At 38.8% G+C, this 72,089-nt stretch overlaps 3 protein-coding genes and 1 long non-coding RNA gene across 4 annotated transcripts; 2 read left to right on the top strand and 2 right to left on the bottom strand.

Moving 5' to 3' along the window:
* Positions 1 to 1,284: 1,284 nt before the first annotated feature.
* On the bottom strand, positions 1,285 to 2,361 carry LOC109180721 (ATP-dependent DNA helicase pif1-like). Its single transcript, XM_019330430.1, has one exon. The coding sequence runs from the start codon at positions 2,359 to 2,361 to the stop codon at positions 1,285 to 1,287; it is 1,077 nt and encodes a 358-aa protein (XP_019185975.1).
* Positions 2,362 to 3,660: 1,299 nt separating this feature from the next.
* LOC109180774 lies at positions 3,661 to 6,357 on the top strand. The gene is made up of 2 exons (XR_002054114.1): positions 3,661 to 4,001; positions 6,166 to 6,357. It is a non-coding gene; the product is annotated as an uncharacterized LOC109180774 (long non-coding RNA).
* A 7,909-nt stretch (positions 6,358 to 14,266) lies between these two features.
* On the top strand, positions 14,267 to 18,193 carry LOC109180722. The gene is made up of 4 exons (XM_019330431.1): positions 14,267 to 15,101; positions 15,172 to 16,316; positions 16,399 to 17,820; positions 17,919 to 18,193. Exons 1-3 carry the CDS (start codon positions 14,267 to 14,269, stop codon positions 17,239 to 17,241), a joined length of 2,823 nt encoding a protein of 940 aa, XP_019185976.1. The 3' UTR covers positions 17,242 to 17,820; positions 17,919 to 18,193.
* A 189-nt stretch (positions 18,194 to 18,382) lies between these two features.
* LOC109180723 lies at positions 18,383 to 19,050 on the bottom strand. Its single transcript, XM_019330432.1, has 3 exons — positions 18,910 to 19,050; positions 18,566 to 18,694; positions 18,383 to 18,454 (listed from the first exon to the last, which is right to left on the bottom strand). The coding sequence occupies exons 1-3, from the start codon at positions 19,048 to 19,050 to the stop codon at positions 18,383 to 18,385; spliced, it is 342 nt and encodes a 113-aa protein (XP_019185977.1).
* Between the last annotated feature and the right edge of the window lie 53,039 nt (positions 19,051 to 72,089).

The raw sequence follows: 72,089 nt of genomic DNA on the forward strand, positions 1-72,089 counted from the left end.
TGTTGAAAAAAGCCTTATTAAAATTGTCAAACTGCTAGTCTGCCACTATTTTTTTGGCACCCCCCTAGCGCCGCCTAGATTCCGCCTAGGCGCCGCCTAGACGCTAGGCGCTGTTCGGGCGCCCGACTTGCGTCTAGCGCCTAGTGCAACCATAAGATACTACATTGTAATATATATTTGCAAACGTCGAATTAATTTATAATTACACTTCATATAGGGTCCAAAGTTTGAATGGGTACTGCTCCTTGGAAAATTATTGTATGGACCATGAATATCAGGTACATTTTTAATATATTAAAAGTACATTATTTTTGTACTGAGATTACATTATATAAAATAATGTACCCTTAGTATTTTAAAAATGTACTTTCAAAAAATGTACCTTACGTACATAAATAATGTACCCATAGTATATTAAAAATGTACTTTTTATTTATGGTCCACACAATTGTGTGGATCATGGTCTATGTAATAATGATTTGACTCCAAAGCTAATCTAAATTTTTTTTTAATAAAAAAATTATATATTTATAAAAATTCAAAATTATCATTTATTTATTTTCAATTAACTCGTAGAATCTTTTAACTTCATATAGGGCCCTTGTTTTTATTTTGCTCCGGGCCTATAAAATGATAGGACTGGCCCTGGAAATGCATTTCTTTAATTTATAGCTACTAAATTATTATTTAATTTATACAAGTAAAATAGATTACTAATTATGCCAACTTTGATTGGGATGGGGTTCAAACTTAAGGCATTTCTTATTGAAATCAATGAGTAAGTTAACGGTGAACTAACAAAAATTAACGGAAAAGATAATATTTAATGGAAAAGTTAATGGATAATCATATTCATTAATGATAAATTAGGAAATCTTTAAGGAAAAATTAAAATCTGATCAATCCGAGCCATTCATTTGATTAAAAAATTTGACCGTCATTTTTTCTACCCATTATAGGCCTAACTCTCTTGGACTCTTATTAGTATATATATATATAGTATATTTAGATATATTCTAAAAATATAGATACATCCAATCATGTGTATCTATATTTGACCATCACCAGACCTGACATATGTTTTGCTGTGCAACAATTGTCTCAATAAAAAATGCCCCAGGTCCAAGGTGGCAAATACTTGGATTCGTGTTAGTATTAGTCGATGTATGGTTTCTACTGTTAGTCATAACTAGTATTTACACCCGTGCGAAGCACGGTCATAAATCTAAGAAATAATATGTAAGGCCTTACAATTAAAAGTAATAGGATGAACTGTGACTTTTATTACACATTATTGAAAACTTCTTTATTTACGACATTTGTAGTTGTATTTTTGGATTGTATATTTTCGTCACAAATCAACATTTTTAATCCGCTAGTATTACTAACCCTTAACACCGCTACATATAGTTGTCCGTGATTAAAAACCGGCCTCTTCAAAAATAAATCGACGTTTGACAATGTTTGACCCTGGCTTTTGTTTATTGTCATGGCATATGACAACATTAGCGGAAATTGTTTTCTTTGAAACTTAAAAGGCAATCTTGGATCTGACGGTGTTAAGGACATCCTTGGTATTAACACCTTTGTACCAGCACTTGTTCCGGTCAATATTTGAGCTTCTAAAACATGAGTAGCCAACTTTGAAATGATCATCCTTGTACCATTGCACAACCCCAATGAGTGATCAATATTTCTCATGAGCATAACGGGTGATCCAACTTTTAAAGTCAATGAGTGATTTGGCACTCCAGAACATCGTAATCCATTTAAAAACTCCGGTGTGTGTAGATCAGCAAGCATGTCCACATTGGAATCCGATTTGCATACCGAATCACAACTGAGATATGCCATTCCTTCGGCAGTATTATATCCATTCATATATTCATTGATGTTATCTACCACGTCCAAAGTTGGTGCCAAAATTGCACAGTCTTTTAGGTATTTGACATCTCTATTTCCAATACGAAACCCCGGGAATATGCTATCAACAATTGTACAAATAGGATCCTCTACCGACTTGAGTAAGAATTTATCTGGAATGTTGATCTCACACTCTCCATCCAATGAATCACCAATAGTTCCGTCACCTATATCAGCAATCCACTTTGCATGTTCTTCAATCTCTTGAACTCCAGACTTTGATTGCAATGCCCTAAGCCGTAGATTCTTTGTAAGCCTAAATACTTTACAGCTTCTCCACAGATATGATGAATTTATACTTGCACCCACTATATCTTGTCTGGTGCCCTTTGGAATTACTGGTGAAATTTGTCTGAAGTCTGCACCTAAAACGACGGTTTTCCCACCAAAAGTCATTTCAAAACTTCTTGGATTTTGAACACGCAGTAGATCTCGCATAGTTCGGTCCAAAGGTTCAAAGCAAAATTTATGCATCATTGGGGCCTCATCCCAAATGATCAACCTACATTGCATGATCAAGTGTGCCAACGGACTGCTTTGACTGATCTTGCAAGTAGAATCTTCATTAACAGCGATTGGTATTGAAAACCTCGAATGCGATGTTCTTCCCCCTGGTAATAATAGAGAAGTTATGCCACTTGATGCAACATTTATAACAATCTCACCCTTTGACCTCAAAGCGGAAGTCAATGCTCTCCACAAGAAGGTTTTACCCGTACCACCATATCCATACACAAAAAATAATCCCCCAACCTCATTCTCAACATCGTCCAATACGTTATCATATATTGCCTTTTGCTCTTCAGTCAGTTGTTCCACCAAACTATCATTCTAGTATTTGTACCCGTGCGGTGCACGGCCATAAATAATAATAAATTTTTTTTTGAAGGTAAATAATAATAATATAATTAAACAATATAACATAAAAATAAAAAAAAATGAAGAAAATTTATATAGAGTAAATTATTTAATAACAATTAACAATGAAAGTGTATTACACATTATTAAAAAAAAATTGTATACAACATTTTTTGTCGTAGTTATAGATTGTCCATTATCCATACCAATCAAAATTTTTAATCTCCTTAGATTACTTACTCTTCAAAGTGCTACGTACATAACTCACGTGCGAGATAAAAAAATATTTCTCATATCCTTCTACGAACTGTCTTCGAGATTTAATCGGCCCGCAATCGAGATTTAATCGGCCAGCAATCGCATTAACCATAAATGAAAAATAGATATGAAATTTAATACCATTAAATAAATTTGTTGGTGTACATAGAGTCAAAAAAGTAATATGTACATTATTGTGAGCATACTATTAAATAATTTACTTTCAGTAAATAAACAATACAAAACATCATATATTAAAAATGTATTATAAGATTCATGGTCCATACAAAAATTTGCCAAATTAAACATATTTAGTAGTATAACTAATGAAATTATATCTCTTTTGGTTTAAGTAAAGAGAAATCAAAAGTTGTATTTATTTAGACTATCAGTTACAAATTTCTTTAGAAGTTTTCATGCATTGATAAACTCTGATGTATAAACTTGTTCAATTGGAGACAGTGAGATGTCAACATTGTCCATTCTTTGAAAAATAATGAAACATTATATAATATCCTAAAATAGAATATTAATATACACAGTTAAATTACATATTATTATTAATATTTTAATAGTATTTTGTCCTAAAATCCATTTCATTTTGTGGTAATATTTCATCCACCGTCTTCTCTTGTCAGGAGCAAGGCCGAGAACCTTCTTTCATTTCACCATCTCTGTATCTCTCTAGCTCTTTACATGACCAAGAACAGCCTACTTCTCTCTAAAATTCTGGCTCGATTTACCTTTTAATCTTAACATTCTGAGTGTATAATCAGTATATCCGTTCCAAAATACCTGATTTTGGAATACATCTTTGAATCTGATGTCTCAAGGAGACTATTTGTATATGGAATTTTGTTTTCCAGCTTCCGAGTTCAGCAAATCCGACACTCGAACGGAGTTCGCATCAACCATTTCCGACTTAAGGTTCCGACCCAGAATTCATCTCAAACTCGATTCAGGTAAATGTTCGAACACGAATTGCTTATTTTATGTATTTTTGGTCGAAAATTTGCATAAATATGTAAGGCATATAGACATTGAATAACTGGCATCAATGTCTTTCAAACCCAAGTAAGTCTAAACTTATTCTTTAAGAGTTGGAAATTTCATGTGGGGAAGAATTATTCTTTAATTTAAAGTTTTCAAATAGGTTAGTAATGTTTCATATGTCATACAGAGTGTCAATCTATCTGAAAACAGGTCCAACAAATATTCATCAGAAAAATATACATATGATTATCTAACATCAGAAAAAAAAATGCTACTGGGGCATTTATGTCCAGTAACAATAGCACATTAAAACCAACTTTATTCTTTAGTCTTTTATTTTATAAATATCACTAATTGTACTGATAATCATTCAACCATTTGTTTAGTCGAAATGTACAGGTTGCTGCTTGCTTTCCATATGTTCAGAGTTCCTGCATTGCATTGAACTATCTGGACAATTTTTCCATTATTTTGTCTATAAACATGATAAAATCCAAGAGAAATACTAAAACAATCCAATAACATAAATATACTAAATGACTGAAAATAATCTGCAATTACCAAATCAGAGTCTTCATCTCCATCCACTTCAATCATCCTAGAAATTAGATCCTTTCTTGTTGCATAATACACTATTTCCATGTAATCTAACCTAATTAATAATATTGCCTCTTTGTTATATACATAGTAATAGCATAAAAATAACTACTATTAGGAAACCATCATTTTTGTTGTTGGTGGATTTACTCTCAATAATTCAGTTGTTTACAACAGATTTTCATATGATAGTATAAACAAATTTTTGGATTTCTAAAAAGATTTAATACACACAATTCGTAATTGTCCGTGTGATCATACATTTTGCACTATGTATATACAACTTTGCATACTGTGTGTTCATACTACTTAATCTTCCAATAGGCAGCATTTCACAACCTCACTCCAATTTTCTTTAGAAATCCTGATAGTGTCCAGGACTTGGACTTTCAACCTAGCTCCTCTCCAGAAAAGAAACCTTATAGATCACTTATTTAAGTTATTAGAATACTATAAGAGCTAAAAATTTGAATTAGACTATAAATCAGACTTGAATATGAGTTGATACCCCTCAATGGAGTCTGCTCAGTACAAAGACTTCATAGAGAAAAGAAAAATAAAAACTTTAGTTCTAAGAATATGTCTGACTGTGGAATTGAATAATAAGATAGTATGATAGTATCATACCTTTCCCTGAAAATCTAAATTTCTGGTATAGTTTGATTGAACAACAACTGGGTGGCGTCATAAGATGAACATATCCTGTTTTATTGCTCACGCTGTCCTGTTCAAGTGCAAGATCTAAGTTACAATCTGTCCTAACCTTTTTGAGGGCAACGCAAATTTTAAAACCTATCATAGGTGATATGAGCATTTTACACTCATATTTTAGGTACATTTTTATAATATTTTCGTATTAATTATTTCATATTATTTAACAATTAGTTATTTTTAGAGTTTAACAATTTATGAGCTAAATATAATACTAAATAAATATATAATATATTATAATATATATGTATATACTACGTACCATCCTACTACTACTACTACTAATAATAATAATAATAACAATAATAATAATAATAATAATATAATATATCTAATAAACAAATATATAGAATACATATATATTACGTACTACTAATAATATAAATATATATAATATATAATATATAATAGTTTTTACTACGTACTACATACTACATATATATAAAATATAATACTTACTAATATATATATATATATATATATATATATATATATATATATATATATATATATATATATATATAGGGTGCAGATCCCATGAGACCCCTTTATTAAATGAGATGGTGAGATGAGATTCCATCCATTTATAAATTTGTAATGGATGGATGAGATTGAATGGGGAATATAATGTAAATAAGGGCATATTTTAAATAGGGGGTTTAAAAGTAATTGTATTAATGTGTTAATTTTGGTTAGAATTAGATTGGAATCTTTGCCATAATCAAAGATTACAAATATTATGGAAATAAGTTGTAGTCAATTCTAGACAATGTCAGTAAGAGTTTAACCGTGAGCTTTTGATTTGTGATTGGGACGAATTTTCAGAGGTTGAAGATGGCGAGTAGCGTATGTATGAGAGTTGCTGACTTAAGTATGTAATTAACTTTGTACGTTGGTCTGTGCATCTAGGTCCTACGGCGTGTGCGTGAACGGAATTTGTATGTTTATTTTGAATGAATTAGACGGTATGACTGTTTTTGTGGTTACTGCATAAAATGCGGTGTGTGCGTTTGTTTATGACGGAGTGTGCGTTTGTTCACGTCGGCCTGTGCGTGTGTGTATTATTTGTGGTCTGTGTGTGATGACAATTAATATGTAATGTGGAATATACAGATGTAATTCAATATAAGCTAAGGTGGATTCGATGAATGGGATACGAATTAGAAGGTTAGTACTAAGTTTATAAAAATACAATAAAATAAAATATATATATTCAAGGAGTCAAAAAGAATTACAATTATGTAATCATCAATTTTGTTACGCTCGTGACTAATTTAGGGACTTAAATATTGGCCTAGAACGCACCTACTGCCCCTCATAAAAACACAACATTACACATAAGCTATAAACCTTCGTGGATTTGAAGATTCAACAACTCTCCTAACCCCAACTCGACCACAACTCTCTTCTGACAAGCATTAAACTGCCTCATCGGTGCGAACCAATGCTTGGGAGAAGCACGAATCTTCAAAAGTGGAAATAGTTTCAAGTCATCCGCGTCTAGCCCATCATCCTCCTCATCCGAATTCGTGTATGGTTGCGGAACAGGGGGTGCTTCAACATCCTCGGACAACATCAAATGTGCAGCTTCTACCGCATCTACCGTCTCTACAGCCGTGACACCTAGACATACCAAAATTGATGCACTATTAGCAACAAAAGATACCACAAAACAGTAAAAAAAATTATCATACTCCTGAGCACTCACTTTTCCCTCCCAACGCACATACCAGAATCGGGAAACCAGCAGCCCAATATTACACACTAGCTTATTACTTAGAACGCACCAACCAAGTAGCAATTACAGTATTACGCACAAACATCACCCCAAGAACGCACACACTAATTGCCAGTACAATATGCTCTACAATATTATAACAAATGAGAACATGACAAGCCAATCACGATTAAATCTACCTTATATACACAAACACAAAAAAATATATATATATATATATTCCGGATACTTCTAACAAAACCAACATTAATGAACCCCAACTCCAAATATGTCCAACAAGCGCACACACTTCCCCACACCACCGTACACACGTAAATGTAGATCCTAAAAATACAATATTACGCACAAACCTCATACCAACAACGCACAAACTAATTAATACTCCCGTATGCTACACAATATTTAATGTGGAATACACAGATGTAAAGCAATATAAGCTAAGGTGGATTTTATGAATGTGATACGAATTAGATGGGAATATTAAGTTTATAAATACAAAATAAAATATAATATATGAATTCAAGTATTCAAAAAAATATCACCAAATTTTCAAATATCTCATAAAAAGAAATATCTTCAACATCCTCGGACGGCATCAAATGTACAGTCGTGACACCTAAACATACCAAAATTAATGCATTATTATCAACAAAAAATTACCACAAAATAGTAAAAAAAATTATCATACTCGTGAGCACTGACTTTTCCCCCAGCGCACAGACCAGAACCCCCCTCCCAGCAGCCCAATAGTACGCACTAGCTTATTACTTAGAACGCACCAACCAATCAGCAATTACAGTATTACGCACAAACGTCACCCCAAGAACGCACACGCCTAAAATGTAGAACGCATCAACGAATTACTAATTACAATATCACACACAAACCTCATACCAATAACGCACACATATGTAAATCACTATAAGCTAAGGTGGATTTGATAAAAGGAATACGAATTAGATGAGAATATTAAGTTTATAAAAACAAAATAAAATATAATATATGAATTCAAGTATTCAAAAAAAAAAAAATAACACCAATTTTACAAAAATCTCATTAAAAGAAATACAATTATCTAACCATCCATTTTGTTAACACACGTGATTAGTTTAGTGACTCAACGCACAAGCCTAAAACGTAGAACGCTTGAACGAATTACTAATTACAATGTTACGCACAAGCTGAAAACGTAGAATGCACCAACCAATAATCCAATAACCTTAACCTATGCAAATTAACTAATAAATGAATCAAAATCTAAAACATATCCAAAAATGGGTTAACTTGGCCATAATAATTAAATTGCAGGTCTTAAACACAGATAGGTTTATAGGAATATGCCAAACATCATAGATGGACTATGTAGAGTAGAAATAAGAAACAACGAATTCAAAACAAACAAATTTCTAGCATTCAAACTTTGTAAACCTAGATTTTTTATTCTAAAATTTTAAAATCAAAACTTAATCCACATTGCTTTAAAATCCAGAAGACTGCATAAAAACATATACATTCATACTTACGTATGTACATACACACACAGCAGCAAAGCAAATTGGGTTTGAGAGAAAAACATGGAATCAAAACGCCGAAAGATTAGAGGAGAGAGGCGGCAAGCAGCGGCGGAGGAGAACCGTTCGAGTTGGGAATACTTCCGCAAGTCCCGAGAAAATAACGTAACAGAGCACAAGTAACAAATATTTATCTTTATATATATATAACGACTGGGACAGACCGGAAAAGGAGAGGAGCTCGCTCGCGAAACACAGAAGACTCCGCCCTAAAACTTGCGTGGCAGCGATGGAGAGAAGAGATAGAAGAGGAAGTCTATCGACGCTGAGGAAGTGAAGAGTCCCGGCAGAGCATTCAAAAGATTGGTATTGATTTTATGCCAAAAATAACGCTGCACAATCATACACACGCGCTATAATTAAGGGATCTGAAATAAATACACAGACAAAAGACAAAAATGACCCTAGCTCCTTTAAAAATGATCAGCACATGGGATCCAAAAACAACCAATCTGAACCGTTAAGAATTAAAAATAAATGAACAAGATGACGTCTCACCATCTCATCAAATTATGGGTCTCATTGGATCCAATATCTATATATATATTATAATTTAGTATTATGTTGGTTATGTTGGTCAAAGCAGCGGAAATGCATAGAAGAATTGAAAGTTTCAATTCACTCATTTTGGCGCAAATAGTGGAAGTCTTCGGACGAATGACGCCATAATAGGGAATGGATGGTAGAGGTTCATTTGGCCTATTTTTAGAATGCTATAAATAGTAGGAGTTTCCTATTGTAAAACGTTCATTCTTTCCCTCTCGATTATTCTTTAAAGTTGTTGTCAATGTCCATTCGTGGCTAATTTCTTTAGCTTGGTTTAGTGAATTGAAGCCCCGGAATTGATTATGCTGTAAGATTATTTATTTATTTTATTATATAATTTTTATGCATTTGGGTATTAAATATTCTTCTAAGTTATTTGATATAATTATTTGCTATATTAGATAATGTTGTGCTACAAATTATTCTAATATTCAGTAGCAACTGAGGTTAATTATTGACAGCTTAGTGATAATTGATTTCAGGAAGAATATTTTCCTAAATTAAATGCAACCGCTTGTGCTTGTGTTATTTAGTTTGTTGGTTTTCCTAGTTCCTATTGCTGCTATTAAATTAAATCTATAGCGCTTGTCTTAGGTTATTTAGTAGTTAGGGGTAATTAAACCGTTTGTGCTTTATTTACCTACAACTAAGGGAAAACAGAAATGAAATAATTTCACGACAAATATTCAATTGCATACTAATTACCTTTTGAATCAACGATCAGTGTTAAATTCCGGTGGTGGATCTTTACTAACCAAGGTTTTCTTTTATAGGTGCTTTCAATATATTGTTTTCATCGCTTTATTCGTTTATTTTCTTTGATTACCATCTTCATACCAAAACCCCCTTTACTTTAATTTGAGCACATACATTAAACTTGTTACTCCTCGTGGGATCGATCCTTACTCCCGCTACTACGTTGGTAAGGTTTTAATTTGGGAGCCTACGACAGCTCATCAAATTTTGGCGCCGTTGCCGGGGAGACTTTCTTGTTTATTTTGTGTTCACTTATTTATTTGTTTATTTTATTTATTTATTTATTTATTTGTTTGTTTTTTTTTTAATCAAAAAGAATAATTTTCTTTTGTTTCAGTGCTTTTACATAAATGCTGCAATATATTTTCTCCTTTTTTATGCCTATAACCCGATCTGCTAATCAAAAAATCTTGCCGTACTATCCGAAAATTGAAAGAACTATACGCAGGTGGAAGAAACAAGCTTTCAGAAAATTTGAGTTTAGTGATCTGGCTACCGATTTCGCCAATTCTGATTTAGAAGAGGAACCCATGGCTCAAAATCGAACTTTAAAAGAGCTTGGAGCTCCAAATTTAGATCACCAATCTTTATGCATCACTTTCCCTGCTCTGGATGCTAATGTACAATTCGAACTGAAATCTGGGTTAATTCATCTTTTGCCTTCTTTTCATGGACTTGCGGGTGACGATCCTCAAAAGCACTTAAAGGAATTCCATGTGGTGTGTTCAAGTATGAAACCCACAGGGGTTACTGAAGAACAACTCAAGTTGAGAGCTTTTCCCTTTTCGTTGAAGGATTCAGCGAAGGATTGACTATTTTATCTACCTTCCAGGAGCATCACCACATGGAATAACTTGAAAACAGCGTTCCTTGAAAAATATTTCCCAGCTTCAAGGGCGGCCGACATTAGAAAGGAAATATGTGGTATAAGGCAAAACAATGGAGAGTCCCTGTATGAATATTGAGAGAGTTTCAAGAAACTATGTGCAAGTTGCCCACATCATCAAATTAGTGATCAATTACTCATTCAATACTTTTATGAAGGACTTTTTCCAATGGATAGAAGCATGATTGATGCCGCAAGCGGTGGTGCTTTAGTTGACAAGACACCAAACGATGCAAGAACTCTAATTGCAAACATGGCTGCAAATTCTCAACAGTTTGGCAATAGATTTGTCCAACCGTCTAAGCAAGTGAATGAGGTAAATATTTCTGCTCTTGAACAACAAATTTCTGGTTTAACTACTCTTGTTCGTCAATTAGCTGTATGCAATATGCAAACTGTAAAAGCATGTGAAATTTTCTCGGTAGTTGGGCACCAAACTAATGCCTGCCCAACTCTTCAAGAAAAACCTATTGAACAAGTCAACACGGCTGGAGGTTTTCCTGGACAACCTCAAGGTAAGTATGATCCTTTTTCCAATACATATAATCCTGGATGGAGGGATCACCCAAACCTTAGCTATGGAAACTCACAAGGGAACCGGTTTGTTCAGAATCGTTCTAATTTTCAACAGTATAAACAACCATTTCCTTCAAGACAACAACCGACCCAAGGCTCTAGCTCAGGTATGAATCTAGAAGATATTGTTAAATCTCTTGCTACTAACACTCTGCAGTTTCAACAAGAAACACAAATATTCCGTCAAGAAACAAAGGCTAGTATTCAAGAAACAAATGCTAGTATTCAAAACTTGGAAAGACAAATGGGCCAACTAGCAACTACGGTTAGTCGGTTGGAAGCACAGAGTTCTGGCAAGCTACCCTCTCAAACGGTGGTTAATCCAAAAGAGAGTGTAAGTGCAATTAGTGTTGACAGTATGTCATTGGAAAAGAATGTTGATTTAAACAAGGAAATAAGTGCAGGAATCATTGCCAACAATAAAGAGAAGTCCGAAGGTAAGCTTTCATCTTTTTCTGATTATGAACCAGTACCCCCATTTCCTCAAGCTCTTTTAGAAACAATAAGAGGAAACTCAAATAATGATCTGTATGAGACGTTTCGTGAATGTGAGGCGAATAAACCATTTTTAGATTCTATGGAAAAAGTACCTCGCTATGCAAATTTTCTAAAAGAGGTACGCACTATGAAAAAGAAACGAAATAATGAAAGAATTGAGGAAGTGAAAGTGCAAGAGAATGTCTCTATGGCTAGTCAAAGCAATCTTCCTGAAAAGTACAAAGACCCAGGTATGTTTACTATTCCATGCATGATAAGTGGGGTGAAATTTGAAAATGCTATGTTAGATTTAGGAGCTTCTATTAATGTCATGCCATATTCTGTTTATGCTTCTTTAAATCTTGGACCCCTGAATAAATCTAGTATAATAATTCAATTGGCTGATGGATCTACTACATATCCTAGGGGTGTGATTGAGGATTTGATTGTTGAAGTTGATAACTTGGTTTTTCCTGCTGATTTTTATGTGCTTGATATGGAAAATAATAATCATATTTTGTTAGGAAGGCCATTCTTAAAAACCGCAAAAACAAAAATTGATATTCATAGTGGTATGCTTACTATGGAGTCTAATGGTAAACTTGTGACTTTTAATAATTATGATACCATGAAATCTCCTAGTGATGATGATTTTTCAATTTTTGTTGATTCTTTGAACTTTGTTACATTTGATGAAATTGCTTCGAATGAAAAAGAAAGAAATAATAAATCATCTTTGAGTACTAATCTTCATGAAGGAACTGTTTCTTTGAATACTCATAATCATCGAAGGTACTCAAAAAGACGATGGAAATTTAAAGAAATATCATAAGTCGAGCCAACGACGATAAACAAAGGCGCTGCTTGGGAGGCAACCTAAGGTGTGTTTGTTCCATTCTTTTTCTTTTATTCCCTTTTCTCATTCAATAACCCTTTTTCTGTGCTCTTTTGTTCAACATTGGGGACAATGTTGATAATAAGTGTGGGGGAGGGAATTTAGTTTTATTATTTGTTTGCATATGTCAAAATTTTCAAAAATTTTCACAAATATTTTACTAGTATTTTATGCAAAATAAGTATTATTTTGAAAAAAATTATTTTATTTTTCCTTTCTTGGAATTCATAACATGATTGAATAAATAGTTTGGCAAATTGTGACTAGTTTGTTAGCATTTCTTGTTTGATATGTAGTGGCTATATTAAGTAAGCAATAAACCTGTGAGTGTTTTGAGCCATTGACTGATACTTCGGTCTTATTTTTTTCTATTGTGTGATTTCTTCCATAATTTTGTTTCTCTAGAACTTGCCTTGATTCTCTTTTAAAGCTAATTAGACCATGCATGACTCAAGTGTGATTAAGGCCATTATTTGATTTTGAGCCTCACTAGTCAAATAACCGGTTTGTCCTATGAATTATTTCTCCTTTGTTAACGCACTTTGAGTTTTGCAGCCATTCTTTTCTTTATCTTGAACCACATTACAAGCCTTTTATATCTAAAAATAATGTCTTCACCCAGCTGAATAACTAGTGGAGCAAATTTTGGATTATTCTTGATGTGAGATTGTGAAGAATAAGTGTGGGGGAGACCATTTGTTTTGTTAATATGATTGAAAGTGAGGTGGGTTGTATCTTCGTTGCCAATGTGGTTTTGGCCTTTTATGGAAAAGAAAAAAATGAAGGCAGTTTATCATTTCAAAAAAAAAAAAAAGTATGGAACATTGAAAAAAAAAAGACAAAAGTGTCAAATCGCACCACGAACCAATTGCGATTCTTCATCCCGCACCCTGCTCTTTCATTACTGCCTATTCGATGCACAAACCGTCTATTTTTTTCCAATTAGTCATTTTTACAGGTTGAATGCAAGTTGTAGGTAATGCGTTGCTGATGTGGAAGTGTTATGCTATTGACGTGTTTTATTTTGTATAGGTGGCAGCCGATTCAGCAGTTCTCTACATTTAACCCAACTTGAAACCTAAATCCCTAACCCTAATCTGAAATCTACGATGCAAGCAGAGTTGTGAAACCATTCAATCTTCCGTTCTACTACACAAACCAAAAATCTCTAAGCCTGACGACACGTAGACGACTTCCCATACATCGCAACTACCATTGGAGGACGAAGGAAAAGTTTCTGGAATTCGAAGGCAATATTTGCGAAGGAAGAAAGGCAATATTTGCGAAGGAAAATTAAGGTAATTCGATGTAGCTGTATATGTAGAACAATGTACACTCTTATAATGTTATCTTTTGCGAATATGTTCTCAATATGCTTTCAATTTGCTTTGATTGGGGTTTAATATGCTTTGAATGCGGTGTGGTCCATGTTGTTGTTGGCTTTGCTTTAATTCATTATTATTTTTGATGTAGTGGGGTCCATGAGTACTGCATTTTTGTATGTATATGCTTTGATAAAGTGTGGTGTTGCATTTGTTTACTCCTTTTCGATAAAGTGGCAGGACAGTGTTGGCAGCTGCATTACTTTACTCTTATTTATCACAGTTGAAAGGCATTTGTTAAAAGCTTTTGTCTGTTTAAAGTGTGGCAATGCTTTTATGTTAAATGTGCATTGCATTTGTGTTGTCAGGATGAATGAAACTGTGGAATTAATTATACATCATGGTGGGAATTTCGTGCAAAAGCCTAAGTTGAAATATTTGAATGGGGAGACAGAGGTAGTGAGGGTGGACCCTGATGTTATATGCTATCCACACTTACTCAAGTATATAACAAACCAAAGATATGGGAAAATAACATCTCTGACCTATAAGTCTACCAAGGAACCCTTTAAAGCTTTAAAACTATTAAATAATGATGCTAGTAGTCTACACTTAGCTAAGATTGCTGTTGAAAATAAAAGGGTTGAGATATATGTGGAGCATGGGGTTGATGAGCCTGAAGTAGTTGGTTTATGTTTACCTGGGACTGGAGTTCAACCTGAGGCAGAGTTAGGAGCTGAGGAAGGGGGGGCTGCATATGAAGTTGAGGGTGAATTAGGAGCTGAGGAAGGGGGGGCTGCATATGAAGTTGAGGGTGAATTAGGAGCTGAGGAAGGGGGGGCTGCATATGAAGTTGAGGGTGAATTAGGAGCTGAGGAAGGGGGGGCTGCATATGAAGTTGAGGGTGAATTAGGAGCTGAGGAAGGGGGGGCTGCATATGAAGTTGAGGGTGAATTAGGAGCTGAGGAAGGGGGGGCTGCATATGAAGTTGAGGGTGAATTAGGAGCTGAGGAAGGGGGGGGCTATAGTTGAGGCAGAGTTAGGGGGTGGGGCTGCATCTGAAGGTGAGGATGTAAGTGGGGGTGAAGACTATGGATTTGGAAGTGACTATGATACTAATAGTAGCAGTGAGCATTTAACTAGTGGCAGTGAACATGACTCAGAGGTCAGTGAGCAGACTACAAGGGTGAAGAGAAAGAGAAAAGTTAGACTAGATCCTGACCCTATACCACAGTATATTCCAACACCTATAAATCCCTTAGAAGCAGAGGGAGATTCTGTGTACTATGATTCCCAAGATCCACCAACAGTTGAGGCAGATTTGGAGAATAAGGAAGGTGTTGAAGTTCAATCAAAGTACAATGACAACTACCCTAAGTACAACCCAAAATCTGATCCTCCATTTCTGGAATTAGGTATGTACTTAGATGATAATGTCGAATTCAAGCTTGCTATGATAAGTTATGCAGTTCACACCAAGAGAGATTTATTTTGGAAAAAAAATCAGCTAAGGTATGTGAGGGTTGAGTGTCTTGGAAAGGGTTGTGCATTTCATGTAAGTGCAGGGTGGGAAGAAAGAACCAAGTGTTTTCAAGTTAAATCAATTATGGTGGACCATAAATGCAACAACCAATTCACATTAGGGATAGTTAATCAAAAGTGGTTAGAGTGGAAGTTTGAAGAAAAAGTGAGGCAAAATCCAACAATTGGATACTCTGAGTTAAGCAGAGACATTAAGTCTGAGATGAACATTAATGTGAGTGTCAGTATGTGTAGAAGGGCAGTGAATGGGATTCTGAAAATGTTGGATATTGGTTATGAGAGTCAATTCAAAAATCTTAGGGACTACGCTCAAGAGTGTTTGAATTCCAATCCAGGCAGTACAGTGAAGATTCAAACAACCATGACTGTTCCTACTTCACCTGTGGTATTTCAGAGGATCTATGTCTGTTTTAATGCCATGATGAAGGGGTTTCTAGAGGGGTGTAGGAGGTTTATTGGATTAGATGGTTGTTTTTTAAAGGGAAAATTGAAGGGTGAAATCCTAACAGCTGTGGGTAGAGATGGGAACAATCAAATGTACCCAATAGCTTGGGCTGTAGTGGAGATTGAAAACAGCTCTTCTTGGACATGGTTTCTGAATCTTCTAAAGACAGACCTCAAAATAGTGGACAGTACTCAATGGACATTGATGAGTGATCAACAAAAGGTGTGATTTTCTACTTCTTTAAATATGTTAATAAGATTTAATGTGTCTTAATGTGTTGCTAACATAAAATATGATTTTGCAGGGTTTAGCAAATGTCATACAAGAACTATTCCCTGGGGTTGAGCATAGAAACTGTGCTAGGCATGTGCATGCCAATTGGAGTAAGAAGCACAAAGGGAAGGTCCTAAAAGCTCATTTTTGGCAGATTGCAAAGACTCCAACAGAAGCACTACTAGCTGAGAAGTTAAAAGATCTAGAGAAAGTAGATGCTGGGGCACTTCATGACCTGAAGAGGTACCCAATGCAGAACTGGTGCAAAGCTTACTTCAAGGAAGAAGTGAAATGTGACATGGTTGACAACAATCTAAGTGAGGCATACAATAGGACATTATTGGCAGCATGGTCAAAGAACATTATTCCAATGCTTGAAGATATTAGAGTTGCAGTGATGAAGAGGATTGCTAAGAAGAAAGCCATTGCAGAGAGATGGAGTGGGAATTTTGGCACAAATGTCCTCAAGAAGTTGAATGAAAATATACTTGGTAGTGCAGATTGGGAAATCATCTTCAATGGAGTTGATGGATATGAGGTCAAAAGGGGAAGATTTCAATTCAAGATAAACTTGGAGTTGAGGACATGTTCTTGTAGGCTTTGGCAGTTGACTGGGGTGCCATGTCCTCATTCAATTTGTGCCATATTTCACAGGGGCCATCAACCGGATCAGTACATCCATGAATGGTACACCAAGGAAGTCTACTTGAAGACCTATGAGCATGTAATACAGCCTATAAACGGAGAGCAATTCTGGCCAAGAACAGAAGGAGATGAGATACAAGCTCCAGTTCCTAGGAAGATGACTGGCAGGCCCAAAAAAAAAAAAGAAAGGTTGAAGATGATGAAAAGAACAAGGACAAAAACAAATTAAGTTCAGAGGTTAGAAAGATGTCAAGGAAAGGAAGGATCATGACCTGTCAACTATGCAAGGGTAAAGGCCACAACAAAAGATTCTGTCCTAGTTTGTCAAGCCAACAACAAGAAGCAACTGCTGCTGGTACCTCTATGGCTTCTAGTGGTGAAAGAGGAAGAGGAAGGCCTGCTAGTGCTCAAAGAGGAAGAGGGAGGGCTGCTCAAAGTGATGGTGCTCAAGAAGCAACTGCTGCTGGTACTTCTATGGCTTCTAGTGGTGAAAGAGGAAGAGGAAGGCCTGCTAGTGCTCAAAGAGGAAGAGGGAGGGCTGCTCAAAGTGATGGTGCTCAAGAAGCAACTGCTGCTGGTACCTCTATGGCTTCTAGTGGTGAAAGAGGAAGAGGAAGGCCTGCTAGTGCTCAAAGAGGAAGAGGGAGGGCTGCTCAAAGTGATGGTGCTCAACAAGCAACTGCTGCTCGTACCTCTATGGCTTCTAGTGGTGAAAGAGGAAGAGGAAGAGGAAGGCCTGCTAGTGCTCAAAGAGGAAGAGGGAGGGCTGCTCAAACTGATAGTGAACAAAGTTGTCTTGGAATCTCAGGTAATTACATTAAATTAACTGTGTTTGTAGGGTTTATCTAATATTGAGCATAGAAACTGTATTTGATTATGATATTAATATTTTGTTTATATTTGTAGATTGCACACATCAGTGAAGAGTTGCAGCTTGCTTTGGTCAAACTGTATTTTTGCAACAATTGAAAGGGTTTATCTTTTGTTTTGGTGGAAGTGTATTTTGGCCGTTTAATTAACAATGAATGGCAGTTTAGGCTGATTTGGTGAATGTATGTTGGCTACTCATTAAGCAGATTTGGTGAATGTATTTTGGCTACTATTTAAGCTGATTTGGTGAATGTATTTTGGATACTATTTAGGCATTTCGACTACTGACAATGTCCATTTGGTATATTATAGTGAATGTATTTTGGCTACTCATTTTAGCCATTTTAAAGACTTGCTTTTGTTGTTTGGCAGTTTACTTACTCAGTTTTGGCACTACACAAATTAGTCCATACTTAGCCAAATTCAAGCAATTAACTTAGCCATACTTAGCCATTCTTGGCAGTAAACAAATGTACCCATACATAGCCAAATTTAAACAATTAAGGCTTCACTGGAAACTGCTGGCAAATTTTCATTAAAACAAGCACAATTACAACCACAATTCTCCCTTGCTACACCAATACTTTTTAACTTAACATTCTTGCTACAAGAACAACAATTACAACTAAGAGAAGTATCCTTAACAATTCGTTTTCTTTTTTCAGAGCACTATATTCTTTTACCATTAGTTCTCTCAACCCTTCTAGTTCACCCCTCATAGACACCACCAGATTCTTTAGTTGTTCATGGTCACCTTCTCCCCTCCTTGCACTGTCGTCCTTCCAACGAAAGAAGCCACAACCATTTCCATCCTATACAAACAATAGAATTTTAATAAATCCAAAGCTATAAATTTTAGACCAAACAAATTAAATTACAATTAACTTCAATCCAAAGTAAATTGAATCCGAAACCCTAACAATTAACAAAACACCAAAAAACCAGAGCAGGAATTGCTTATCCTACGAAGAAACCAAAAAAACCCTAAACCCAAAATTCATTCAAAATTGGCTCAACATATACGTACCTTCCACCTTTGACACCCGAAGAATTGCTTTCCCGACTCTCTACTCGTGCAAATAGGGGCTTTCAATCCACACGTACAATAAACACTGGGCTCGTACTCCATGTTAACTCTCACTCGCGATGAATTGGAGGAAGATGACATCTTCGTCGGACAAGTCTAGTTCGTCGAAGGAGATCGCTGTGGTTGATTAAGCCTTCAAAATACACTGGCTAGTGGTTGTGCGAAAGGGAGAAGACGAGAATGAGGCATAAATTCAACAACTTCGCCTAAAATGCTAAACATAGCCTCCACGTCAGATTAAGACCTGCTCCATGTCATCAAGTTTACAGGGAAACCTGTAAAAATGACTAATTGGAAAAAAATAGACGGTTTGTGCATCGAATAGGCAGTAATGAAAGAGCAGGGTGCGGGATGAAGAATCGCAATTGGTTCGTGGTGCGATTTGACACTTTTGCTAAAAAAAAATGAAAAAAATTGAGAATATATGTTTGAAGAAGAAAAATATTGCTGAAAATTTATGAGAAAATGAGAAAGAATCAGCAATTGATTTTGAGTTGAAGTTACGTCCAAATAAGTTAAGCAAGGGAATACTGAGGAAGAATTCTATATTTTTAAGAATGATAGTCATGTTGAAACCTCAATAGATTGTGTTTTTGAATGGAAATTGAGGGTGTTGAGCAAGTATCTTGGATTATTTGCACACATTTTGCTCCTCTAGTTTGAAGCTTTTGCTTAAGCTACTTTCCTAAATATTCCCTACCTTAACCCTAGCCCCATTACAACCTGTGAAAAGTCATTATGATTTGTGTCATGCATGACTCTTGTAGTGGTGATTGAGAATATATGCAAGCCTATGGTAGAGCAATTTTATAGGAATGAACTTGAGCGAAATCTATACCCATCAAACACTTGACTTGAGTGATGAGTGATATTTCTGTGAGGGCTTACTTATTTAGTTTTCTTCATTTTCAAATATGAATGCTAACATATTAATTGCAGGGTGCTTCAGATTGTTGTTCATGAAGTATTATGAATTTTTGGAGATTTTATTTATTTACTTCGCAAATAATATTTTTGCTTGGGGACAAGCAAATGTTTTAGTGTGGGGGAATTTGATATGAGCATTTTACACTCATATTTTAGGTACATTTTTATAATATTTTCGTATTAATTATTTTATATTATTTAACAATTAGTTATTTTTAGAGTTTAACAATTTATGAGCTAAATATAATACTAAATAAATATATAATATATTAAAATATATATGTATATACTACGTACCATCCTACTAATAATAATAATAATAATAATAATAATAATAATAATAATAATATATCTAATAAACAAATATATAGAATACATATATATTACGTACTACTAATAATATAAATATATATAATATATAATATATAATAGTATTTACTACGTACTACATACTACATATATATAAAATATAATACTTACTAATATATATATATATATATATATATATATATATATATATATATATTATAATTTAGTATTATGTTGGTTATGTTGGTCAAAGCAGCGGAAATGCATAGAAGAATTGAAAGTTTCAATTCATTCATTTTGGCGCAAATAGTGGAAGTCTTCGGACGAATGACGCCATAATAGGGAATGGATGGTAGAGGTTCATTTGGCCTATTTTTAGAATGCTATAAATATTAGGAGTTTCCTATTGTAAAACGTTCATTCTTTCCCTCTCGATTATTCTTTAAAGTTGTTGTCAATGTCCATTCGTGGCTAAATTCTTTAGCTTGGTTTAGTGAATTGAAGCCCCGGAATTGATTATGATGTAAGATTATTTATTTATTTTTATTATATAATTTTTATGCATTTGGGTATTAAATATTCTTCTAAATTATTTGATATAATTATTTGCTATATTAGATAATGTTGTGCTACAAATTATTCTAATATTCAGTAGCAACTGAGGTTAATTATTGACGGCTTAGTGATAATTGATTTCAGGAAGAATATTTTCCTAAATTAAATGCAACCGCTTGTGCTTGTGTTATTTAGTTTGTTGGTTTTCCTAGTTCCTATTGCTGCTATTAAATTAAATCTATAGCGGTTGTCTTAGGTTATTTAGTAGTTAGGGGTAATTAAACCGCTTGTGCTTTATTTACCTACAACTAAGGGAAAATAGAAATTAAATAATTTCACGACAAATATTCAATTGCATACTAATTACCTTTTGAATCAACGATCAGTGTTAAATTCCGGTGGTGGATCTTTACTAACCAAGGTTTTCTTTTATAGGTGCTTTCAATATATTGTTTTCATCGCTTTATTCGTTTATTTTCTTTGATTATCATCTTCATACCAAACCCCCCTTTACTTTAATTTGAGCACATACATTAAACTAGTTACTCCTCGTGGGATCGATCCTTACTCCCTCTACTACGTTGGTAAGGTTTTAATTTGGGAGCCTACGACAGCTCATCAATAGGCTACAAATCAGCAACGCTTAGTCTACTAATCAAGGAAAATATGAAAAGATAACATATTTATTTGTTAACATATAATCTGGAAACATACCTTTATCTTCAGCTTTTTGATGCAGAAATGATAAAGTACTGTTATAAGAATGCATGATATATATAGAGATTTTATACAGGATTTACACCTAAAAAATCTATGTCCTTTCCATCAAAATACACCTACAATAACAAATAAAATCATACTGCCATATGCATTTAGCTGACCAGTTAATATTAATAAAATTCTAAGTAATATAGATTGATAGATAGATAGATTTTAATACCTCATTTGATTTTCATTTTCACAGAATTCTTTTTTTTTTTTTTTTACAGCCCCACAGTCTTAAAAAGAAGCTTTTGACAATTAGTATACCTTTGTAAGTGTATACCTTTCCCATCTCCTTGATCTCATCAGCATCCTCCACAGAAACCAATAGAGTCTAATACAACAAATTAGATAAAGAAATAGAAAAGAAACCAAGTAAACACAGTATTTAGGAATGTTTACATGCACATATGTGCCTATAAAGAAAGAAAATATTATTTTCTAAATATGAATGCATTGTTTGCAGGTTTGTAAAGAAAACATTACCTCAGTGTTTCGGCCTTCAAGTTCTGCAGATGTCCTTCCCTAAGATGAATAATGGAGCCATTTTCATGTTATATCAGATGGATGGCAAAGTCTAAGCAGTGAATAGCAAACACCGAGAGGGTTAGTGCAAAAGGCTGTTTAGAGAGGTTTATATAGAGGGCTAACAGTGTATTCGAAATTTGAAAAATACCTTGGAAGCCTGAAGGCTGCTGGAGACCTTTCAGTTTCCAGAGCACAATGAGTAGATGATTGTTTCGAAGCATTTAATAGTATATATACAGATGTAAAATATGTGTGTCTATCTGTAGTTATGCGCGTGTCTATCTGTATGTATGCAGGTGTATATATGTAGCTTATCAATAGAAGTCTTTCATTAATAGAAGTGTATTTATTGTACTTGGTTGACATTGGAAAACGAACAATCATCTGAACACATTCAATTCGACTCTAAAGTAGCTATATTATATAATCACATAAAACGACATAGTATAGTGTGGGCGGGAAAAATGTGTAGGAGAAAGTTGTTGCTTTGTTATATTGATAGAAGATAGATGTACAAAGGGAATTGTATTACACTATTTTAAAATTTTAGAATAGAATTTATACCCGGAATTATTGTACGAATGGGAAAGTAGAAATCAATATATTTTATTGGGAAGAGAGATTTTTTAGGAATTAGGCGGGAAGTTAAAATTCCTGGATTTTGTTATTATATATAGTATAGATTCTGGGACTTTTGTTAATTTTAGTTCTCATAATGATGCTTCTGTGAGTTGTGATATTGGAAATGCTATTTCTAATTCCCTAAGTGTTGGTAACTTGGTTGTGGCTCTTCTGTCGTTTCTAAAATTTGGCCAAAGGTAACATAAACTAAAGCATTAATATAATACTTAGTTTTATGCTTTTTATTGGAGGTAGCTGTGCAATGAATGAACCAAAAGCAGGCCTATCGAGGTCAAAATTTTGTCATAATTTATGAGTTCTAGTTGTTCTTAATGATGAACCTTTTAACATTTAATAGATGCAAGTTGAAAAATTACCCATAGAAGTCACTACAGATTTATTCTTTACTATAATTTATTCTTTTGATTACTACTAGTGACATATGAGGTATGGTTCAGATGAAGTTAGCAATCTCCATTACTTCATCGCAAATGACTTAGCTTCTTGAAACTTGCCTAAAATTAGTTGACTCTCCAGTGTGATCGGACATGTGGACTGCAAGAGCAATTTTGCTCTTAATGACCTCTTGAGTGTCCTTGATGTCATGTTGAATTATAATTATGATGATATATGAGATTATCTTTTATTACAAAGTTTCTTTTGTATCATATTGATCTTGAAGAATTGAAATGACAAGATCATTATATTACTTAAATATTCTCTCGTACTCTTAATGTTCAAGATATAAATGTTGAATTTTGATAATTAATATCTTATGTTATTATATGGTTGTGGATGCATTTGTTTCTTGGGCTTGGAGTTGTATGTAAACATTATATATGGTGATCCTTGCAATTTGAGATTTAAAAAGAAAAAAAAAAGGGAGAAAATTTGTTTGTGTTTAAATAATTGAGGAACACAAATGTTATCATACCCTTAATTTATTAATAGGGGCTACTTGTTCTTTCAAAAATTAAATATGATATGCTTGTATATCATTGTCACATGATTTTTAAAGATTTGAATCATGTACTGAAATTATCTATATAAAGATATAATACGCATATATCAAAGGCTTTAGTTGCAACTTGTTTGAAGCATAGAATTGAAGAGTTATCATTCTTGAATACTCTTTGCATAGCTCAGTTTACTAAGGAGCCAATGTTGGGCACCAAAAGACTAATCCGGGTATAGTAAGAGTTTAAGTACTTTTGAAAAAAAAGGAAAAAAAAAATCTAACTGTTACATTGTGGGGTAGTTAACTTCTTATATTTCTTTCCTATAAGGCTCTCTATGGTACCGAGAATAATAGTGAAAGAGAATGTTTCATGTTAAGTATGAAAATTTCAAGGGAGTTATTTGTTAGTAAGTAATTAAGCACTCGTCAAAGTGTAATTTGATCGAGAGGATCAACTTACTTTAATAAAGAAGAGTAATTATGAGGTAGTCGTTGAATCATTGATGAAATGACTTAAAGTCTAAGAGGTGATGAATTCGTGGTGGATCCCACATTTGTGGTCAAACGAAGCCATGGAAAGTGTCACAACGCAGTACACTTATTGATCATTCTTATAATGTATATACTTGTGAGGTTGAGCTACAACTCTTAATGAATTCATAACCCTATGAGAATGATGGTTTTGTTGAGACGGACCTAATGAGTTCACAGCTTAATACTTGAGTATAAAAGTGCTCTTAATGATTTATACCCAATTGTGGTGGTCTATTTTGAGATAGACGTAACAAAATCAGTGACTTGAGTGAAAAAAGTGTTAACATCCTTTTATGAAAGATAATGTGGGTACTCCAAGAAGCTGGGTGACTAAGAAATATGTTGAGAGATGTGAAGTTGTGGGGGTGTCCAATAACTTCACTACATATACGTTGTTGATATTGCTAATTCTACGTAAGCAATAGTTAAATAAACCCGAGACCAATTAAAGCAAGTAAATATCTTTATTGATCACGGTAAAGGCCCTAAGTACAATCTACTTGGTTGCTCTGAGTGCCGACTGACTGCGGTCGATTCTCTAGTAACAACCTATCGATCGTCCAAAAGTCCTCTACACTGTAGTTACTGTGGGTATTTATAGCCGCTTCGCCGGAGACACAAATCCGGTCGTTCGGCATGCTCTCCACGTGTCACCTTCCCGGGCACCCTGTCTGTCATCGTAAGGAGCCGCCACGTGTCCTTTGCCAGCTCTTTCGCCAAAGGGCTACCGCTCGGTAATCGACACTACCGCTCGGGCAACACCCAGTCGGACCCCGAGCGGGTTCTTCACATGAAGCCCGACCTGTTACCTGCAAAGACAAAGAAAAAAGGACGAAGGCACCTCGGTCGTGGTAAAGCTATGGCGGTCGGGATATTCCCTACCAAAAGCCCCCCAGCCCCGGCCTTTTTGACCGTCCGGGATAAAACGGGACGGGATGAAGAAGCCCAACCGTCGGCCATCCAACCGATCGGCCAGCTGTCATTCCTCCCCTTTCCACGTGTCGGCCACTGCCGGCCTCTGCGACTTCAACGGTCGCCTCGGAATCAGCGCGAGTCGTGTCATGCAAGTGGACTCGTTTCACGCCTAAATGCTCCCCTATAAATAGGCCCTTGAGGCCTTCATTTGAACTTTCCTCAATCCATTGAAGCGATCGGTACCCTCAGAGAGTCCCGAGCAGCAGTTCAGTGAAGCAGTCGAGCAAACCAAGCTTCAAGCTTTTCCAAAGTGTCTTCAACCGGTAAGCCCTCTAATCTCGAGCTTTTTCCAGTGCTTTATTTTTAGCTTCGCATAGGAGTAGGGTAGAACTAACTCTGATCTAACTTCCCGAACCCTGTACTAACTCCGACCGACCTTTAGGTAGAGAAACATGTCGGATTCGGATAGCCAGAATGTGTCAATTGCGGATTACGACCACGGATTTGAGCAGATTAGCGAGGAGGAGGTAGAAATCATGTCGGATTCTCCTGAGGTCATTCAACGACCGGGGAAAGCTCCCGAGCGAGCCCCCGTGCAGCAGGAATCCTCGAGCACAAGCAGATCATCTGGATCGGGCTCGAGTGGTTCGGGAAGCTCGGGTAGTGGTAACGAGGAGACTTCCACGAGCAGGCGGGGTCCTCGTACGGAGGGCGTTAGGGAAACGCCAATCCGGGTGATAGGGGATTACCCGGAGGTTACCTCTCAAGAAGACGGTCAACCGGGTAGAGGCGAACCGGCCGAGGGGGAAGCGACCGGGCCGGCGACCAAAAAGGATGACGGGTTCGAGTACTTGAACAGCGAAAGCGTCGCAGAGCAAATGAGCGAGCTGACCCACGGGGAGGCTGCTCGGATCGCGGAGAGATTAGGTGGTCAAGTAAAGTTCGACACGAGCCGGCGGCTTGGGAACGTTATCGACCACCACCGGGGCAAGTGGATAGGGATGCACTACGACTCCCTAATGGCCCCGATCGTTTTCCTGTTCCCCGCCATCTTGACCGCCTTTCTGGGCTACTACCAAGTCATGCCTGCCCAAATATGCCCGAACTCACACCGCATCATAGCATGCTTTCCCCAGATTTGTGCCCGGCATCAGGTGACCTGCACGATAGAGTTCTTCAACTATATTTACCAAGTGAAGATCCTATCGGGCAATTACGGAGGTGGGTTCCTGATGGTGCAATCCCAAGAGGGGAGGTGCTCGATCGCAGGCCTACCCGGGAACAACAAGGGGTGGAAAAGGAGGATCTTCTCAGTCGAGTATGACCCATGGATCCTCCCGGTTGAGAGAGTCTGGAGTACTCATTTCAGGAAGCAAGTTACGCCGGTCGAGACCCCGGCTCTTCGGGAGGCTGTCGTCCGGATCTCAAGTGAGATCCACGAATACAAGATCTTCCGGTCGGCAGAGAGCCTTGAGGCCGCCCGGTTACCGGACCCGGTATACGATCTGATAGAGAAGTATAAGCCCGTATCGATGGGCGTGGTGGTGGCAGGTCCTCCTGCTCAGGGTAAACGGAAGAAGCAAGGTCTAACCCTAACTAACTCTCCCGATCTTAACCTTCCGAACAACGAACATATTCCCGAGCTAACGAACTTGTTTTGTTTGCAGATATGGCGCCGAAACGCTTCAACAGCGCAGCTCCAAAATCTCCTCCCCGAACGAAGATAACTCTGGGGAGAAAAAAGACGACCGCTGGGTCTTCAGGAGGGGACTCCATCCTGGTCGCCCGACTCTTAGGCCCCGTCCCGGTCATCACCGAAGAGGGCGGGGTCCTGGATGCCTCGGACACGTTGGTCACCCGAGTGACCAGTAAGTCGAAGGGGCAGGCGGTGGAGAAAGCGGTTGGGGAAACGGCAGGGAGCAAGAGGCCGAGAACCGAGAAGAGCCCGACCCCGGCGGTCGGGTCTGTCATGGCTGATGCCTCCATACTATCCCGGATCGGCAATCTGACGTCGGTCGAGATAGACCTGACCAAGCTAAGCCCGACCCAACTGGCTGAACGGCTTGGTTGCGAGCTGGCCGAGGTAAGAACTCTTTTTTCTTTCACTTTTGTATGATGGACCCTCAATCGGGCTAATATGCTCAACTCTGCAGGCATCGCGAATTGGGGCGGCCCTTCACGGCCAGGCGCTGTTGGCCACTGAGGCCGTAAGGCTCAAAAAGGTCGCCGACCGGCGATTTAAGGAGCTGGAGGAGATGTTCGCCGAGTTAAAAAAGGCCGAGGAGGCACTGAAAAACGCCCGGACCGACCGGAGCGCCTTGTCGAAGGCGTTGCAAAAGGAAAAGGAGGCTCGGGAAGAAGCGGTCAAGAAAAGCACAGACCCGGCCGCAACGATCGAGTACTTCTTCCGGGATGTCGAGCCCGGGATGGCCTTCGTTCGGCAAATGCGGAAAAACGCAGTTGCGGATGAGCTCTTCTGGTCCTTCGGCCATTGGGCCTACAACAGCGGTCAGAGGGATATGAGGGAAAGGACGGAGGCAAATATGAGGGAGGCGCTCGAAGGCGAAGACCTCGAGCTAGTCCTGACCACCCTCCCGACTGAAGTTCTCGACCCCGGGCTGGACCCCTACGACCCCGAGATTGAGGTCGTCGGCCCGAGCGGAGCTGCCGCAGAGAACCCTGCCGACCCGGCCGATGCCGAAGCCGTGAAGAAATGAAGCCTGCTGGTTTTATTTTCTCCTTTTGTAAGCACTGAATCGGGAGCCCGGTCCCGAGTTGTACCGGGCACGCTTTCTGATCAATGAAATTCTTTTCGCTTAACCTATGCCGCTCGTTACTCACTTTACATTTTTGTTTTCAACGTGTGTACACCGATCGTAGATGCTCGATCTCACGGCCTTTTGGCCCAATCGTGCACTACTCAACTCGTTCGACATCCGACCTTATGGCCTTATGGCCCAGTCGTGCATCCAACATTCCGGCGTCATACTGGCCAAACCGATCGGGTTTACCCGATCTCCAGGCCTTGACGAAATTTTTGAAAATAGGTAAGGGTCATACTGGCCAAACCGATCGGGTTTACCCGATCTCCAGGCCTTTACGAAATTTTCGAAAATAGGTAAGCCTCCACGGACGGGATTTTCCCGAACGACGGGCCTGTAGGTAGGTACTTCCTTCATCCCAGCCCCCACACTATTGTACCTTCGAGGTACGAGTGGGTGCGATAGTGGAAAGAAGTTGGACGGATCGGGGAATTATGCTGAGAGCTCCTGGCTTCCCCGATCAGTGGCGTGACCTGGACGTCCGCCGAAGGGGAGCACATTTGACCGGTCGATAAACTCACCCGGTCGACGAATTAATCTGTGTTTACTGAAAGTGAAGAAAATAACCAATCGGGCCGCCACATGCAAGCGGTCGAACAATCACCGATCGTATATACATTAAACCTTCCCGCTCGCAGGCGGTTAAATAAATATTTACAACCATAAATTTAATTACAAATGACGACCGGGACTAACTCGCAGGTCGAGCCCCTACTTCGTCCAAAGGTTACAAAAAATAGGCTAATGCCTAAACATAACGAGGTGCTCGGAATTCCAAATCCCCTCGATTACCCGACCGGTTGTCGTCTCCAGTCGGTACGTCCCCGGCCGTATGATGGCGCTGATGATGTACGGCCCTTCCCAATTTTGAGCTAGCTTTCCACCCTCCAAAGGTTGACTGGCCTCCCTTCGTCGTAGAACGTAATCTCCCACCTGGAAATAACGAGGGTTGACCCGGACGTCCTTTGAACTCTCGACTCGCTTCTGGTACTCGGCCATACGCCGAGCGGCTCACTCTCTTTTTTCCTCGACCCCATCGAGATCCATGACCATCGCGTGTTCGTTCTCCTCCGCATTGTAGGTTCTTTCTCGCTCGGTTGGGATCCAAGCCTCGATCGGGAGTCGGGCTTCTGCTCCATAAACCAAGGTGAAAGGGGTCTCCAAAGTAGCTTCCCTCGGGGTCGTCCGATAAGTCCACAACACATATGGCAACTCATCGGCCCAACTACGACCAGCCGAGTGTAGCTTCTTTTTTAGACCTTCCAAAATCTTCCGGTTAGCATTTTCCACTTGCCCATTTCCTTGCGGGTAAGCCACCGACGATCGGAGGTGGGTCGTCCCGATCATGGCCAAAAAGCTTTGGAAATACTGGCTTACGAATTGGCGGCCGTTGTCGCTGATGAGATGTACGGGCACACCAAAGCGGGAAATCACATTGCGCCAAAGGAAACGAGCACATTGCTGAGAAGTGATCGTGGCTAAGGGCTCGGCTTCTACCCACTTGGAGAAGTAATCGATGGCGACAATCACGAACTTTCTCCGACCGGAGAGCTGAGGGAAAGGGCCCAGGATATCTACCCCCCACCTAGCAAAGGGAATTGCAGTCATGACCGGCTGATAGAAGGTTGCCGGTCGTCCAGGCATCCGGGCAAACAGTTGGCACGTCTCACATTCCCGAGCTAACTTTTCACAGTCTAGCTGGAGGGACGGCCAATAGTACCCGATCAGCATGATACGACGGGCTAATGATCGGCCTCCTTGATGTGAAGAACATATCCCCGAATGCAATTCCTTCATAACCAAATCGGCCTCAAATGCGGTCAAGCAACGCATAAGAGGGCCTCCGTACGATCGCCTGTAGAGACGACCGTCCAAGACTTGGAACCTCGGGGCTCTACGCTTGGCCTTCCGAGCACGCTGGGGGTCGTCCGGAAGTCGACCGTGCTCGAGGAACTCCTTCAGATCGGTGATCCAATTGTTTTCTACCGGCTGGATTGGATTGACCGGTAGGCGATGGATGCTATGTCTCGGGATCACCAAAATCCGAGCTATCTTTGACATATGTTCCGGGGCGTCTTGAGCCAACTTAGACAAGATGTCTGCGTCAGCGTTATCCAATCGGGGTATGTGCCGAACGGTATACCCCCGGAATTGAGCAAGATTCTCCATGGCTAGGTCCCGGTATAGTTATAGACGTTCTCCATTGACTTCATAATCTCCGAGAACCTGCCCGACTACGAGCGCGGAATCTGTTTGAGCTCGAATGTATTCAGCCCCCAAGTCCCGAGCGCATTGTATTCCATAATCAAAGGCCTCGTACTCTACTTCATTGTTGGTCGGATGGAACTGATACATGAGAGCAAAATAAACTTTGAATCCTTCCGGGCTCGTGACCACCACTCCTCCTCCTGCCCCTTTCTTGCTACTCGACCCGTCAGTAGCCAACGACCACCACTCAGCCTCGGGGTCCGCGACCTCAGTGGGTCGGGTATCCCGGGCGGTGCACTCGACCAAGAAGTCAGCCAAAGCTTGACCTTTGATGGCTGGTCTCGGTCGGTATTCGATCGCGTACTGGGTCAGCATTAATGCCCACTTGACTAGACGACCGGATGATGAAGCAGTTCGGAGGACTGGTCCGATCGGTTGATCGGTCAACACGCGAATTGCTAGACCTTGGAAGTAGGGAGCCAACTTCTTCGCGGCAATGTATAAGGCGTAGACGACCTTCTCTAACCGGGAGTACCGGAGCTCGGGACCATGTAGTGCGTGGCTTACATAATACACCGGTCGCTGGACCCCTTCCGGATTGGTTCGGCACAATACTGCGCTTACTGCACGATCGGAGACGGCGAGGTACACGTCTAGCTCTTCTCCGATCTCGGGCTTTGAGAGCACGATTGGTGACATGAGATACTCCTTCAGCTCTTCAAAAGCCGCTCGGCATTCTTCGTCCCAGACGGATCCATTTACTTTTCGCAATACCTTGAAGAAAGGTAGAGCGCGCTCGGCTAACTTAGAGAGGAACCGGCTGAGGGCCGCCAACCGACCGGTCAATTGCTGGACTTCACGAACGGTAGAAGGTGGTCGCATGTCCAGAATCGCTTTTACCTTGGCCGGGTTGGGCTCAATTCCTCTCTTGGTCATCATATAGCCGAGGAACTTGCCGGTCTGAACCGCAAATGTGCACTTGGTCGGGTTCAGCCGCAACTGGTACTTCCTCATGATCTGGAAGCACTCCCGAAGGTCCCGACTCTTGACCAGCATATCATCAATGTAAGCTTCCATCGTTCGGCCCAGCAGATCGGCGAAGAGCATATTGACCATTCTCTGGTAGGTCGCTCCCGCATTTCGGAGACCGAACGGCATCACTCAGTAGCAATACAGCCCGTCCGGGGTCACGAAGGCTGTCTTGCTCTCATCTTCATGGTGCATCATGATTTGATGATAACCCTTGAATGCATCCATGAAACTCATCAACTCAGCCCCGGCCGTCTCGTCGACCATCTGGTGGATACTTGATAGAGGATACGGGTCGAGCGGACAGGCCTTATTGAGGTAGGTAAAGTCAATGCACATCCTCCAAGTTGGGGGCTTAGGAACAAGGACAATGTTGGCCACCCACTCGGGATAGATCACCGGTCGGATGTGCTCGATCGCCGCCATCTTCTTGACTTCTTCTCTAACAAATTCGCGGCGATCGGAAGAAAGGTGCCGGGTTTTTTGCACGACCGGCTTTGCTGCGGGATCGACGGCTAGCTTGTGACAAATTACCGATCGATCGATCCCGGGCATGTCTTCAGGCCCCCATGCAAAGATATCGGCATACTCTCGGAGTATGGCCAAGATTTCCGCTTGGAGATCGGGGGTGAGGGCCCGGCCAATCTTAATCTTCCTATCCGGTCGGTCCTCGGATAGGGGAACTTCTTCTATCTCTTCGGAAGGCTCAGGCTGCTCCTTCCGATCCTTAGCCTCCTCTTTGGCTATGGTATTCACCCGGGAAGACTGACCGAAGTCACGTCTATTGACCGCTCGGGTGTAACACTTCCGGGCGGATTGGACGTCGCTGCGGACTACGCCGACCCCGTTAGGGGTGGGGAATTTCATGCACAAGTGGGGCATAGAAATTATCCCACCGATCTTCATAATGGCGGGTCGGCCGAAGATAATGTTGTGGACGCAATGGAGGTTGACCACAACAAACTCTAGCTCCGTCTTGATCGACTTCGGGGATGTGCCGATCTCAACCGGGAGCGTTATTTTTCCCTCGGGGTACACAAGAGCCCCGGTAAAACCCGACAGTGCGGATCGGTTCAGGGCCGTGAACTCACCAGGCCTGGTGCAGGATCGGGGATGGTCATCACCCGATCGGTGTTCCGCCCGCCCGGCCGGTTTACGGGACGAAGACCCGACCTCCTGCGAGCGCTTTACGGCATTCGCTTCACCGGCGTTGGCATAATCTGTGACCCTTCGAAGGGCCTCCTCATAAGTGGACGGGGGGTGTAGAATGAAATCTTGATATAAATACCCCGCCCGGAGGGAGATGTGTAGCATGTGGGTGGTGGTCGCATCATCCATGGGCTCGACCTCCCCGACCGCCGCCTTCCATTTGACGAGGAAGTCAGTCAAGCTCTTCCCTTCAAGTTACTTGGCCTTCTCCAGATACATATAGGGCTTCCTTACCACCTTGGAAGTGACGAACATCCTCACAAACTTGATCGCCAAGGTATCAAACTTGTTGATTGAACCCGGCTGCAAGGTCCGGAACCATTCCGCCGCTCGACCGGTAAGCGTGGAATAAAATGCCCTACACATTACGGCGTCTGACACGCCCTTCAGCATCATATTGCTGTAGAAGTCATTAACATGGACCTCAGGGTCCGTCCGGCCATCATAACTTTTCTCTCCAGAGACCTTTAAATCAAGCGGGTAAGGCTGAGCCATCACCGCCGCTGTAAAAGGCGTCTGGTGCAAGGTCGATTGGTCAACCGGAGGTGTTGCAGGGTGCGGTTTCTGAATTGCGCAAACTCTGCCTGGAGGTTGTAGAGCAATCCTCGGGTCTCGTTGAGCTCGGCGGCTTGGGCAGCTTGAGCTGCGTCCCGAGCGCGTCGTCGTCGATGAGATCTCGACCCGCTATGCCCGGATGAAGCCTCCTAGCTGGCCTCCTGCATCTGTACGTCTTCTTGCTGGCGGTTCGGGTCTTGGGGCCCCAAACGCTGCCGCATCTCCGGTCGAAGACGATCGAAAGCTGCTGCTCGGGCAACTTCTTCGGGGTCCTCCACTTGGGCGGGAACCTCGGCCGCTTGCTGGGCCTGCCCCGGTGCCTCCATCGCATCAGCACCCCCCGACCCCAACCGCGAACGAGCCGAGCGTCGAGCCCGGGAAGCGGACTGATGCTGCGGCTCTACCTGTGTAGTCGGGTAAACTGGAGGGGCGGCGGTTGGAGCCGTGTACGCAGGCGTATATGGTGGATATCCAACCGGGAGAGTGTAGTACATCGGTTGGCCAGACCAATACCCGTACGGCGGAGGTGGGACCGGGTATGGATATTGGCTGGGATACATCATCGGCTGTTGTGGATATGGCTGACCGGGTGTTGGGTATCCCGGTTGAATGTAGTTCACCGGCTGTTGGGCAGCCGGGTATGTGTTGGATGGATGTGGTGGTGAGAGATTAAGATTCAAGTCCACCGTCTGACCTTGCTGTTGGGTGGCGTGGTGGTCGGATGAGCTCGCTGCATCCACCTGGTCGTCAGCGAAATTGTTGTATGCCCACAGATACATCGTTGGAAAGGAACCGAGTGCTCGTCAAGACGTTGCTTTCTTGCTCGATTCCCCACGGACGGCGCCAAAATGATATTGCTAATTCTACGTAAGCAATAGTTAAATAAACCCGAGACCAATTAAAGCAAGTAAATATCTTTATTGATCACGGTAAAGGCCCTAAGTACAATCTACTTGGTTGCTCTGAGTGCCGACTGACTACGGTCGGGATTCTCTAGTAACAACCTATCGATCGTCCAAAAGTCATCTACACTGTAGTTACTATGGGTATTTATAGCCGCTTCGCCGGAGACACAAATCCGGTCGTTCGGCATGCTCTCCACGTAGCCACCACGTGTCACCTTCCCGGGCACCCTGTCTGTCATCGTAAGGAGCCGCCACGTGTCCTTTGCCAGCTCTTTCGCCAAAGGGCTACCGCTCGTTAATCGACGCTACCGCTCGGGCAACACCCAGTCGGACCCCGACCGGGTTCTTCACATGAAGCCCGACCTGTTACCTGCAAAGACAAAGAAAAAAGGACGAAGGCACCTCGGTCGTGGTAAAGCTATGGCAGTCGGGATATTCCCTACCAGTTGTGATTTAGAAACTGTCGTTTGCGTTACAAATTAAAGAATAGTGTCTATGATAGAAAGAGGAGACACATAAGGGTCAAACAAAATCATGGAAAGACTTACACCTAAGTTGTGTAATAAATGGCTTTAGTTCACTCTGTAGCCTCTAATAGGTGGTCTATGTTGAGATAGACTTGACAGAGTTAAAGTCTAGATTGAGCTAGATTTGACGGATATATAGAAGTCTATATTGAGATAGACTTGACGGATAGAAAAGTCTATATTGAGATAGGCATGACGAGAGGTGGTAAAAGTTGATGTGTGTATTAGAGTTCAAAATTTCTATAACCAATGAGTTCAAGATTAATATAACTCTTGGGAAGAAAATTACTCAATGACACTACATGTTAGTTCAAGATCTCGTTCACTAACATTGAGGTCAACTTCTATGAGTTGTTCAGACATTCCTTTAACTAAGCCTTCCTTTTGAATGGGTGGGGGATGGTTGGAAAAAAAAACCATTCAAATGGAAGGAGTCCTCCCTATTTTTAGGATCAGTCAATGTGGTTGCTTCAGTTAAGTCCCACTTCCACTTAATTTGCTCTAATTGTGAGGATTGCATGAGGAAGTTGGTTGGAGATTCTCAATAAAAATAATTTACTCTCAACTTTCAGCATAAAGACACAGAATATATACTAAAGAGCTCCATTATATTCTTCTTCCTTATCTCTTCCTTGTCTGAGAATGATATATATAACATCATATGTGTTTGCCAGTCGGAAGCACGCTGACACCATCACCGGAGAATTTTACGTTTTTAGGATAGTGTTCCAGGAACACGACACAGACTTCTTACATTAGCTTTCTTTACCAGTTCTACATTCAGATTTCCACCTTCAATTCATTCGACATTGTTCCAAACACATGTATTCTACAACATATTGTTCTAAATAATCAAAAGAATATTAATTAAACGAAAAAAAGGAAAAAAAAAAAAAACTTAACTTAAATTTGTTTTTTAAATGCAAGAAACTGATTTCCAAGATTCACGATTAATAACATTTGATGCTCAACTTTGAATACCATGTATTTAGTCGGGCCAACTATTTGAGCAAAGTTTATGATAAATTTTATATTGTATTTTTTAATACACTTTCTTATAGAAATTAATGAGTATGTTAATAATAATAAATAGTTAACGGAATATTCTATTACTTAAGTTTATACTAACACAATGCAGGTTATTTAAGAGAAGAAAATAATATAATAGAGGATAAATAAGAAAAATCATTAAAAAAATACTAATATCAAATAATATGAACCATTCATTTCAACAAACAATGACACAAACATTTTTTGTTCCCATTAATGACCTAACTTTATTGACTCTTATTAAATTAGTAGATAAATTAGTAGATAGTAGATTTGTCGATATCAAGGGAATAATATCGTAAAGAATTTTTAAATTAAAATATATAAAATTATAAATAAGCTTACAAGTTTTCATCTAACCTAGCTATCTCCATGCACATTCTTCCACTAACAAAACTTCCCATGCCTATAACTAAAAATGCGATGAATATAAATAAAGACAATAAAATTTGACTTAATAGCAACAATTAAAAAAAAAATAATTTTAATCAATTACAATTCAATATCTCCCTTTGTGATATATTCTACTCTACTATTAGTAAGTAGATAATAATATTAAAGGGATATTCTTTATTTTCATGCTTTCCCTTGAATTGCCCAACCTCATAAGAAATTAATCAAAGAAATAAATATTTTTTTTTTTAGCTTCCAAATTTATATTCTAATGTTTAAATTCAAACATTGCATTAAAATATTTATATTTATTATTTTTTAAAAATTTACCTAGCTACCACATGTGACAAAATGGAATACATTTAATAACCAACTATAAAAAAATAAGTAATTATACGTGAAGATGATAATAGTAAGAAGTAAATTTAAAATGAGAACATCGCATGCATCACTCTTAATATAGAATTCTCTTAATCATTAAATAGTAAAAATCCAATAAAATAACCATATTAAGTCATATAATGTATACTAGTATTCTTATGCGCGATGCGCAAAAATAGGTGCCCAATATTAATATTTTATACTAAAATTTTAAATTTATTTAGATTTTAAAAATTGAAATTATTGTAAACAATAATAATAATAATGTAAAACATTTCTATAAATTTAATATTTATATTTTAAAAAATAACTAACATATCACCATATATAATGTGTATTTATATTTTAAGAAATAACTAACATATAACCCCAATATATGTGTATATTATTATTATTATTATTATTATTATTATTATTATTATTATTATTACTATTATTATTATTATTATTGTTGTTGTTGTTGTTGTTGTTGTTGTTGTTGAAAATAAGAAAATATATGGTGGATGCATGTGCAATTGTGCATGGTAGCAATAGTGGAAAAGAAAACTTAAATTATAACGGTAGAGGTATGTTTGTCTAAAATATTGTATAGTACAACATTTATAGTATAATGTATCATAAAACTTAACGAAAAAATCAGACATAAATGAAGGGTATAACATTCATCCACACTTATTATGTTTTTATTATTAGATTAAAACAATTAAAGAATGTCCTTTCCAAAAAAAAATAATTAAAAGAATGTAAGAAAATATATGGTGAATGCAAGTGCATGGCAACAACAATGGAAATAGATAACAGAAGTTATAACAGTAGGGGCATTATTGTCCAAAAAATTATAAAAGATAACAGAAAAAACGGACATAAATGAAGGGTACCAACCTTCATTCACACTTATTAGATTCTTAGATTAGATTAGATTAGGAAAAACAAATTGTGGCAGGGTGTAACATTACTGTAAAAAACTATAATATACAATTGTTCTCATATATGTGGACGTAATAGCAATTAATTACAAACCAATATCTCCCTTTGTGATATGTTCTACTCTTTTAGTAAGTTGATAATTTCTTTTTGGTGTAAACCACAAGGTGGTCCGGGTCATCCCAAAATTCTCCCCACCCCCACCCACCCGCCCACCCAACACAAAGAGAGCTCATTTGACATTTGAGCTACCCTATTGGGTTTAGTAAGTTGATAACAACTTTAAACGAATATTATTTATTTTCATTGTTTCCATTAAATTGCCTAACCCTCATAAGAAATAAATATGTTTTTTTAACTTCCAAATATATATTCTAATGTTTAAATCCACTACACATCACATTAAAATATTTATATTTATTATTTGTCAAGAATTGACGTAGCTACCACATGTGATAAAAAAAATGAAACTAAAATAAGTAATTGCACGTCAAGATGATAATATTAAGAAGTAAAGTTAAAATGAGCACATTTTGCATCACTCCTAATATAGAATATAATTCTCGTAATCATTAAATAGTAAAAATATAATAAAATAACCATAATAAGTCATATAATTTATATTAGGAAAAAATATTCGTGACAGGGTGTAACATTACTATAAAAAAAAATAATTTATTCAATTTTCTTGGTATATGTGGCCCTATAAATATCATATCATCTCAACATGCTTAATAGCCCACACAAGATCGATAAAGAATAAAAAACCACAAATCAATCTAAAATTGAAGCAAGAGAACAGGGAGAAAGAGATGAATGCAGTGATGCATCAGATTTTTCGCGGAGAACAGATAGTTGATTATTTGAGTTCCGTAGATTTAAACGACCTGGGTTGGGTTTTAAACACGAATATCGCTGAAAGTGTTATGAGGTTGGTAAGAGATTCCCCAACTCTGACTCCTCCTTCAATTGTTGCTCCAGCAGATGTGTTTTCTGGGCAAAGCTATCAAGGCATGGTGGCCGTATGCAAACCCCCAATCTTAATCCTGCGTGGAATTGGACTTTCAGTAATCAAAATGACCCAACTCAGGGGGGACCAGGGCCCAGCACCTCCCAACAAAATCCTTAAGTTTCTGTAAACTTCGATCTCTAGTGTTGTAATGCAGTGCACTGCAATGCAAGTGTTTTTATTTGTTCTATCTTTAAATTGATGCATTTAGCGTGGCCTAATGCATCTATATGTTTTAATTTTATGTTGTTTTGTTTTTTCCAGTTCCATTAATAATAAAATAAGCTGCCTTATTTCTTTTTAAAAAACCTGGGTATAAATTTGAGTTGCAGAAAATCTTCTCATAATACATAAATATAAAAGATCAAAGTTCATATCCCTTTGCATTCACAAATTTGAGTTGCACAAAATTGTTCTTAAAATACATATAATTTTATCCCTTTGCATTGATACAAATTATAATAGAAAGATAATAAATGACATATCTATTGTTCCAAGTATTAAATTAGACACGCACAATTAATTGGAATGTCAATTTTCATGTTCCTGATGAGGATTCCCGTTCTCCATTACAACGGGATTGGGGAGGGAGAAAATTTCGAGGAATGGGGCCGGGGGTAATGGAAATACTACCCCACCCCACCTCTGATTCTTATATAAACAACAAGAACAACAATATTATTATTATTATTATTATTATTATTATTATTATTATTATAAGGTAGCAGAGTGCTTGTATTGTATTTACATATTGGTTGTGTTGACATTTTATAATTACACATTCACATTCTTATTTGTATTAAAATTATTTGAATATTATATTTTACATTTTTGTTATCATTGAGAATTAATGAATACTTAAGTATTTTTAGATTTGTTTTCACAAAAAGTATTTTTAGATTTAAATTTTGTAACAACTTGAGCGCGACGTATGTTTGTAAAAATTCAGTCTTCCATTCTCGCATGAAGCATATGGCTTTGGACTACTCTTTTGTTCGGGATTTGGTTGCCACTTGTGCGCTGGTTGTACAACACAGTCCCTCTTCTGCTCAGCTAGCTGATCTTCTCACCAAGTCGCTTGGTCGTCACTTTATTTTTGAAAGCTCGCTTGTTCGTCACTTGTTTCTTCGGTTTCGATCCAAATTGGAGTCTCCGACAGATCCTCAATCTTGCAGGGAAATGTTAAACCTACATGTGGCTGATTTTATATTTAGTCTTTTATTTGTTCTAATATTGTTCTTGTAGACTAGCTTAGTTATAACTCTTCTCTACTTCTTCTCTCCTGTATTACTATATATAGAGATAGTGTTAATACACGTGGACCTAGGAGTAGACTAAATAACCTAGCTCGAGGGCTGACTGGAGGCGATCGAGCAGCTCTGTGCTAAGTCTGTCTAATCTTCCAAAAGTCCCCTCCCTATGGTCCTTGCGTAGTATTTATAACGGAAGAACCTAAGTGTATCCCCTCCGAGGCATCGGCATGTAATACACGCGTCACACACGTGTTTCCACCTAAGATTAGCCTCTTGTTTACCCCCCAATGTTGACACGTAGCTCCTTCTTAATTTCGAAGCTAAGTTAAAGGGGTCAGGAAGGTAACTGGTCGGGCAAGCGGTCGGACAATAAGCATCGATAGGGAAACTTCGAGCCAGGATAAACGGTCCAGCAAGTGTGCCGGGCAACTAAAGCACACGTGGAACTATCCGTCGAGATTTATCCTACCAAGAGCCCCCCAGCCTGGATCGTCTCGACGGCTCGGAGAAGACGTTCTAGGCTGAGAGATAACATCATCACTCGGAACGTAAACCGACCCACCCACGTGGCTAACTTGATGACGCAATGACCATGTGCCGCCCTACGACTACCTCGTGATCCGAGAGAAGCGTCTCGCCTACGCTAAACAATTCCCGCCAAATACTTTTCTATAAATAGGCGTGCGTAAACTCCTTTTTACGCTTTCAATGCTATAGAAACCACTCAGACGTTCCCGAGCCCATTACACTGCGAGCGCTCGAGCACTCCCGTTTTTACTTCTACAAGATCAATCCAATCGGTAAGCTCGCATTCGTCCTTTCTATTGCTTTTTACTTTCATTAGCTTGGTTTTCCCCGGTTTTTATTCCCTTGACCCCGCTTGTCTCGGGTTATCGTGACCTGATCCCCTCCTTTGAAATGCCTCCCTATCCTTTATGAAGGATAATGTGGAGCTCGGAGAGTCAAAATGCTTCCATTGCGGATTACGACGACGCCTTGGAGATCAATAGCGAGGAAACAATGATCGAAGAGTCGTCCGAGGCGACTCCCGGTGTCCAATCGTCACCTACAGCCGGAGATGTGGCAGAGGCCTCTGAACATTCCGGGGAATCGTCTAGCGACGAGAGAGATGCTTCAGACCATACGGGCGTCTCCTAAGCACCCGACAAACTAGAAACGCCAACCCGCATGCTGGGGATTGGTCCCGTCCCCCACTTGTCACCCCGCTCAGTGGGAGCTTTGTCCGGGGCCGCCGCAAGGGAGGCTCCGACAACGGTCGAAGAAGAGCTTAAGATGGTCTTCCTTAACAGCGAGAGCGTCGATCGGCAAAAGTGTCTACTGACCACCAAAGAAGCAGCGGATATTGCAGCCCTTCTAAACGGACGAGTAGGCTTTTTCCCTTACACAAACCCTAGCCCAAGCTTTTCCCTTTAAGAGAAACCTATGCCCAAGCGTTTGTCTTATTCAAACCTATGCTCAAAACGTCATCTCAAGCATTTGTCTTATTCAAACCTATGCCCAAACTTTTTCCCAAACAAAACCTCCTCTCAAGCATTTACTCCGCCAAACCTCATCCCAAACAAAATCTTAGCCCAAGGTTTTAAACCTCTGCCCATTTCCACATATGACTTTATTGCTTACAAAATTGCCCATTCTTCCACTAACAAAACTTACCTATGCCTATGCATTATATTTTTCACGAATTGTCTTACTTATGACATGCTATGAAAGTAATACATTTAATTACCAACTACCGAAAAAAAGACTAATAAAGTTGTGTAACGTCAAGATGTTAATATTAAGAAGTATATTAAAGAGGGATTATTGGATCATGGTTACTATAGAAATCACTTAATAATTAAATAGAAAATACAATCAATAAAATAACAATAATAAGTAACATAAATAATATTATATAAAATTTTGGTAACAAGGTATAACATTACAGTAAAAGAAAATATAATATAAATTATCAGTTAAAAACATATCCAATTTTCTTCATATCTCTTATTCAAAAAGAAATGAATATAACTAAAAGACAATCAAATTTGACCAAATAGCAACAATTTAAAATAATAATAATTTTAAGCAATTACAATTCAATATTACCCTTTGTGATCTATTCTAATCTACTATCAGTGAGTAGATAATAACATTAAAGGAATATTCTTTATTTTCATTGTTTCCCTTGAATTGCTCAACCTCATAAGAAATTAATCAAAAAAATAACTTTAACTAATTAGACGTAATAGCAATTAATTACAAATGAATATCTCCATTTGTGATATATTCTACTCTTTCAGGAAGTTGATAAAAACATTAAACGAATATTCATTATTAAAATAATATTCTTTATTTTCATTGTTTCCGTTGAATTGCCTAACCCCCATAAGAAATTAATCAAAAAAATAAATATGTTTTCTTAGCTTCCAAATATATATTCTAATGTTTTAATTAACTACACATCGTATTAATATATATATATATATATATATATATATATATATATATATATATTATTTTTCAAGAATTGATCTAGTTACCACATGTGATAAAAAAATGAAACTAAAATAAGTAATTGCACGTCAAGATGATAATATTAAAAAATAAATTTAAAATAAGAACATTTTGCATCACTCTTAATATAGAATATAATTTTCTTAATCATTAGATAGTAAAAATCCAATAAAATAACCATAATAAGTCATATAATGTATATTAGGAAAAACATATTCGTGACAGGATGTAACATTACTATAAAAAAAAAACAAATTTATTCAATTTTCCTCATATATAAATAAATAAATAAACATACATACATACATACAAACATACATACATACATAAAAAGCTAAAAAAGACTTTAAGCTATCATTGCTTGAGAGGGAAAAACATGAGGTGAGCCATCTCGTAGGATTCAGGTAACCATTGCACAGACTTCAAAAAAGCATAGAGCTCTACGTGAAGATGGTTGACTCGACGAGGTCTCCTAGAGGTGATTAGAAAATATAGAGAAACTCACGCTAAGCCAAAACGCGTGGAGTGGCTTGTGTCACACCATCACACTGACTAAATGGGTCTTTGGGGCCAAATGTGGCAAAGTTGGAGAGCCCGTGTGCATTGTTCCCATTAGTGGGCTCGACTTTTTAGGCCTGTGGAAGTTGTGGATTGAATCATTTCTTTTGTATGTGGATAATTGTGTTAAGAGATATTCCATGAGCAGTAAAAACAAATTGAGTGATCTTGAGGTTTTTGGTTTTCTTAAACTTTGAGCCAATTGAGGGTGTCACACTCATTTCACCACATTTCCCGCGTAGAAGGAGGATCAACATGTGTTTGATTTCATGTGTATCACCTATTTGCACAATCATTTAGAAGAAGTAGAATTATGATGAGTATGTTTGGCATTTCTACTTGTGATTTCTTGGATTTTGTCTTGCTTGAGGGCAAGCAAAGGTCTACGTGTGGGGAGATTTGATATGCCATGAAATAGGCTATATTTGTGATCATTTATGCTTTCTTTTGGCTCAAATGTTAGGTAAACGATGGTGCAACAATGCAAATTTGGTGTATCTTGATTGCAAAAAGAAAAGATTGACTAATGTAGCAAGCAAGTATGAAATGACACTAATCTTGGGAGAAAACGTGGCTTGAAAGCATTAGGGAAGCACCCGAAGGCACACCGGGGAACGAAGGAGAAAAATGATAGCATGAAGGTCATTTGGCGGGACTCATGTTGACACTCACACCGTGAGTGCCAACATGAGTCCTTGCCTGATTCTCTGGTTAGGAGACTCACGGTGTGAGTCTCAGCATGAGTGTGCTGATCAGATTCTGATCACTGAACTCATGCTGATAGTCACACCGTGAGTGTTAACATGAGTCTCAATGATCAGAATCTGACCATTGAGACTCACGGTGGGACTCACACCTTGAGTCCCACCACGACTCATTGTCCAGTACATTGCTGTTTGGCACGAACTTCAGAATATGTATAGATTTTAGTAGTTATTTTGTAGTTAGTTTTTCAATTTCTGATTTCTTTCTCTAGTCTTCTCTCTATATATCATTCTTAGAACCCTTCAAAACTTGTAATCCATGAACTAGTAGAAGATAGAGAGGAAGATTAACCCTTGCAATTGTAAATTGAACATCAATTTCCAGATTATTTCTTTCAATTTAATCATCAAGATAAGTTCTCCATTTTATATTTTTGCATTTATAGTACTTGAACTTTTGAATTCCATGTTTATTACTTCAATTGATTCTAGTTTTACATTTCAATTATGAGTAGTTGAATATATCTAGGGATTTGAATTGAACTTCATTGTATGGATGCCAATGTGACTTGATTTCCATACATTCGGTTTTGTATTGCCTTCATGTTGAAATTGGTTATGAATTTGATGAAATTGAATGTAATCTTTCATAGTTATGCCAAATTATGCAAGAGATATTTGGAATTGGTGAATCACCTATGAGAATAGGTTTACACCATAGCCATCTTTCATATTTCTTACTTTCCTTTGAGAAAAGGGAGTTTGAAGGAAATGAGCACACAAAATGTTTGTTGAATTGCCTCATCTAGCTAAGTTGCCATGAGAATGAGACTTCGGATTAGTTAATAGTCCAATTGATCACGAGAGTGACGTTGACACTTGTACCATTTCCCGAAGTTTGTCATTAGGAATTTCATAGCTGACGACACGTCTTTCCTCGTGTGTCAAGAAGAATGTGTGTTGGGATGAATTCCAAGTTGTATCGTTCTCAAGGGATGACAAATTGGAGTTGCCCCCATTTGCTAACTTTGGAAACCAAAGACATCGTCATTGTTTGAAAGCATGTCACGCGCACAAAAAACAATAGTTTGTTGTAGCAATACGAATCAACTAAACACAAGAGGTAACAAATATAAAGGTAGATAGGGTTGAATATGATGCTCTTGAATCATTTAACATAGGGAAAGAATGATGTAAATGCTAAGCCTAGGGAATGACATATGTCCTTTCGTAACATAGATCGGCTACTAGGACTTGCCTATGACTTACCTAAGCCTTTCATCGATTACCATGCCTACATTACCTTTCATCGAATACCATGCCCACAAAGCATACATGAATCTAAATCTAATCAAAGCAATAGAAACGAAAGAGTAGAGATTATACCAAACAAGTAGGTTAGAAAATAAGAAGAAGTCTTGCAAGATCTCTTGAATTGGAGGTTGTCAATCTTTTTCTTCAATGAATCTCCCAAGCAATCCAAGCATAGATTTACAATCTAGAGTGTTTTCTATCACTACAAAATGTCTAATCTCTTCCTCTATCTAAAAACGTGTAAAAGTCTAAGAGAGTTCTTCCAAAAGTGGCTTCTCCTCCTATAAAACTCTTATCTAAAACCTTTTAAATAGCATCCCCTTTCAATCCCTTTCGCAGCCTTCAACACCCCGGACAACGCACGTTGTCCGGGAACTTATTCTGCCCAACGCACATCTATTGGTTATCAGTATATGTTGTTTGAATATGAAACACTCAATTATCTATTGGTTAGCTTTCAAACACTATATGAACTCGTGGTAAACCCCTCACTACTTAAATACTCTTAAAGCCATTCCTTGAGGACGATGCTCTTAATTTTAATATCACCACTAAAACCAACTTTCAAAACCCAAACCACCTTTGTCTTTCGAGACACTTAAACCATTCCACCGTATTCCTCGTCGACCACCTGCCGATCCAGTCCACCAATAGGCTCTCAAAATTGATTCCAGTTCCTTAAAAAACCCAAGAAGTAGGAGAAAAACCATCATAGCATAACATGGCATCCTTTGTAACACATTTTTCAGCAGCACTTCTCGACCTGCTCGGGATAGAAATTTTGAATTCCAACTTCTTACCCTATTCAAAATTTTATCCTTAATAAAACTCAGTATTGCTTTTTTATTTCTGCCAACTAAAGATGGTAGTCCCAAATACATAAAAGTCATGGATTTAATATGGCAAGATTAAAATGATAGGACTAAATGTGGCAATGCCACAATAGTCGAGGACTAAAAGTGAAAGTTGCTTAAAGTCATGGATGTAGTATGACAAACTTAAAAGAATATGACTAAATGTGGCAATATCACAATAGTCAAGGACTAAAAGTGGAAGTTGACCAACGTCAGAGATGTAATATGGCAAAATTAAAAGAATAGGAATAAATCTGGCAATGTCATAATAGTCGAGGACTAAAAGCGAAATTTGCTCTATATTCTACTATACTATCAGTAAGTAGATAATAATCATAAGAAATTAATTTGAGTTGAGGAAAATCCTTCTCATAATACATAAATATAGAAGATCAAAGTTTTATCCCTTTGCATTGAAAAAATTTGAGTTGCACAAAATCGTTCTTAAAATACATAATAAATATATCAAATTAAATTTCACATCCCTTTGCATTGATACAAATTATAATAGAAAGATAATAAATAACATATCTATTGTTCCAAGTATTAAATCAGACAAAATTAATTGGAATGTCAATTTTCATGTTCCTGATGAGGATTCCCGTTCTCCATTACAACGGGATTGGTGAGGGGGGAAAATTCGAGGAATTGGGCCGGGGGTAATGGAAATACTCCTTTCCCCACCTCCGATTCTTATATCAACAACAACAACAACAATATTATTATTATTGTTATTGTTATTGTTATTGTTATTGTTATTGTTATTGTTATTGTTATTGTTATTGTTATTGTTATTGTTATTGTTATTGTTATTATTATTATTATTATTATTATTATTATTATTATTATTATTATTATTATTATTATCAGGTAGCAGAGTGCTTGTATTATATTTACATATTGGATGTGTTGACATTTTATAATCACATATTCACATTCTTATTTGAATTAAAATTATTTGAATATTATATTTGACATTTTTTGTTATCATTGAGAATTAATGAATACTTAAGTATTTTTAGATTAAAATTTTGTGACAACCTGAGCGCCACGTATGTTTGTAAAAAGCGAGTCATCCACTCTCGCATGAAGAATCTGGCTTTGGAATACTTTAATTTTTTGTTCGCGATTTGGTTGCCACTGGTGCGATGGTTGTACAACACATTCTCTCATCTCCTCAGCTAGCTGATCTTCCCACCAATTCGCTTGGTCGTCACTTGTTTCTTCAGTTTCGGTCCAAGATTGGAGTCTCCGACGGATCCTCAATCTTGCCGGGGCATGTTAAACGTACATATGGCTGATATTATATTTACTCTAGAGTTAATTACCAAAATGGTCCCTTGACTATAGCGAAATTACCAATTTGGTCCTTGACTATTTTTTTTAACCAATTAGGTCCCTCAACTTTAAAAACTTAAACAAATTTGGTCCTCCGTTTGTTTGACCGTTAGTCAACCGTTAACTTGGGACCAAATTGGTAATTTCGCTATAGTCAAGGGACCATTTCGGTAATTAACTCTTTATTCTATTATATGTTCTAATATTGTTCCTGTACACTAGCTTGGTTATAACTCTTCCCTACTTCTACTCTTTTGTATTATTATATATAGTCTGTAAACCTTTCTTCATTAATGTAAGTATTGTTTCTCCCTAGCCTTTACAGGGTCTTGGCTTTGTTTTCTTTCTCATATATGTTTCCGGTAGTGCATGACAAGGAGAAATACAGGTTTACAACCTGAAGTACCATTGAATCCTGAGACTGAATCACTGTGCAAAAGGTAAATACCAGGTATAGCGTTCTCCTTTTGACGCAAAGGATAATATCAGGAATAGCGCAAACATTCATTAACAAAAAGAACAAGATAACGATAACTAGAATGAGATAGCAACGAAGTGGGCTACCAAATATGAATGTATATCAAATCAAGCACATGCGAACTGGACGACTCAACACGTGGGAAGGGAAAACACACAGATTTACCCATTTGACACGCAGTACATAAAGAATGAGAAATACTATCACTATTAGACTGACTAACCAAACAAGAACGTAAAATGTGACACTGGACACGCTCATGCGGATGCCCTAGGCGACTATGCCAAATGGAAGCTAAAGCACGTGCAGACAGGAAAGCAGACAAAGACGAACCAGAAAAAGGCAATGAATAAAGACCACCAGAACTCTCACCCCGAAACAGAACCGCCTTGGTGACAATATCCTACACAACAAAGAAAGGGGTGAAATTCAAAGAAAACATTATTTTCTGTTGCAAAACACTGAACAGGCAATAAAGAGGTAGATAAACCCGGAATATGAAGAATGTTAGACATAGCAAAGGATCGAGTAGTAGTAGTAAACATTGCATGACCAACACAAGAAATACCATGTCACTGCCGAGTATTGTTGCCACGCCCACGAGATGCATTGCCAGACTACCAACTCCCACCGCCTCCACCACATGATTGTCGGCCGCCTCCGCCACGAGAATAAACACTACCGCCTCGCACACAGCCAAAACCACTACGGCGAGCCGAACCACCTCGGTATGCCATCAACGTCGCCGGCGCCTGGCCACCGGCCAACACTATAGATGAAAAATCCTCAGCACTAATGAATTCATGAGCCCCCAAAAATCACCAAGCTCTTGCAATGAGATCGGTGTCCCTTAAACTAAGAGAGAAGCAGTGAGTGACCGGAGTCCACGAAAAAGATACAAGTTCTGTTCATCCTCAGAAACCGGCCAACCAGCAAGTGTTAACTCTTCCAATTTTACCTAAGCACGGTCGATGTAGTCTGCAACCGAAGCATCACCTTGACGTAGAGTTTGCAGCTGCTCTAGGAAATTCAGCGCCCTTGCTCAAGAAGATGAAGCCAATGAACGCTCATGGAATCCCAGATATCCTTAGACGTCTTACGACCAACCGCTAGATACATTATTTCTTCAAACAGCGACAAGATCAACATAGACACGATTGCATGGTCTTGTTGAACCCATAAAGCGTAACCCGGATTAACGGACGGAGCAGTCGGCACTACTGGAAATTATGGAATTTCTGACCACCTGAAAGTGATCTTAAATCAAGTCAAAAGCTTCTTCCGACCACTTTTGGTATCCGGAAAAACCTTTGTTGCTATTTCTGACCACTTTTTGGTATCAACTTGATTTAAGATTACTTTCAGGTGATCGAAAATTCCATAATTTCCAGTAGTGCGGCGAGGAAGAGCCATCGGCAGCGAACGGATGAAACACCGTCGAGCAAGCGGTAGAACCATCCACAAAACCCATCAAGTTCTGACCACGCAGAAACGGGACATGTTGTGTTCTCCAAAATAAACAATTTCAAGACGTTAACTTAATTCTAACAAAATGGTGTGCCATGGACAAAGAATTCAGTGTGGCGGATATGGGAGTAGTAGCAGCAACATCTAAAATAGTCCGTTCGGATGAAACTGAAATAGAGCTCTCAAAAGGTTCAAAATTGGCTGACATGGCTGTGAAAAAAAAAAAAACAAAAGAGAAAGGGAAACCTAGACGACTAATACCAGATTAGAACTCCTGTTTCATTTACAGTATAATAGTTACAATTGGTAATGATAAATACACATGTTTGAAGCCAAAGTTCGACAAGAAAAGGAAAAAACATAACTAAATAATACTTACTCTGATAGTCTGATCTTTTGAATCAGCCCAAAGAAAAAATATAAATTTGAAAAGTATATAAAAGAACCTAAAATATTTAATTTTTTTCATAAATATGAATTGACAGCCAAATATTTCAAATCGCATATCCAAGTGGTCAAAATTTGGGTTTTCAACTATGATGATAAATCATTTTCCCATCACTATCAACACTACTGGAAATTAGTGAATTTCCGACCACCTGAAAGTGATCTTAAATCAAGTTGAAAGCAAAAAGTGGTCAAAAATAGCAACAAAGATTTTTCCGGATACCAAAAGTGGTCGGAACAAGACTTTCGACTTGATTTAAGATGACTTTCACGTGGTCGGAAATTCCATAATTTTCGGTAGTGCAAAATTGGTAATAAATTTTTGTTAATTTTCTGCCACCACCAACTATGATTGAAAAAGTTGGCGAAAAGCATTAATTTTGTATAGAATCATCAATAGAAATCAAGAATCATCAATGGCAAGTAGAAAATAGGTTTTGTATAGCATGGGTTACCTTTGAAGACCAAAACCTTCTTTCCTCTAACCCTCCTAGGCCCTTCTTTGAAGCTCTTCTTCCTAATAACCTTCTTACACAAGCCAAACCACAAGAAAACACCAAACTTAGATAAAGACACCTTAAAGCTAACTAAAAACACTAAATAACTTTAGATCTTACCCTTTCATAAGCTTGGGAGACGGAAAGGTGGAGTCTTGGGATGATTCTTTGCAAGGATGGGGTGTTCTTCTTTTAGCTTGGAGGATAAGCCAACTTTTCTTAGAGAGAAGGTAGAGAGTTTAGGATATTGGCTAGCAAGAGGACGGATGAAATGTGTCTTGCTAGGGCAAGCTTGAACACCAATCATGTGTGAAAGGATATGTTTACCCTTACTAAAAGGCTAGCTAGGAAGACAAAAGGCTAGGTACAAAGCACAAAGCAAAAGGTACTCATGGTTGACTAAGGAATTAGTCAACTTCTAGTCCCTTGACTATTAAATTTCAGGATTTTGGAAAGGAATTCACCAAGGTATTTTAGGATTAATTCCTCAATTAATCCTACTTAAGGAGTCGGATTTTCGGGGTGTCACAAGTTAACCGGTTATGCAAGCTCCTACCGATGAACACTAGGGTCTCCTAAAGCATGTCTTACGCTATGTGAAGGGCACACTCACATATAGTCTACGCATAACTACGTCAAAGTCTTCTGATATCCTTGCCTTTTTCGACTCAGATTGGGCTGGTTATCCGATTGATCGGAAGTCGACTAGTGGGTTTGCTGTGTTTCTTGGCTCGAACATGATCTCCTAGGTGTCTCGCAAACAGCGGAGAGTTGCTCGTTCTTCTACCGAGGTAGAATACAAGGGCCTAGCTAACGTTGCGGCTGAGGTTACGTGGGTTGTTTCGCTACTCCGTGAGCTTGACCTCCACTCTGGTACGCCAGCCACTTTATGTTGCAACAATCTAGATGCAACCTACCTGTGTGCCAATCCAGTTTTCCAAGCCATGACCAAACATGTAGAAATTGACTTTCAATTTGTGCAGGACAAAGTGGCGTCTGGTGACTTCTTGGTCAACTTTGTCTCTACGAAGGATCAGCTGGCTGACATCTCCACAAAACCACTGCCGGTAGCTCGGTTTGGTTCTCTGAGGGACAAGCTCAATGGTGTGTCACACCCACCTTGTGTTTGAGGGGTTGTATTTGATGGAATAATCACGGAGCCGGAGCGGAGCAACGCAGAACAAGCCGGGTCAGACCCGGAGCAGGACGAACCACCCCGGGGTCGACCAACCCCCCCGGGGTCGGCCCAGTGGGGGGTCGGCCTAGGCCGACCCCCAGAGCTCGGCTGAGCCCCTTGGGCTCGGCCCATTGGCCGAGCTCCGTGCTCGGCCAATGGCCGGGTCCTCGCGTGGAGCGAGTCCCGCACCGCGGGCCGCGGCTCCTCCCACGGGCCCGGGGCCCGTAGCGGTCAGGGGTATATAAACACCCCCCGGTTTCCTAAGGAGACATCTCACACTTTCCTACAACACTTGTAACGTCATTACACGTCCCGAACCTCTGTAATAGCCTTTTCATATCCAATCAATATAATATTATCATTTTATTATTCGTTCGTCATATTCGATCATATATACGGGTTGTATAATCCGGACCCCCGGGTTCATATAATCCATCATTGGTGCTCTTGTTACTTCCAGGTTGGTGACTACGTCCTCCGAAGGAGGGAGGCAAGCCGACCCCAAGATGGAGGCAAATTTGCAAAGAAATGGGAGGGACCGTATGTTATTGAGGCCATAGTGCGACCGGGCAGTTACAAGCTAAGGACCACATCGGGCAAGGTGGTAGACAGGATTTGGAACTCAGAGCACTTGTTGAAGTTCTACCAGTAGGCATTCATTTGTATGGCCTGTCCTCCTTCCCAATAAAAGGCCAGGTTCCCCACAATAATGTTTGTTTACATTCGCAATGGAATAAGAAGTTTTTTAACAAGTTACCCTGTCCCGAATGGCGGACAAGCGACAGCACCCCAGGGCCGACCTACCCGAGGTCGGCCGGCACGAGGTCGGCCAGACCTGGGGGTCGGCCGGCACGAGGTCAGCCAGACCTGGAGGTTGGCGACCACATCGGATACAACGCACGCCCTAGGGGTGGTACGAGGTCCGCCCTCGCCTACCGCCGAACGGGAGGATTCGGGATGCGAGTCATAGGACTCCATCCCAAGAATCGCTAAGGCGTCCTAGGGGCGACATGAGGTCCGACCTCACCTGTCGCCGGACGGGCGCAACGCAACCTCAAACGCCCTAGGGATGGTACGAGGTTCGCCCTCGCCTACCGCCGAACGGAAGGATTCGGGACGCGAGTCGTTGGACTCCATCCCAAGAATCGCTAAGGCGTCCTAGGGACGACATGGGGTCCGACCTCACCTGTCGCCGGACGGGCGCAACGCAACTTCAAACGCCCTAGGGGTGGTATGAGGTCCGCCCTTGCCTACCGCCGAACGGAAGGATTCGGGACGCGAGTCGTTGGACTCCATCCCAAGAATCGCTAAGGCGTCCTAGGGGCGAGATGAGGTCCGACCCCACCTGTCGCCGGATGGGCGCAACGCAACCCCAGCGCCCCAGGGGCGGTACGAGGTCTAACCTCGCCCGACGCCAGACGAATAACCCACCAGCAGACCCCGAGGGGTCGGCTGGCCGACCCGGGCTAGCTGACACCAAGATAGCGGGTAGTTAAACTCCCGCGGTACCAGAATTCATCAGTCCCAAGTGTGGACGAGGAGCAATCAAGATGAATACACAAGTAAAACAGACGAAGCATAAGACGAAATAGAAGAGCGGTATCATAGCAAACAACGTCATAACCCAGCCAATAAGTCCAAAGCAAGCAAAATAAACAAAAGAAGCATAGGGGCGGCAACCCAAGCAACGAAGTAACACCAGTCTAAGCGAAATAACAACGAAGTAACGCCAGTATAAGCAAAATAGAAAGATAGTCTATGCAGCAACTGAATAGAAATGAGAGGCCGCCAACATGGAAAGACGTCAGGGCTGCGTGGCCTCGCGGGTGCCGTCATCATCGCCCAAGGCAGCCTGAGTCTCCTCCTCGGGGGCACCCACGCCGGCAAAGCGAAGAAGGTCGGCTGCGAAGTCCGCACTCGACGAGCGGTCGGCCGCCGAGTCCAAGGGTGGACGCTCGCCGTCCTCACCCACAGCCACGTCCATGGGATCACCTGGCTCCTCCTCCCACTCCTCGGGCAGGCCCCATGCAACGGGGTCAAAGGACGCGTCTCTGGCACGAAGAACTGCATAGATCTTGCTCTGCATGGAAGACTCCCCCGCCTCGTACAACTCCATCCCGTGCCGACCCAAACACTTGTTCCCCTCAGGGAAGCTCGTAAGATGAGTCAGGGTCTCCTGGGGGTGCGCAGAGATGTAGGCCTGGATATCCTGGATGAAGGCCTGGGAGTCCTTGTAAGCTGAAACAGCCACCCTCGCAGCCTCCTTCAGGGCCACCTGATGCGCATTACGCTCCCGCGACCGGCTGTCAATCAACACGGCGTGCTGATCCTCTAGCGCAGCAAGTCTATCACTCACGACCTGGCGAGCCCGCGTCTCGGTCTCCAGCTGCTCGCGGATGCCCCCTATGGCTCTCTCTAGGGTCATGGCACGAATAACCGTCTGTACGAGGACAAGCATGAATAGAAGACAAGATAACAAAACAAGGAAATATAAGCGTCATTCAACGAAAAGGGAGAACATACCTCAAACAAAGGGCGGATGATGGCGTGGTCCTCGTGCAGGGCCATATCGCGCGGCTGGACGAGGCTGCGCATAAAGGCCTCCGGGGGGACATCCCCGCTGAGCAGCGAGGCTGCGGGCGGGAAGTGGACGGACCAGTCAGTCGAGGCGTCCTGATAAGGCGCCGCGGGCATCGGAGCTCGAAGGGTGGAGTCGGACGGGGGACCGTCCGGCACGCGGTCTGCGTCAGAGGCGGACCTCGCCTTGCGGCGGCGTGATACCCGTGGGAGAGCCCGGACGTCTGAGGTAGCATGGCTGGTCTCGCCGGTCTTGCGGCGCTTCGGGTCCTCGCTACCACGGTTCCTCAAACTCTCCATGAGTGACGCAAGGGCAGCGCGGCGGGGAGCCATACCTAAACACCAAGACAAGCCAATGAGTACTTCAAACAAGAAAGCATAAGCAAGTAAGCACGTCGACGAGGTGACAGACTAGAGCTGGCAGGGGGAGGTGTCGAAGGGTCGGCCCGTATCTCTATAATGTCGTCCTCCGAATCGTCACTAGTAGACTCCTCCTCGGTCTCCCCCGCAGAGTCGGGAGGAGGGGCAGGAGTGCCGCGAGGAGGCAAAGGAGGGGGGTCGCGAGAAAAACCCTCCCTGACCAAGGACGCGTGGTCAACAAGAGCCTCAGAGTCTAGCATGTCAGCCGTACCGCCCAAAAAATCCCGGATCAAAACCTCGAGCGCCGGGGAGCACTGCGGGCTACGACACTTGCGGAAATAGCCACCCCACGGCACCGCAAAGGGGAGCGCCGCACCAGTAGAGACAAACAAGAATTTGGGCTTCCACCCCTTGTTGAAGTCCCGCACGCGATCCATGATCCTCGTCCCCGGCCGAGCCGCGAACGCCATGAGCCCCTTGCTCTCCTTAGACGAAGAGCTGGTCGCAGTGAAGAATGAGTGGAAAAGCTCTAGGGTGGGGTGAATATCCACCTCGACGCATCGGACGATAAAAGCCGCCACCGCCAGGTGGGAGTTGGGGACTAGTTGACCTACAGACACGCGATGGTAGTTTAAGAGCTTGACGAAGAAGGGGTGAAGAGGGAAGGCTAAGCCCATAAGGAGGGATGTAACATGGACCCCGAAGAAGTTGGGACCAGGGGGCTCTAGTATGGTTGTCCCGGGAGGCGGAACATGGATCTCGGCCGACGGGCCAACTAAGGCCCTCGCCACGGCAATATCGTGAGGCGTCAACGAAGACCCGAACCCCCGAGGGATGGCAGAGTCTAGTACGGTGTATTGGCTCAAAGGAAAAGGGTTCGGGAGGGGCGTGGGAGTCAACATGTAGGGATGATGTGTAGCTAGCGGATCTATATACGGGTACTCGAGATAAAAAGGGTCAATCTCCCCCTCCAGAGAAGGAAACCGGTCTAAATCAATAGACTCGTCGTCGCTAGGCGGGAGGTCCGCGTAGTCAACAGAGTCTAAGACGGAGCAATAATGGATGACCAAAGGTAGGTCTACCGGGTGCGTGGCCTCAACAAAAGGCACTATGCTCATAAAAGATAGCTACGAAACTCTAAAAAGGGGGTTTGCACGAGACTCACCCGACTCAAGCAAGGAAGGGGTGACGAAGGAGGCGCGGGGGCTCGGGGTCGGCGGCGGGCGGCGGGGTCGGCCGGCGGTGGCTTGGGGTCGGCGTTGGGGGGGGGGGTTGGCCTCGGCAGGGGGCTGGGGTCGGCCGGGGTACTGGTCGGTGGCAGGCGGCGAACGGCGGTCGGCGGTGGTCGGCGGCGGTCGGCGGTGGTCGGCGGCAGCGCCGGCCGGAAAGGGGGGGAGAGGAGAGGGGTGAAATTTTTCAGATTTGTGGGGCTTTGTGTGTGGGGGGGGGGGGGGGAGGAGAGGGAAACTACTTTATATAGGAGAGAGGAAAAAAAAGGGGGGGGGGGGGGGAAAAGATGTTTTTTGGGAAAAGGGGGGAAACTTTGGGGAGAGGGAAAAGTGAAATGTGGGGAAGGTGAGGGGGTTTGAAGAGATGGGAGGGATATTTAAAGGAGGAGTGGAAGAGTTATGGTAGAATGAGGACTCTTAACTGATAAGAATTTATGCAGGCTTGAATCCCAATCCGGTTAAGAGTCCTATCGCATCAAGAGTTCTGCGAGAGGAAGGGGTGAATTTTTTGGACATGATTCAGGGCCCCGTAATTATTAAATTTATTTTTACTCTCTTGCGCTGACGACTCCTCGCAGCCCCGAGAGTGGGGGACTGATGATGGAATAATCACGGAGCCGGAGTGGAGCAACGCAGAACAAGCCGGGTTAGACCCGGAGCAGGACGAACCACCTCGGGGTCGGCCCAGTGAGGGGTCGGCCTGGGCCGACCCCCAGAGCTCTGGGCTCGGCCACATGGGCTCGGCCTCGGCCCCCATGGGCCTCGGCCGAGCCCATGCTCGGCCAATGGTCGGGTCCTCGCGTGGAGCGAGTCCCGCGCCGCGGGCCGCGGCTCCTCCCGCGGGCCCGGGCCCGTAGCAGTCAGGGGTATATAAACACCCCCCGGTGTCCTAAGGAGACATCTCACACTTTCCTACAACACTTGTAACGTTATTACACGTCCCGAACCTCTGTAATAGCCTTTTCATATCCAATCAATATAATATTATCATTTTATTATTCGTTCGTCATATTCGATCATATATACGGATTGTATAATCCGGACCCCCGGGTTCATATAATCCATCAGTATTAGTGATATTATATTTGTATAAGTGATGTTATATTTGTATGGTTGTAATTGACTTAGACTTAACTACTAGCCTAATGTATAGGATTACTTAGGCAAAAATTTTATTCCTTTTGTATCTCTGTATTTCCATCTGTCAATTGAATACACAAAATTATCCTCTCATTTGCCTAACACTCATAAGAAATTGATCGAAGAAATAAATATGTTTTTTTTAGCTTCCAAATATATATTTTAACGTTTAAATCCACTACACATTGCATTAAATATTTATATTTATTACTCCCTCTGTCCCATTTTATGTGTCTTACTTTCCTTTTTAGTTTGTCCCAAAATGTTGTCCACTTTCCAAAATTGAACATCACCATCATTATACTTTTTTCAAATTACCCTTCTAGCTTTTGCTTTCTTTATTGTTTTTATTTCCAAAAGTGAAAAAGTGAGGGGCATAATTGGAAAGTGCATAACATTTACTCCCTCCGTCCCGAATTGGTTGTCTCATTTGCTTTTTGCACGCTTTTTAAGGAATTAAAGTAAATGTTATGTATTTTCCAATTATGCCCTTCACTTTTTCACTTTTTGGGAATAAAAGCAAAAGTCATAAGGGTAATTTGGGAAAAAGTAGAATGATGGTAATGTTCAATTTTGGAAAGAGGACAACATTTTGGGACAAACTAAAAAGGAAAGTAAGACATGCAAAATGGGACAGAGGGAGTACTTTAATTCATTAAAAAGCGTGCAAAAAGTAAATGAGACATCCAATTCGGGACGGAGGGAGTATTTGTCAAGAATTGACCTAGCTACCACATATGATAAAAAAAAAAATGAAACTAAAATAAGTAATTGGGAGAGCACACTGGCGGGGCTCGAAGGCCCGGCGGCGGCGACTGCGACGGCGGCGGTCGCAGGCGACCTTCCGGCGACGATTCCGTCGACGGATGCTACTGTCCCGGTGAGCTCCACATCGCGATTCCGGCCTGAGCGACAATCTGAGCATAGGAAGGAAGACTGGAATCCACTTGTGGATTTATTCCCGGAGATATACAGTGGGCGTGCATCACCCCCGTCGCAAAATGGAGATGGAGCTGAGGCGATCCATAGAAAGCCGGAATCCTCTTCTCCGATTGCTCGGATAACTGCTTTGGAATGGAGGAATTTGGCAGAATTGGAGGAGTGTCACACTCTAGTAGGTCAATTTGTGGGGAAAAGGCCTCCGCTGCAAGAAATTCGATCGCAACTCCGAACTTCTCTCCGAATAGAAGGTGAGGTTCAGATCGGATCACTGGACAAACGCCATATACACCTTCGATTCTCTCTGGAAAATGATCGTCGTAGAGCTTGGTTGAGAAACCAAATGATGATTGATGGAGCTCGGCTATGGTTGGGGAGATGGACGCCGGACTGGAGACCAAATTGCGATTCGCCTCTCTCCCTGGTATGGTTTGAACTCCCGAATTTGCCTCTGCATCTTTTTAATTTCAATATGCTTGAACGAATATGCCGGCCGATTGGGAGACTAGTTGAACTAGACACGGCGACAAGTCGGAAGTCCCGGCCAAGTGTAGCTAGGGTCAGACTGGAAATTGATTTCACAAGGCCATTAGCTGGGGAAATATGGATTGAATACGGAGATATAGATGGCTCTGTGAGAGGTTTCTGGCAGATTCTCGTTCCGGCGAGAATACCAACATATTGTGGGGATTGTGGTAGATATGGCCATAAGGCTGAGCAATGCAGAAGGTTTGTGGGTGAGAGACCACCACCTGCTCGACAGAATATGCAGAAGAATAAGGCTCAGGAGCCTATAATGAAAATGGGAAAAGATGGCCCTCAATCTGTTTGTCGAAATGTGAGAGAGAATCCATCTCAGGACCCCATATGTGTTGCAGCTCATAAAGAATATGATTGCACTCCAGGTGTTTGTAGAAATGCCTCTAAGGGGCTGGGGCTTAGTCTGAGTGAGCAAGAACGCATAGTACAAGAGGCCATCTTGGAGGCTGCCGAGAACATTATGGAAGAGGTGGCTGATAAGGTGGTAAAGGAGGGTTGTTCAGATGCAAAATGGGTTGATTTAGTGGAGTTTGATGACCAAAATGGGACTTCTGGGAAGATGCAGAATCCTAAGAAGGACTCTGGCCTGAAACAAGGGATGGAGGTGGATGATCAAGATGGGATTTCTGAGAAAGCTGAGAGCAATAGAAGCTCATCTGGGCAGGGCAAGGGGCTGTCCAAAAATCAGATAAGAAGAGAAAAAAGGAAGCTAAGCATGGCCAGGAAGGCTGGGAATAAAAAAAGGGGAGAGAACCTGGAAAAAGAGAAGTCAGAATCTCTTATGGAGCTTGAGGTTTGGATTGATAAGGTAAAGGAGATGGTGAATAAGGAGGAGGCAGAGGTGATTGATGAAGCCAGGTCAGAGGTGCTACAATTCTTTAAACATGCTCAATTAGAGTTGGGAGAAGAGAGATTTCATGAAAGAGAGGATGATCTAGTTCAAAAAGCCAATAAAGTCTTTCTGGATAAATTGGGAAACATTCAAGGAAATTTTAGAAGCTTGGTTGAGGGAATGGGGAGTCCAATGAAGGGGAGAAGGGAGGTCAGTGGTCCTGATAAGTCTGAAAGCCCAACACAATCACTTGAAAGTTCAGGGTCATCTAAGAATCAGGATAACAACCACAGATCCTTTGTGGTTAAGAAGAATGAATGGGAAGAGGCTAAGATGGAGATAGCTGCACACATGTCAAAATTAAAAAAGGAACTGGGAATGCAAGAGTTTGAAAGAAGGAAGGAAGAGATAGTGGAAAAAACAAAAGAATTATACTTAGACAAACTAAAGGAGCCGTCAAAAGCTCATAGGTGAGCAGAAGTGTGTAGGGAGGCATAAGGAGGGCTCATCTACCTTGGTGAGCTCCTAAAATGTGAGGGGGGATCTGATGAGGACAGTAGTTAGGTAAATTAAGGCTTTGGGCTGAGTGGGTTGTGAAGGATTGGGCCGAATGGACTGGGTTTAAAGAATAAATGAAGGAATAAGGGAGATCCACCTAATTGGGTGGGCCTCATGGGGTCATGGTTTTCGGTGGGCTTCAGTTTGCCGTATGAAATAAAATGAGTTGGGCCAGAATATGCAAATGAGTCTAGCAGTTGGGGCCGTATGGGAGATATTATATGGCCTTGGGCCATGAGGCAAGCCTTTTAAGTGGAGTCTTGGGGCAGTCATGGCACTGATCTTACAATGAGAAATGATGTGCCATGTAAGGAATAAGCAGGTCCTTCTTTTGAATTCTGAATTCTGAGCAGAAACAGATGATGCATAAGGGGAGATGTGAATGCAGAAGTATGTTCCCATGGCAGGTTGGTTGGAATCTGAATGCAGATTTTGGAAATGTATGTAGAAGCTGGATAGAAGATGTTAGGTTTGCAGGAGTAGATGTGAAGGAGAGTGATCTGTTGGTGTTGAGCAAGGTCTGCAGCATTTCTCTGAGGCCATTTATGTGGAGGGGAAGAGCTGCCATGTGGTTGATCTCACAATGAGAGATGAGACCACATGAAGCAATAGTTGAGTTGCAGAAGCTGAAAAGCAGAGATGAAGCAGAGATGATGATGATTTTGAACCTGCAGAATGAAAAGCAGTATGGTGTGTTGGCTTGTTCTTGATGATGGAAAGTGATAGCTCATGCCATTTTAATAATTTGATCTAGCAGAAACAGTTTGTAAAAGGGAGGAATAAGGAAGGGTCCACCATATTTGGTGGACCCCTTGGTCTACGAAGGCTGTGGTCTTGGGAGGGTCTTTGGGAGGCTGTGCTGGATCTTTTCTTTTGGGGCCATGGGAGAAAGGCTTGGGCTCTTTTGGCCGAATGGGCCTGATGGTTGGGAGGCTTTGATCCTTGTGATGTTTTTAGACCATTTTGGTCCTTGAGTTTTGTTAGGCTTTATGCCTTGTGAGCCATAGGTCACTTTCGGGCCTATGGCGTATCTTGTAAAGGCCTTGTGCCTCTTTTGATGATGAAATAAAGTTTTACAAAAAAAAAAACAAAAAAAATATCAAAAAAAAAAAAAAAAAAAGTAATTGCACGTCAAGATGATAATATTTAAGAAGTAAATTTAAAATGAGAACATTTTGCATTACTCTTAATATAGAATATAATTCTCTTAATCATTAAATAGTAAAAATCAAACAAAATTACCATAATAAGTCATATAATGTTGGAATAAGGTTCAAATTGGCCACTGAACGTAACCTGAAAATGTAATTAGGTGACTGAACGAAAAAAAAAAAAAAAGTGCAATTAGGCCACTGAACACTCCAAATGTATGCAGTTTCACATTGTAGCAGGTTACCTGCTTACGTGGCAACTGAGTTTGCATTTTTAATAATTTCTAATAAATTTTTTAAAAAAATTTAAAAAAACGATGGGATGGCCGCCGGCCACCCCCTCGTTATATTTTTTTTATTTAATTTCTTTTTCAATTTTTTGAAATTTTATTATTAAAATTTATTAAAAATTATTTAATAATTATTAAAAATGCCAACTTCGTTTTCACGTAAGCAGGTAACTTGCCAAAATGATGGTAACCTGCTATCCGGTGAAATTGCATACCTTTGGAGTGTTCAATGGCCTAATTGCACGCTTTTTGAGTGTTCAGTGACCTAATTGCACTTTTTTCGTTCAGTGGCCTAATTGCATTTTCTGGTTACGTTCAGTGACAAATTTAAACCTTATTCCTATAATGTATAATAGGAATAAATATTCGTGACAAGGTGTAACATTACTATAAAAAAAATATATTCAATTTTCCTCATATATAAATAAATACACACACACACACACACACACACACACACACACACACACACACACACACACACACACACACACACACACACACACACATATATATATATATATATATATATATATATATATATATATATATATATATAATCACAATAAAGTGTTTTATATAATAACATTGCAAGTGTATGTCCATATACACATAAAAAAAATAAAAACTATAAAAACTAAAAAACTATTATTTTTGACTCGTTGCAATCAAATTTAAAACTAAAGAATATAACTAAAGAAAATAAAAAGTAACCTAATAACAACAAATTTTTTTTTTTAAATTAACTAATTGGACGTAATAGCAATTAATTACAAATCGATATCTCCATTTGTGATATTTTCAACTCTTTTAGTAAGTTGATAATAACATTAAACGAATATTCTTTATTTTCATTGTTTCCATTGAATTGCCTAACCCTCATAATAAATTAATCAAAGAAATAAATATGTTTTTTTAGCTTGCAAATATATATTAATTGTAATGTTTAAATCCACTACACATTGCACTAAAATATTTATATTTATTATTTGTCAAGAATTGACCAAGCTACCACATTTGATAAAAAAAATGAAACTAAAATAAGTAATTGCGTGTCAAGATGATAATATTAAGAAGTAAATTTAAAATGATAACACTTTGCATCACTCTTAATATAGAATATAATTCTCTCAATCATTAAATATTAAAAATTCAATAAAATAACCATAATAAGTCATATAATGTATGTTAGGAAAAAATATTCGTGACAGGTGTAACATTACTATAAAAAAATAATTTATTCAATTTTCCTCATATATAAACAAATAAATAAATAAATACACACACACACATATACATATATACATATATATATATATATATATATATATATATATATATAATCACAATAAAGGATTTTATATAATATCATTGCTAGTGTATGTCCATATACACAAACATAAATAAAAAACTATTATTTTTTTACACAGCAATCAAATTTAAAACTAAAGAATATAACTAAAGACAATCAAAATTGACCGAATAACAATAATTTACAAAAAATTGAACCAATTGGACGTAATAGCAATTAATTACAAATCTATATCTCCATTTGTGATATGTTCTACTCTTTTAGGAAGTTGATAATAACATTAAACAAATATTCTTTATTTTCATTATTAAACTAATATTCTTTATTTTCATTGTTTCCATTGAATTGCCTAACCCCCATAAGAAATTAATCAAAGAAATAAATATGTTTTTTTAGCTTGCAAATATATATTCTAATGTTTAAATCCACTACACATTGCATTACAATATTTATATTTACTATTTGTCAAGAATTGACCTAGCGACAACATGTGATAAAAAAAAAAAAAAATCTAAAATAAGTAATTGCACGTCAAGATGATAATATTAAAAAGTAAATTTAAAATGATAGCATTTTGCATCACTCTTAATAATGTATATTTGGAATAAATATTTTTGACAGGGTGTAACATTACTATATAATTTATTCAATTTTCCTCATATATAAATATATAAATAAATACACACACACACACACACACACACACACACACACACACACACACACACATATATATATATATATATATATATATATATATATAATCACAATAATGAGTTTTATATAATAACATTGCAAGTGTATGTCCATATACACAAACATTAAAAAAAAAAAAAAAACTATTATTTTTAACTCAATGCAATCAAATTTAAAACTAAAGAATATAACTAAAAGACAATCAAAATTGACCTAATGACAACAATTTAAAAAAAAAAAAAAAACTAATTGAACGTAATAGCAATTAATTACAAATCAATATCTCCAATTGTGAAATTTTCTTCTCTTTTAGAAAGTTGATAATAACCTTAAACGAATATTCTTTATTTTCATTATTTCCATTGAATTGCCTAACCCTCATAAGAAATTAATCGAAGAAACTAATATGTTTTTTTTAGCTTGCAAATATATATTAATTCTAATGTTTAAATCCACTATACATTGCATTAAAATATTTTTTTTATTATTTTTCAAGAATTGACCTAGCTACCACATGTGATAAAAAAAATGAAACTAAAATAAGTAATTGCACGTCAAGATGATAATATTAAGAAGTAAATTTAAAATGAGAGCATTTTGCATCACTCTTAATATAGAATATAATTCTCTTAATCATTAAATAGTAAAAATCCAATAAAAAAACCGTAATAAGTCATATAATGTATATTAGGAAAAAAAATATTTGTGACAGGCTGTAACATTACTGTAAAAAAAAAAATCAATAATTTATTCAATTTTCCTCATATATGTGTCCCTATAAATATGGTATCATCTCAGCATGCATAATAGCCCACACAAGATCCATAAAAATAAAAAACCACAAATATAATCGATCTTGAGCACTTAGCTTCTCGTTCCTCTTTTCTCATTTCCAATCAATATCATGGCAAGAAGGAGATTAAGATTGGCATATATTGTGAATCAATCAAAAAGAAAAGTATCCTACCACAAAAGAAAGAGAGGGGTGGTCAAAAAGCTTAACGAGCTCACCGTTCTTTGTGATGCGGGATGCTGCCATGATAATGTATAGCTCGTTTGAGCAGGGGCCAGTGATATGGCCTACTGGTGAAAGGGTTAGAGCTGATTGCTAGGTTCATGCAATTACCGGACGTGCAACAAACGCGGCGAATGATGAGCCAGGACAGCTTTCTTGCGGAAAGGCTTGAAAAGTTGGGCACTCTGCTTCTAAAATTGAAGCGAGAAAACAGGGAAAAGGAGATGAATGCACTGATGCATAAGATTTTTAGCGGAGAACAGATAATTGATTATCTGAGTTCGGTAGACTTAAATGATCTGGGTTGGGTTTTAAACACGAATATCACTGAAAGTGTTGAGGTTTGAAAGAGATCCCCCAACACCGGCTCCTTTTCTCCCTGCTGCTCCTTCTCTTGCAACAGCGTCACCTCCTGTTCTTGGGTCTGGGACTAGCAATGTGGTTGCTCCAGCGGAAGTGTTTTCCGGGCAAAGCTATCAAGGCACGGTGGGTATACAAACTCCCATGTCTGCCAATATTAATCCCGGAACCGCGTGGAGTTATCAGAATTGGGCTTTTATGAATGACAATAATCACAATGACCCAACTCAGGGGAGACCAGGTCCTAGCACTCAGTAATCAAAATCCTTAAAGATTTTGCAAACTTCTTTAATGTTGTCTCATGTTTTTTTAATTTTATGCTGTTTTGTATTTTCCATTTCAGTTGATAAAAAACAAATATGAAGTCCTATTTCATATCCCTTTGCATTGAAACAAATTATAATAGAAAGATAATTAATGACATATCTATTGTTCCAAGTATTAAATTAGACAAAATAAATTGCAATGTAAATTTCCCATGTTCTTGATGCGGATTTCCGTTCTTTATTACAACGGGAATGGGTATGGGGAAAAATTCTGGGAACGAGACCGGGGGATGGAAATACCCCACCCTACCCCGATTCTTATAACAACAACACCGACAATATTATTATTATTATTATTATTATTATTATTATTATTATTATTATTATTATTATTATTATTATTATTATTATTATTATTATTATTATTAAAATTACTATATCGTTGTAGAGTGCTTGTATTGTATTCATACCGGGACGGATCCAAAAAATTATTTGACTAGGGGCGAAGTTTAAATGACGTTAGAAATGTAGTCAATGACAAAATATCAGACAATCATAATAAGGTTAAAATATAAAATACATTAAAAATTACAAAAATAAAAAAAATAAAAACAAAAAAATATATATTTTTTGATAGATTACATGATCGTTAGGGTTTGAGTCAAAAATATATTTGAATTGGGTGAAAATGTGAAAATATTTATGACAAAATATAAAACATAAAACACTATATATATTCATAAATATTTTATAATTTTAATTTTTTTTAGTTAGATCAACTTTAAGATCTTCTAAATTAATTTGAATACAAAGAAGTATAATATAAACTTGTATACTGCATTAAGTAAATATAATGACTCATAAAAAGTAGATTAAAAAATATTTAATTTGTCTTGTGAAGGAATGAAAGCTATAAAATAAACGAGAGAATATAAGAACAAGTGTGGGAATGGATGTGTTGATGACATTTTATAATTACATATTAATATTCTTATTTGCATTAAAATTATTTGAAGGGACGGGGATCGGGATGCTTGATGCTGCAAACAATAATGCCAACCTCACCTTAAGGAATTTGGCAATACGAAATTTTGACAATCAACCATTCTGTATTTTGTATCCAGAGTTGGATGTTGCTTTAGACCTTAGGTCAGGGTTGATGGACTTCTAGGAGAGAATCTACTTAAACATTTGACGGAGTTCCATGCTGTCTATGCTACAAAGAAGTCAGCTGGAGTCACTGAAGAGCAAGTTAAGTTGAGGGCTTTTCCATACTCACTTGATAGTTCAATGAAGGATTGGTTGTATTACTTACCTAGCCGTTGCATTTATTTGTGGGTTAGTATGCAAAGACTCTTCTTAGAGAAATTTTCCCAGCCACTCCGACAATTGTCATTGACAAACTCACAAAACAATTTTTATCAACAACGAATGGAAATAAAAAATAAAAATAAAAATCAATGACTTCATTATTATTGTTATTAAATTAAATAAATTAGAAGTTACAATAAAAAGTAAAACATTTGTATCTCTTTAATTTAGAATTAAATGTCCATAATGCCTTTATTCAAAAAAAAAATATTTATTATCAAAAAAATTTGAAAATGAATATAATTTCATTAGTTATATTATCTTTGTTTTCTACAATGCAAAGATTCCTTACCTTCAAATTCATTAATATTAATTATGTTCACTACATCATTCATTGTCTTTTTTACACTATCTTCTAATTAAATATCAAAGTTATAATACAAAATATGTTATATATTTATTTACCAAATATTTTAATAATACCATGCAAAAAAATATAAAATATATAGTTTGAAGTCAATTAATCATATTAACTACTTGGGGAGGATTTGCTGACAAAGAGGGTATTCAAATAATCTAAGAAATTGAAGTGAGAAATTTTCCCGTAATATCTCTAGATTATATCAGAGTTGTTCATTTAAAGGTAAATCATATTTCTTCATTAAGATGATTTCAAATGTATTAAGTTTTTACTACCTTATCTAATTTTATTCCTTAAATAAGCTCAAAATATCTTTATCCACAACAACTCATTCAACAATAATTGTTGAACCAAAAGTACCTCGAGCAGAACACTTAATGGACTGGTATGTTTTTTTTTTTTTTTTTTTTTTTTTTTTTTTTTTTTTTTTTTTTTTTTTTTGAAAGGGGACCGATATGTTTTTATGTTGATAATAATAGTTAAATGGTATTTAGATCATTATCGTATGTATCTACATTTAATATTCAATATTAAAAATGTCAATGTAGGGAAATAGAACCTCGTGACATACTTGAAGCATCGAAAAGATGCTGAGACTACAATAATGTTGCAATCAATCTTGTAAATTCAGAAAATGAAATTTAATTTCAAAAATAGTCAGATTGTAGCATTCATTGATCTTGTATGTAAAATAGTTATTCTGCACCCTTTAAATATATTAGAACTAATATAAATTTACAATTCATTTCATTTTTTAGACTCAACATGTTTGGATTAAAGGCAAAATCAGTATCAACCTTGACAACAAAAACTCTTAGTATTCGGACTACCTGGAGAGTCATTGTTGTTACTATTAAGTAAACAACTTATGGAACTAAAACAAGCTAAGAGGTACTACTCATGAACCTTCTACAAATATAATAAATATTAATATTTTGTTTAATACTTTCACATGAGAATCCACATACGACACACATCTCACAACACATGAAACCTGTATGGGGAAAAACTAATACTGTCAAATATCAACAGGCGCTTGCAAGATAAAGAGTTCATTGCACTACTAAGATCACAGTCATATACACAGAAATTTTACAAGTGGGAAGAGTCGATTGACAGGCAAGTGCACAAAGCTTTTTTAGCACAAGCAAGCATAAGCTATACAAATATGGTCTCAAAATTCAAGGCGAAACGGACTTCAACTGGGAGGCCAACTTGTGTACATGAAGAAACATGGCGCATTTGGGAGGCATATTTGGGATAGGCATGACGTGAAAGCTAAATCTGAACAACAACGCAAGAATAAGAAACGTGAGGTGGCAGGACCTGGTACAGGATGTTCTTGACATAGCGGAGGATCTGCATCAGCTATTGAGCACTATTACAAATTGGTAATACATTTAACTGAAAAATTTATTATTGGTATATATATTACAAATTAAGTATCATTTTATTGTTTTTTCTTGTTTAACAGTTAGGTGAACTTCAAATTCTATTTGAGTGCTTTGAGCATATGCACAAAAAGAAGAATGGTACATTCGTTGATGAGATGTTCAATAGAATCGCTGTAAGTAGTATAACGTAACAATCATATATTGTTAAATAGATAAAATTCTTATATGCCTTTGTATACTTCTTTTATTTTGTATATGTTTTTAATTGTATGAAGAAATACAAGCACGACATGAAGCTACAACGCAAGAAGTTGTAGGGTTAACTGAGCCACCAATTATAAACATGTCACAACTGTATGTGGATGTTGTTGGTGGGGTAAAAAAAATAGCATATTTATGGCTTAGGGACTAAGGCATCCTCATTTATCAAAGAGAATAGCTATAGTTCTTATGCTACTTCACAACTTCATCAAGATGCAATGATGGAGATGGTGAACTAATAGTTAGAAACCATGTGAGCTGAGATAGAGGCCAAACTACAAGTTGAAAGAAATGAAATGCAAGCTCAGATTACAAGTTTGATGGATGAGATGCGTCGCAATGGCATGCTATCCACTTCTATGCCACAACCCGCAACTATTGAAGATGAGCATTCTGCTAATTCAAATACTCAAAACTTAGGAGATGATTAGATTATGTTTATTAATATATTTGGTACTGTTTTTATCGATGTAACATTACACATTGCTATGTTTTTGTTTTTGTTATTGAGTTTGAATGCTTTAATATAATATATTTTGTAATTATGTTATTGAAGTATTATATTATAGGTCCAATGCTAGTATGTGATATTAATTAATGGGTAGATTTTTTAAAAAATTTTTAAAATTTAGCGACGGACAAATATTGTAGTAAATCTGTAGCTAAGTATTTAATAACAATAAAAAATGAGCACAAAATAGCGACTGAAAAATCCGTAGTTAAATTTAGCGACGGATATTTCACTATGTTGTAGCAAAATGGCATTCAATTAAAATAATAAAAACAAATTAGTGACGATAATTTCCGTCGCTACATTTAGCGATGGCGATAGCGAAGGAAATTTCTAATGCTATATTTCGTCGCTATTTCCTTACAAATTTCATCACTAGATCGTTGTGGTATGAAAATAGCAATAGATATTTTGTTGGTATAGCGACGGAATTTCCTTTGCTAGATTTAACGACAGAATATTCCGCCGTTAGTTCCTCACAAATTTCGTTTTCTAATCCGTCAGCGAAAGAAATTTAGCGACGGATTATTTTCGCTTAGCAAAATATTCCATCACTAACTGTAGCTACGGAAATAAATTGTGTTGCTAGATTTTAGCGATGCGCATTTTTGTTCGAATGAGTTCCGTCGCTAAACACTTTAGCGACGCACTTTCCCTATTTAGTGATGGAATCTGTCCTTTGCTATTTCTGCATTTTTTTTTGTAGTGAAAATCTAAAACTTCATACTCCATAATCTGATTGTGTGACACTGCCCTTTATGCTACCACAAATAACCCAATTGCACATGACACTGCCAATAAAAAAAAAAAAAAAAAAAAAAAAAAAAAAGAGGACAAGTACTGAAGATGAAGACAATGACAATGCTACCAAAAAGAGAATTAAGAACTTTGAGAAATTCAAACCAAAAGTAGTATTTATTAAGACTATCACTTTTGGACTAAATATTTAGACTATCGTTATTACAAAGTTGTAAATATTTAGTTTCGTATTCATATACTTTGAATAACTGACTTCAATATAAACAAATTCAGCATTCAGTTACATATGCACAAACATCTCCTATATAATTATGCATTGATATATTTTGAAATACTTATTTAAAAATAATTATTGGGCATTATCGCAATCACGCAATACTCGAGAAAAACTAGTAGTACAATATATATATGGAGAAAATTATTTAATTTAACTTGCGTTTTATTCATAGAAACACGATTAATGCAAAAGACCACAATGAAACTCAAGATTTCATGTCTAATGACTTGCATATGTAATAAAAATTAAACATTCCATCTAATTTGGGAATTTCTTTAAAAAATTAAATAATTAATTCTTTTAAAGACATGCCCAAATCCAAAATGGAATTAATTTATATGAAAGCCATTAGGAAATTAATCATTCCTTTTTAAGGTATTGTTGCAGGATGTTCAAGCTGGGGTTGAAAACCATCTTCAACCATGCTGCTTCCTGAGCCTGTTTGTCACCTTCGATTTGGAATACGACGGTGGGATCGATGCAGTGAATGGGCCATCCCAGCTCGTCCCTCAGCCACCAGATTTTGCCTACTTGACGGCGGATTAAACCTATTGTGTTGGTCTTGATTTCAGCAATGGCGAATTCAAGCAGCGCCTTCTTCTCAGCGTCGGACATGTCTTTGCTGGTTTCAGCTCTCAGATACTTGTCCATTTCAGGAAATCCGATGGCTCTTCAGATACCCTTTGTGTAATCTTTGTCGGGAGCAAAGATTCCTCGTACCTCATCAACCAAACCTACATGCATATAATTAGTACACCAAACAAAAATTATGCAAATAGACCAGTTAACCAAATTAGTCTAACCAATTATATAAGTTCGTTTTGACGATTCTACCTAGAAATGAATTTAAGTTACCTTGATTAACCATTTGGTCAACTCGTTTAGACACAAAAGTGTTCAAAACATTTAGAGAAACATCAAGCCAAATGAAGCAGCCCTGGTAGTTGGACTTGAACTTGAAGTCAGGGTTCTCCACCAGGGCTTCAATGAAAGAATTTGACCCTCCGATGACGATCGGAACCTTGCCGGAGTTGATGATTCGCTCGATCACTGACGTGGCCTGGAAGCAAAAGTCGCGGGCAGTGTATTATTCATCGGGGTTCCCAACATGCCCAAGAAAATGATGAGGCACGCCAAGCTTCTCGTGTTAGACTAAAATATCACATGCATCATATAATATGTGATAACAGGACCGACTAACCTCCTGCCATAGCTCTTAACACGGTTGAACGGTCCGGACTGCTGTAGAGATAACGAGTATTTTGTCTCTCACTTTACTCAGCTCTCTCTTGATGGTGTATAAGGTATGTAATGTGAGTAGTGAGAGGACTAGTGACCTTATATAACCACTGGCCATCATTGTGGTTGATTGTCTATAGGTCTCCTAAACCCTAACTAGACTCCTAATCATAATGGTAGTTTAGCTATTAGATTATTAGTGTTGCACCACATAAGAATTCTTGATGGTGGAAAACGCTGGTGATTTACATTCCAATCCGTCGTTTTCCCTTCAGTTACCATCAACAACAGAATTCCTTTGATAGAGATGGCCTGACGGCGATGCAAAGGGTGCAGCCGGACTGCTTCGCGACATGGCTACGTCGGACGGACGACGACGGTTTTGGCGTTGCGCGGAGTTCAGGTGGCGGTGGCGCTGGGCTTCCGGTGCTTCGTCCTCCAAGGCTGCTTTTGTCCGCTGCTATTGTTCGGCACAACTGCTGTATATTACAGCGTGAAGAAGATGATGAAGGCCTTTAATGGTATGGGCCGGGTCTGGCCCAAATTTGGCCAGACTTGGGGCTTCTATAAAAAAAAAATCAATCTGGGCCTATTTTGGTTTTGGGCCAAACCTGAATTGATATTTGGACTTCATAAATTCCTTCAGTTTAATTCATTCATCATATTTGGACTTCTTCTAATTAAATTATACAATTGAAATTTTTTTTATTAAGTCTATTGTTAAATTATTATTTAACTTTGAATAATTATTCCGTTTTAATTTTTCAGTTGAATTTTAATTTAATAATGTTTTGCAGTTTAAATTGTATTAAGTGTTACAATTTAATTGTGGAGTATTTTGTGAGTAATATGCATAATCTGAACATGCTATTTATCTCTTTATTGCAATAATTATTTGACTGTTATAATTATGCCTGTAGAAAAGCATGTTCATTAAGAAAAAATTTAGAGCCTTTTAGGTCTGAATTATATGCTTTGCATGATTTAGTGCCTTCTAAGTGAATTAGTGCCTTTCAGGTTAGATTATGCATATTATTACTCACTCTTCAGTTATTACTCCATTCGTGCTCTTATAAAGTTCCTAAAGCACATAAAGTACATAAACAAATTGTAGTTTACCCTATTCAAAGCCTTATCCATAGGTGAAACTACACTCTTTAGATCTCTCAAATGATTTTACTTAAAAAATGAGAACGCATGAATTAGGGAAGTTTCTTGGGGAGGAATACTAGTTCTATGGCCCTGGCTTAAAAGCCTTGTGGCTACTAGTCCCCTTGCGATGCTACTTTGTCTAAGGAGTTGGTTTTTAACCGAGCTTCGTCTCGACCAACTTTCCTGGGAGTATACCTAAGGATTGTCTATCATATTTTGGTTTAATCTATTTGTTTATTAGGCTTTCTTGCTAATGTGATTATGTTCTTTGGTTAATTAAAGAGTAGCCACAACATCTTTAATTTACCAAAATTACATATTAAGTTTTACTCACATAAAGTTTATGCAAGAATATTGTAGTTTATTCTACGTGATATCGCAAAATTTAGCCAACAGGCAATTTTGTTATATTTGTAGGGTTAATTAGGATGAAATACCATACTATGATAATAATTTTGCCCACGGGGATTATGTATCAGCATATAGTTTTGGTTGTTTTGTCATTAAGGGTGGAAAAACTAAAATCGCACCCATTCCGTTTCCACCATTCAGTTTTTGGTAAATTCATTATGCGTAAAAATTTAGCCCACATGCAATTTTTATAACATCCGAATTTATCTTTTGCATAATTTTACATTGGTAATATTATGTACTTCAGTATCTCTCTCTAATTTTGTGCCTCGAAAATTCTAACCAAGCATTAATTATTATTCTTTACAACAACTCATCCTGTCACCCAAACACGAACTATTAATGTTCCAATCCTTAATGAAGATAATCACAAGGAGTGGAAAGATGCTATTCT

Source organism: Ipomoea nil, unplaced genomic scaffold (genome assembly GCF_001879475.1).
Source record: "Ipomoea nil cultivar Tokyo-kokei standard unplaced genomic scaffold, Asagao_1.1 scaffold1034, whole genome shotgun sequence".
NCBI classification, from domain to species: domain Eukaryota; kingdom Viridiplantae; phylum Streptophyta; class Magnoliopsida; order Solanales; family Convolvulaceae; genus Ipomoea; species Ipomoea nil.

Coding starts and splice junctions, on each gene's coding strand:
- LOC109180721 (XM_019330430.1), bottom strand. CDS start 2,361: ATGCGAGATCTACTGCGTGTTCAAAATCCAAGAAGTTTTGAAATGACT.
- LOC109180723 (XM_019330432.1), bottom strand. CDS start 19,050: ATGTCATCTTCCTCCAATTCATCGCGAGTGAGAGTTAACATGGAGTAC. Junction 18,695..18,909: donor TCGGGTGTCAAAGGTGGAAG/GTACGTATATGT, acceptor TTGTTTGTATAG/GATGGAAATGGTTGTGGCTT. Junction 18,455..18,565: donor AAGGGTTGAGAGAACTAATG/GTAAAAGAATAT, acceptor GTATTGGTGTAG/CAAGGGAGAATTGTGGTTGT.
- LOC109180722 (XM_019330431.1), top strand. CDS start 14,267: ATGAGTACTGCATTTTTGTATGTATATGCTTTGATAAAGTGTGGTGTT. Junction 15,102..15,171: donor GGCTGCATATGAAGTTGAGG/GTGAATTAGGAG, acceptor CTGCATCTGAAG/GTGAGGATGTAAGTGGGGGT. Junction 16,317..16,398: donor TGATGAGTGATCAACAAAAG/GTGTGATTTTCT, acceptor ATGATTTTGCAG/GGTTTAGCAAATGTCATACA.